Genomic DNA, 72089 nt, shown 5'->3' on the forward strand with positions numbered 1-72089 from the left:
ACAAGAGATCTCATTTCTCGCGTTTGGAGTTGCGATCCTGCCTACAATCAAACCGTCATACTTTGGCATAATTCCAACTAACGCCACGCTACGGTTGCGAGGGGTGCGCCCATAACAACACCGTCAATGCGAGACGAGTTGTAGTTTTGGTACCAAATTTCACTCACCCTCCCGTTCCGAAACACATCTCTTCCTTCGATGAGAATCGCTACTCCTGGGTGCGGCCTGCTATGATTATGATGATGACTTTTAAAAGAACATTCATCTCATCCCATTTGCCACATCAATGCTGGCCGCTGTTGTGATCATCGTTGGCGTGTGCGCGGCGGGGGTGATGTACCACTTCTGATAATTTGAACACAGGGTGTTTTGTTTGCGGAAATTGTGCCCCGGTGAGGGTGAAAACCGACCGAAAGGTCATGCAGCAGCAGCGGCAGCAATAACAAACAACAATGAAATAGGTGTGTACGGATGCTTGGTTTGCCATTATCACGCGATCCCTCCCGACTCGGAGTGAATCAACAAATCTACTGCTTGGGGGAGATGAGTCCATATGTTGATAAATGGGATGATTTTTATAAGCTCAATTAGGAGTGGTAAATGCCAGCGTTTTTAATTACATTAAATCGAGAGGGTTTTAAATAATAGTGTGTGTGTGTTGCTTTTTTGCAATTCCGAAAAAAAAAAACAGCATGCCGTCATCAATTGTCAGTGCGTTGAGTTCTACGCAAGGAGCATTCTCGCCAGCGCGTTAGCGCAAGAGCAACGGACCCTCGGAAAGATACATTGAACCGGAAATTAAGATAGGCAGGTGTAATTTATGTGTAACGACCCCGCGCCGCGCACACCGTGTCAGAGCCAGTCAGAGTACACCTCAACGTTTTTGTTTCGCTCTCGTTTGCCTCCTGCTTAATTTTTTTTTCTTCTTTACCTCGCTCTGTCTATTTTATTTCGGATCGATAAAACAAGCCTGATCTCCTCGTTCTCGTTTTGTAACCTTCCGAGTCTGCTACAGCATTTGTATGAGTACTTCTATCAACGCCGTCGTTTCTGAGGGTACCTGTCTTATTCGACGGTGTTTCATCAGAAAAGAAGGAAAAAAACGCAGGGGGCTAACTAAAAAAGCAGAACATGTGCTCATATTAGATAGTTTTGCGTTGCCGTCCCCGCGTCCCCCTCAGCCGGTGATACCAGGACCTAGCGTTGTGAAAGAGAGTAAAACACCGGACAACGACTCCCTCGTCCATCATGTGATTATTTAGTGAATACTTTTCTTCCGTTTTTGTTTTTTTTTCTCCCAACGCAACGCACCACAACTCCGTCTGTCGGAAAGGATAGGAAATTACACGCAAATTCCTCACGAACGCTACTGACAGAAGGAAGAAAAACAACGCCCCGCAGAATGAGGGGGGGTGGTGGTTGGTAAGCGCATATGTTCGTACGCCGAAATGACTCTCTCCCCTGTTCACCACCGCTCCGCGCACCGTAACCCCCTTTGTCATTTGAATAGTTAGTTCCGAAGCAACCGAACACCTACGCGCCCTCCCCAGGCGGAACCAACCACCAGCACGTGATCCAATCTCGTTCTCTTCTCGATGTTTGTGATAGGCAGTAATGCCAGGACCAGGTGAGACCGAAGTGAAGCCCTACCGGTTCGAACCGGTGCGACGCCCGCCCGCCCTATGGAAAGGGGAACTCTAGTGATTCATCAAGAAGCAAGGCAGAAGGATGCTCGGATTTTTACCACCGTATCCGGTTTTGGGGGCAGATAAGGGGAGGGGGCGAGGGTGTCGAAACTGATCGATAATAATCTCAGATTCTTCGGGGTTCGCCGGGTGGCGTTGATTTCATGTCTGCACGGTTGAAAACTTTTCCGGTTTGACTGACTAGTGGGGGAAAAACTTGCAGTGGAGTTATTTTCTCAGGTTCGAATCAGAACATCACACTGAAAAATTGAATCGACAAACCGTTGAGAAGTGTTCGAGATGCCATGGTAAACCAATCTCTTCACAGATCCATTTATTAATACTATTTACTACTCACAAATATAATGCTCTCCTAGTATTGGGCCTAATTCCCGAATACACTACACGTGAAAACAATGTGAAATGAGGGGCCTTATTCCCGTATCCACTCACACTTACATCCCCACTACGCTTACATCTCACTTCACTTTTTTGCACCTATTTCCGTTTCCACCGATCGTGAAGTGTAAAAATGAACTCCGTGTGGAAAGTGGAATGTTTATTGTCAATTTATCAACAGGCTGTAAGGGCCCCAATGATGTAACTTAAATTTAAACATGAATGGTACACTACATAAAGTCATCACAGAGAAAAATTATTACATACTAAAACTAATATTAAAACTAAAATTAGGTGGAAACTAAACTGAAACTATGTCGTTGGATTGACGCGGGGTAGATCAGTTGTCTGGTTGATGATTTGTTGATATTCATACACAAAATTCGGATTTTGAGTGTGAGAATGGGGCGTGTAAAATGTTGATGATATGAGTTTATGTTCATGGGTGTGAATAGTGTTACAAAATTCGTTTAACTTTTACTCCTCAAATAAAATTTAACTTTTAATCTTCAAATAAATTCAAATAAAAGTTCTTAAATGCACGCAGTTCATATGGCAAGCCATACACCCGTGACTGAAATTTCCAACGATAGATCAAATAAACTGTGAATTTTCGTGGCTGACCGGAATCACGCAAACGAAATCGTTGTCGCCGAGCACTACACGTTGTAGTATCGCGTTTACATTCTCTCGAAGGAAGTTGAAATTGAGGGTATGATTACCGAAACGGACCTGACGTGCAAATACCCTACGGGTAAAAGTGTTGGCATGATTGGAAAGTTGTCCTTGAAGATTGTCAAAGTCTCGAACTGTCGTCAACTCCGAACAGTTTCCCTCGAAGGGGGGAAAACGAAATTTACCCCACACAAACTCTTTGTATGTGAAGAAACGAAGCAGGGATAAATTGAAGTGCTCTTTGAAAAACACTCCAAATAAGCTTCCGCGCCAGTCCTTAAGAGCACTTCTCTACTGGCCCAACAACAACAACAACCATCAAACAACACACATCATGTTTTCGCCACGTTGCTAGTAAACGAAATAGAAGCGTACATAGCTACATACAAGTTTCATTCAGTTGCAACTCATTTTTTCGGCCTAAATTATAGAATAAATACTTATTCAATTTTTCTACAACGTTCAAGTAGTCATCCAACTAGCGACCAGTTGACCGCGGCCAAATTACCCTTTTTCAAGGCTAGATACGAATGAACTTAAGAAATTTTGGGCCTCTATAATGACTAATTACTCTCTTTCTCTCTTTCTCCCGTTCAGCGCAGGCGCAACCCGTTAATTAAATTGGCAATTATCACTCGCTAGAAAACGTAAATTCTTAACAACTAGTTCTAAGATGAACTGCTCGTGATAATTGCAATGAAACTTTGGGATTTTAATGTTGGAAGGAAGAACGAATGGTGTCTCGATGAACAAAATGGTAGTTTTTAATTCACGGTACGGTACTGGAACGAATTGAATTGATGCACATTTCCGATGGGTGTGTTCACGGTTATTGATTTATCGTTCGGCACTCGAATCGTCGAGCGCGAACAAATACCGTCACGCAACTGACAGCGAGCAATTGATAGCTTTTCTTCATGCTGAGAGAGGAGTATTCGTAGCGAAATGATTGCGCATTCGTTTACTTCACGAGCGATCGAGCACCCTCCATTGACAATATTCTAAATGACATATCTCCGAGGTATGGTTGGTTGGCCTTCAATTACGATACTCCGATTATTGAATAGTTCGATTTGTTGAAAATTGGAAGCAGAGAGAGAGGGAGAGAGAGAGAGAAAGAGAGAAGGAAACTAGAGAAAGCAAGAGAGAGAGAGAGAGAGAGAGAAAAAAATACAAATAGAGAGAGAGAGAGAGAGGAAGAGAGTAAGAGAATGGAGAGAGAAGAAGAGAGAGTAGGAGAATGGCAGAGAGAGAGGAAGATAAAACGAAGTGAGAAGGAATAGAGAAGAGAGAGGAAGAGAAAGGAAGAGAAAGGAAGAGAGAGGAAGAGAAGCAAAAAGGAACAGTGGAAGAGAAAGGGAGAAAGAGGAAAAGAAAAAAAGGGGAAAGAGAGGAAACGAAAGGGAGAGAGAGAGAGGAAAAGGGGGAGAGAGAAAGAAAAGGGTGAAAGAAGGAGGTAGAGAGAGGGGTTGAGATGACCTCACCTCACTTTCAAAGATAGCCATGGGATCATAAAAAGCGATCATAAACAATGAATGGATAGGAATACCTGAGACCCGGCTAAGTCACGGAATCAACCCTCTGTTCATGTCAAAGTCCATTGATACTTTAACCCAGGAAGGGCGACTAACTGGAGATACTATCCTGATTATGATCATGACGATGGTCCAAAATGACGAACATAAGATCCCTCATAAGATGTGCTATAAAGTTGCATGACCGACTCGTCAAGAGAACAAAAAACGTTGAAAAAGCACTCGCTGGAGCGTTGCAGAAAACTCTGTAATTATCGTGAAGCCGTATCTTGCGATTTCAGTGCTTGGACGCTAGAGCGGGGTGAGATGTAACCGTAGTGGTAACGTAAGTGTATGTGGATACGGGAATAAGCCCCATTATTCTCCGCGATTTTCTCCAAATATTCTGCAATACGATGAAGAATGTAGAACAAAAAGAAAGCCTGACAAGCATTTCCATCGTTCTGTTTTAGAGCAGCTTATCTGCGTTATTTCGAATTTCGGTTCAAAAACTTATCACGGTGATTTGATTCTAAAGAACTTCGTTGTACTCCGGGCTGTTCATTCTTGTTGATGACAAGCTATTTTGTTAATGATGCCGGTCATCTCTCATCGATAGCTTGTGGTAGTGGTAGTAGTCATGCCTTTAGCTACAAAGCCGCCTTTTCAATCAAGTTTTTTGACGTAGGACTACGTCTCTCATTTCTATACTGGGGTGTTCAAAGTTCAAAGTTTCAAAAACGAGAGCGTTACGCCGAAACAATAAGATTTGAGCGTTAATACCTACTTACCAACTGAACGAAATGGTATGAAACCACTTCATTTTGAAAATAAAATTATATGCTTGTTACATCTTGATTCAAAACCTTGTTTCAATCGCTCAAAAATTATTTTGTTTTCCATTCATAATATAATTTTCTCCTTGTTCTTAAATGGCACTAACGTTCCTAGAGGAACTTTGCCGTCTCTACAAAGTATTACAGGCATCATTTTAATTAATATTTAGATTTCTATGCCAAAAAACACGCCTTGAATGCATTCTGAGTGGCAAGCTCTAGAATACGCGTGACAACAGTGCAACACGGAAGGAGTTTTTTTTGCCGAAAAATTCCTCCGACCAGAACGGGAATCGAACCCGAACGCCCGGCATGTTAGGTTAGATGCTAACCACTCGGCCACGGGAGCACATTTATAATATAATACTGTGATCAAATACATTTTGTTTTGTAATTTTTTCAATCAAGTGCGATCAACGTAAGATGACATCTTTCGGCAATTAGTTAGGGGTACAATGAATTTTAAGAAAGAGAATTTATTCTCACTCGACGCTTGCCGGCAAACGATGTTTACTAAACATTTTCTCAAACTCCCGTAGGTGTATTAATAATGACTGAGATGAAATTTCAAGCAGGTACCCATATTTATAGATTGTTGTGATTTCAATAATTTAATGTTGTTGTTGTCTCGAATTATAGAGACTTAAAATTTCTACAGTTCATTCGATTCTATCAATAGTTTTCTTTCAAGGCATATAACTCGCAGACATTTTATCTTCCGAATGAAGTAATAATCATGTCACTTCGTTCAGTTGACAGTGAGGTATTGAGGCTCAAAAACTTGTGCCTCCAATGTTTACGAAATACAAGCCCCCCCTCCCCTTCCCTCCCTCACTTTAATCATTCAACAATTCATTGAAATTTTTCATTTTTCATTTGATTCAGATGCAACTTCAAACAAATGATTACTAAAATGACGGTAGTCCTACGTCAACCTTGCAATTATACCACATATATAACCCATTTATAGTTATTTTCACGACGTCAAAGTTTGAGTTTTTAGAAAACCGTAGAATCGACCAAAGGGGAATTACATGAAATCGGGGATTTAAAAAAATAACAAATGATGTCAAATTAAAGGGTGTGTCACATCAAATTGCATCACGGAAAAAACGCTGTAGAAATTTAATTTTTAGGAATTATATCTTCAGCTTTCGCTTATAATCAGATAAGAGTGTATAGATCACGTTGGCCATGCTTCACTGTCAATTTTTCGTAAATTTGGAAAAATGTCGTCGAACGAAAAAGAGCGTCGTGAATTAATCCTGTGCACTCATTTCGAGAATCCGGAGTTGTCACATCGGGACATCGGTAAGATGCTGGGAATCGTCCAATCCACGGTCAGCAGAGTACTAAAACGATACATCGAGAACCTAACTATCGACCGGAAGGTGAAGAACGGCAAAAATGGATGCTCCGTCAGTGAAAAAGATCACAAGCGCGTAGTTAAGCAGTTTAGACGTGATCCGAGAAGTTCGGTCCGGGATGTCGCCAATAAGCTGAATTTGTCAAGTTCATTCGTCCAGCGGACCAAGCAGCGGGAGGGCCTGCGTACATACAAAGTTCAGAAGGCTCCTAACCGCGACGAAAGGCAAAACATGGTGGGGAAGACGCGAGCCCGGAAGCTGTACACCGAAATTCTGACGAAGCCGCACTGCCTGGTAATGGACGACGAAACCTACGTCAAAGCGGACTTTCGTCAGCTGCCGGGCCAGTTGTTCTTCTCCGCAGAGGACAAATTCAGCGTTCCGGAGGAGATTCGCAAGCAGAAACTATCCAAGTTTGCCAAAAAGTACATGGTGTGGCAAGCGATCTGCTCTTGCGGAAAGCGGAGCGCCCCCTTCGTGATGACCGGCACGGTAAACGGGCAGGTTTACCTTAAGGAGTGCCTACAGAAGCGCTTACTACCACTATTGAAGCAGCACGAGGGCCCGACCATCTTCTGGCCGGATCTCGCTTCGTGCCACTATTGAGAGGACGTGTTGGAGTGGTACGAAGCCAACGGGGTCACCTTCGTGCCAAAGGAAATGAACCCGCCCAACGCGCCGGAGCTTCGCCCAATAGAGAAATATTGGGCGATTATGAAGCAGGCCCTCCGGAAGAACCCAAAAGTTGTCAAATCGGAGGCGGACTTCAAGAGAAAATGGATTTCTGTTAAAAAAAACTACAACCTGACGTTGTACAGAACCTTATGGACGGGGTAAAGAGGAAGGTGCGAGCATACGGGCTTGGGCTCGAAGTATGAATAAAAAGAAAATGCCAAAAGTTGTTTAATAGTTTTTATTTTACTGTCTAAAATTTTCAAAAGGATCGGTCTACTGGGCGAATTTCTACAGCGTTTTTTCCGTGAGGCAATTTGATGTGACACACCCTTTACATGAATTGCCAAAATTCAATGTTATCTCGGAAATCTTTTTTAGTAAAAAATTGACTATTTGTCACTTGGTTGTTTTTCATTGTGAAAAGTCCATGTTTGACAAAAAAAACGGTTTTTAGATAACAGTAAATGATGAACTTTTCGCTAATACATAAAGTACCGTCGATGAGGGTGAAAATGGGTCAAAAAAGGTAGTTTTCGAACTTTTTGTTGAATAACTATCGTAAATTAGAGTGAAACGCAATTCTGATTACGTAGAAATGTTCTCCAATGATGAACACTTGTAAGTGTTCAAGGAATTGTTGAATAATGTTAATTTTTCACTGAACTACGATTAAATGAAAGTGGACCTAATCACACCCCTTAAAGGGGGTGACAATGGGTCAAAATAGTGAATATTACTTTGTATTAAGAATTGTGTTTAGAAATCAATTTCTCAATAATTTCAATATAATTTAACAACATGTGAGTGTCTTGAATTATTATTTGAGTTACGAAAATAGTGTCAATCCACCTAGAAGTGCGATGGAAATATTTATATATAGCCAGCCATTCCATGTCAAACCGATATAGTGGTTCTCAGATTTTCGTGAAAAGTGGTAGTTTTGTTCTTCATCGCAAAACATTAGACCCGTATTTTTATCATTAGGGTGATCATTTCGATTTTAGGGTTGCCCAAAAAACCATGTTCTTCCCATTTTTTCTAAAAATTACTTTTTTTTAAAATTCATAACTTTTGAGCTACTGTACCGATTCGGATGATCTACATATCAAATTAAATAGGTGACCATTTCCATATTAGGGTTGTCCGAAAGATAATTTTTTCTCATTTTTTCCAACAATTACTTTTATTAAAAACTCATAACTTTTGAACTACTGCACCGATTCAGATGATCGATATACCAATTCGAAGCCACATGAAATACCACATATGCATAAAAATTGGATTCTAGTCGCATAGATGTTGTCCAGTCGCATAGGAAAATTGAACGAAAACTGAAAAAATGTTAACTTTGCAAAATCATTCGAAAATGAAAAAAACACTTCTCTGATATTCAGATATGTTATGTAAAAAAACCTCAGCTTTCAAGAAAAAATATAAAAAATATTGTGACCTTAGTTCCGAAACCATGCAAGCTATGAAAAACAATTACAATCAATAACTACGAAATCAAAATCTGTTTTTTTTTCCAAGTGCAATGTTTTTTAAACAAAACTAGCTCATTGGCATCAATTTGATATATCGATCATCTGAATCGGTCCAGTAGTTCAAAAGTTATGTATTATTGAAAAAGGATAATTTTTTGAAAAAAGAGGAAAAAGTTGATTTTTCGGACCACCATAAAATGAAAATGGCCACCCTGATGAAGAAAATAAAAAAAAATACGGGTCTAATATTTTACGATGATGAATAAAACTACCAATTTTCATGAAAATCTGACAATCACTACATCGGTTTGGCATGGAATTCAATTTTGTGCTTAACCCATTCTCACCCCCACCCAGTGTAAATAAGAGATTATTTCAAAAATATTGAAATTCGGATGGAAAAAATTGATGAAAGATGAAGTTCTGTAGTTCTGTATAATACTGGGCATGAGATTTTTACTGATGTGTTATTTGATGGCTATTTACACATCAAACTTTGATGAATTATGAAATAATAATTATTTGTACTACAATTAAGTATTATGCATTAGAAGTTATGGAAATATGTCTCCTATTAAACGGCTCACAAATATTCGCAATATTTGTCAAGATATTACTAATAGTACAATTCCACTCCCATAACCCATTTTCACCCCCATCGACTGTATATGTTAACCGCTTCAAAAATGGCGGAAGGCGGAGGGCGGAGGATCTTCAGATGTGGAGAGTCCAGACACTGAAACTAGTATCTACCTTCGTTTGCTCAATCAGACTCCTACATCGGAAGATAATTCTTCCGAGGATGACCCAGCTTATCCTATTAAGCTCCCTCCTAAAAAACCCGCAACCATCTCTTCTCATCCCCCAGGGCGAAGGGTTGCCCAAATCACGACCTCTCAGTCCCTTTCACCTCCCTCCCAGACCACGACCTCACCTACCTCGTCTGTTTTCACCGCACACTGTGTTGAGGTTTTTCCGGACAAAGCACCTGGCATTCGACTACGGGTTGTTGTCTTCCGGCCCAAACTGAACGGTATAGCCCTGAAAGACATTCATATCATGACTGATCTGACCAGATATACCCCGTGACAAAAATTTGTAAGGTTAGAGCGAACAAACCGTGAGTTCTAGCCGTGTCCAGTCATAAGCACGCAAACGAGATTGCTACTGATAGGCATTTCACGTTGGAATGTAGCGTGTATATCCCCTACCATGACGTAAAAATTAGGGTGTGATAACTGAAATGAGTCTGAAGTGCGAAACTATAAAAAGTAAAGGAGTTGACAACTTCTAGCAATGATAAAAAAAAAACTCCTGCGATATGCGTGTTGGGTAAAACGGCTTTAACTGAGGAAGTCGAGTATCGTAATCCGATGGGGACACCAGCATTTCCGAGGTGGAAATTCTTCTGGGAAAACTGGATGACCTCTGGGGGAAAGAGAAGATGTCAGCGACAGGTACTATGCAGCCAAAACTTTACTTGTGGATAAATTGAAGGAGAACGAGACTAGAACCACTCTCAATCAATCCACTCGTACCACCAATTTGTCGACGCAGAGTACCATGTTCGAACATGTGCGTCTGCCCCGAATCCGGTTGCAATCATTCAGTGGAGACATTGATGAGTGGTTGAGTTTTAAGGACTTGTTCACTTCTCTCATCCATTCCAAAACGGACCTACCAGATGTGGAGAAGCTGCATTATCTGAAGGTTTGTCTTCAAGGTGGAGCCGGCTGACTAAAGGGATCTTCTCCTGATCCATATGGCTACAACACGGCTTGATTTGGTGACCCATAGAGGGTGGGAAGAATTTTCGGCATCGAAGGAGCAGGATACTCTTCAGTCGACTTGGTCGACTTTCTTCAGCAAAGGGCACAAGTTCTGGATTCTTTGCCAGTAAAGCCAATCGAGAAAGGGAACCAAATGCAGCAGCGACCTCAAACAAGGACGAGGGCGCCGATTGTGAGAAGCAGCTTCAATATTGTTCAAATGGATGGCATTCGCTGTGTTGTATGTACAGCAAATCACTGGCTTTATCAATGCGAAAATTTTCGACGAATGTGTATAGGCGATAAAGAGAAAACATTACACACCCACTTCCTTTGCCGTGACTGTCTAAGAAAGGCTCACCAGGCAAAGGATTGCATTTCGAAGATTTCATGTCGTATTTGTCAAGGTCAACACCATACTTTGGTGTGTTTCAAGGCTGAGGGGAACGCTCAAACAAAGGTTGTAGTCTCACCAATAAACCAAAATACTGCGAGGTCAAAAGAAAATCGAGAAGCTTCGACGTCTACGTCTTCACAGGGGGTCAACCTAGCAGTTAACGAGGTGGTGAATCAAGTTGGTAGAGTTCGAAACTACTCGTCCCAGGTATTCTTTATTATGGTGGAGGACGATGAGGGTCAGCAGTTTCCAGCTAGCGCTCTCTTAGACTCGGGTTCGTAGAATGAGTCACAGGTTAAAGGTGACTCATGAACGGGTGGATATTCCAGTGGTTGGTATCGGACAAACAGCGTCAAATGTCAGACAACGCATTAGAGCTGACATACTCTCTCGAGTCTCTGGTTTTTCACAAGAAATGGGCTTTCTTGTACTACCAAAGGTTACGGTAGATCTACCAACTGCAATGTTTGATATATCTGGATGGACAATACCCGAAGGCAACAAACTGGCGGACCCTTCATTTGGTATTCCTTCAGCAGTAGACTTAGTCCTGGGAATCGATAACTTCTTCGATCCCTTATAGTCAGGCAGGAAGAAAACGGTGTTTGGCTGGGTTGTCTACATTCAAATTTCAACGTGTCAGCTATGAGAAATTCGAAGACGTTGGTTGAACATTGCTGTCCACGCCGAGTGGTGTATTCTACAGGCAATTATTCGGCAAAGGAGAGACGCTGTGAGGGGTTCGTTTGTACACTCGGTTGAACGAAGCATTAATGGAGGATATACGGTTTCTGTCCCAGCGGAGAAAGACGGATTATCAAGACAACATGAATCTAGAAATATCACTTTCCGAAGCCGGCAAACAACGAAAGGAAAATCAAAAAGGGGAGCTAGTCAAAGGGTAGAAAACGTCATACTAGAATACCGACGATTGCGAAATTTACAAAGGGTGGAAGCACCGACCCAGAGGTCACAGTGATTTTACTTATCCATTCTATGATCAAGGAGCGAATTAAAACCTCCCAAAATTCATGAAGGTGGCAAGAATTTTTTGGACGACTTTTACGTCGTAGATAAAATTGGTGGTATAACAGGATTGATAAATTTTCGGAGATAATATGAACCATTACGAAACTAATTGGCGCTACTTCACTACGGCAACAAAATTTATGTGTAAAATACTGTGGAATCACAGTTTGGATTAGATTACTGGTTACCTTCGGCGGTGGGTGAGATCCAACAAAAATACCACTGACCAACCAGTTTTTTTTTAATGAATTGGCTAAAGTAAACTGACCAGACGTCCAGGCGTTACGCGGGACAGTCCCGCATTTCTACAAAATTTCCCGCGTAAGATTCCGTCCAGCGAAACGTCCCGCGATATCAATATATTTCAATATCACAATTTGATCATGTTGATTTTCTTAAATGGATGAAACTCAAAAAAAACTTTTATTTGGCAGACTGTTCAAGAACACTTCCAAAGTATCCAAAGATCAATACGTTGAGCTGGTTTCATCACACCGACATTGAGCTTCTTGCTTAGAGAGTGTCAACTGGGAGCGTCAGCAACAAAATTGGAAAATTATTTTTATAAAAGTTCCCTATTGATCCGCAGGGACCAACGTGAGTCAGACGAAAAGTTCATCTTTGGTCCCCTAGCTCGGTCAGGGCTTAACGTTTTAAACAAACCGGAAGAACTAGTGTATACTCGACAAGAAGAGGCATAGTTGTTTGATGAAGTATCGTAAATGAAGCACTGGGCTGTCTTACGGAAGTTGGCCGGAACCTGAACCATGGCCGATGAAAAGATGTGTACCGGCGTGTTATTTTACTTTTTCGTGGCTTTGGTGGTGGTGGTGGAGCGGCTTGGACATTCTCTTCACGTCTGTCAGAGAAGGACCTTCTTCGAGAGCTTGATGTGCATGATATATACGACATCATCGCCTACCTGGGGAACGTAAAGTACCCGGTCCCCTGCCATTCGTTGAATTCTAGCATCGAGTACGTCTCGTCTTTCATTATGAGCACGAAAAGAACTTTTTCACTTCTTTCGCCGGAAAGAAGTTTTCCCCAGCACCTCAAGCTACTCCTTGCCTGCTGCTCAGATACGGTCGGTCTCGTCTGACGCTTCCGCATAAAAATGTCCATTTTGGCCAGATTCTTCTCCACCGTTTGGCCGGTTGCTTCGATCTCCCGGCTAAAGGAGCGGCAAAGAGATGATATTGTAAATACCAGATCGGCTATATCTGGCGGACACAAAGTGCCTCAGGATGTCCAACTCCTTCGCTGTGGGGTGGAGCTTGCAATATGGAAAAATCATCAAGTTACAAGACAGTGCTGCTGTTGCGAATCAACAGCCTTGAATCATTTTTGTTGTAGACTTAATAAACGTAAGATTTAAAGAAAATTTGTTCCTATGAATAGCAGAAATAGACTCGCTAAACTATGGTTCATGTTCACATAACGTATATACATAAAGTTTGGTTTTTTGTGTCCCGCGTTAGACCTCTGACCATCTGGTCACTTTAGGCTAAAGCGAAGTTGGTCGATTAGTAGTCATACGTAGCGGTAGTCCCAATCGGTCCACCAGAGGATAATATTGTAACTCGGTTGAAAGGCAGTTGATCGGTCTGTCACGGATTACTTCGAATAAACATGAAACGTGGATTAAAATACTGTGCCTGTAAACTGTTGTGAACTGTAAATATATAGAAAAAATTAAATGTTATTGTGAACTGAACTGCACTGTTTTATGTTCCGTGTACATGGATGGAAAGGGTAGATAGTGCATTGTGGTTGCACTATTGTTTTATGCGTTTTGTGGATATACCGTCGGTCTTGTTATGAGGATATTTGAGGATTTTGTCGACGGTATCATAATTACTATTATGTGTGGGGGAGAAGGAGTTTTCCCTTCAATGTTGGGGGCCTGGAAACTGAGCTATCACGGATCTGGAATTTGACGGCCAGGCTCCCCAACACCCAATACGTACAAACCATGGAGCGCAGATGCTTCACTGTTTTCGCCATAATTTCCGCTGTTCAACCGATAGCACTGTCAAATTATGTTTGCAAAAACTCATGGGTTACTATGATTGACGATGCACTAGTGGTCACATTACCATTTGTTAAGATGAACGCATGAAAAAAAGGTGAAATTTGTCCATTTTTTTCCAATGCAAGCGTTATGTATTTATATTTAAACTTATTCTGTTAGTAAGAAGGAAACCGAACAACGGAATAGTCACCATTTCTGAATGAAAACATTCGAATTCACAAGTAGATGTTGCATTTATCATTGCTTGAGTTTACTGTCATCATATTGATTCATTCATAGTTTAGGCTTTCTTCAGAATATTGCCTTTTCTTGTACATTTCAAAAGTGTTACCCTCAACACATTCAACACAGAGAAACTTTATTTCTGCTATGCGCGAAGGACACAATAAACAAGCTGCAGCGCGCCAAGCGGTTGCCATAGAAACAAAATAACATTATTGATTTGGAAAACCCATGATCAGAATTGAATTGCGTGAATTATGCAAACATGATGTTTACAATATTTGTAAGTGTTCTAATCCAGAAAAGGTCTGAATACGTGTCATCTGTGTTCGATTAAAAGTTAGCTCGAATGAGAGGTGCATTGACACAAATAGAAGGTATATTTTAGAATCCTTTAAAACAAATGATTCCGTAAAAATATACTATAAAACTACTGTAAATCATGAATAAGACAATTTTGTTTATATGTTTTGAAACATTCGAATACCTTATTTTACATAGGAGCGCTGAATTAGAGCATTCAAAAAAGTGGGCAAACCATGATCATATTTTCGACTGGACAAACCAAAATCATTCACCCTACCATGAATTTCTTCTCTCGTAGAAAAATCAAAATCAACAGAGGATCTGCAGAAGTTCGGGAAGCTGCATTATTGGAGATGACTAATGAAGGTTTTTTGACGTAGGACTACGTCTTTCATTTCTATACCGGGGTGTAAAATCAAAGTTTCGAAAACGAAAGCGTTACGCTGGAGACCGAGATTTTGAGCGTTAATACCTCCTAAACAACTGAACGAAATGGTATGATAAGCACTTCATTCGAAAGATAAAATGTCTACGCGTTATATACTTGTTACTTTTTGATCAAAAAACTTGTTTCAATAGCCTTAAAATTGCTTTCAAAACAGGCTATTGAAATCACCAATCGGTATATAAGCGAGCGCCGCTCGGAAATCCACTCAGTTATAATTGAACAGCGATTGAGGTACCATCGCAGGAATTAATGGATGTTTCCCTAACACAGACTTTAAAAGCATGGAGTCTGGGGAAACTGGCATTGCAAAATACATGCAAGCAGCGAGTACTTTTTAATCCTTGGCGCTTTTGCAAATCGGAATGTTTCCCTAACACAGACTTCAAAACCATGGAGCCTGGGGAAATCGGCATTGCAAAATAGATGCAAGCAACGGATACCTTCGTACTCGTTTGCGTTTTGAGAAATCGGAATGTTTCCCTAACACAGACTTCAAAACCATGGATCCAAGGAAAATCGGCATTTCAAAACAGATTCAAGCAGCAAAACATGTTTTATAACCCCATGCATTTTTACACTCCAGAATGCGTTTAGCTAACACGGTCTACAAAATCGGGTAGAAATACAACGCTTTGGCTCGTTTATTCAGGACTGCATGCCTCTTCATGTCGCCAGCTCACTGAACTTCTTCGCATACCGTTAGATGATTAGGCAAATTGATAACTATTTGCGGTGATACCCACTACTATAGGCGTCGTGCACAAATTACGTAACGTCAAAAATCCAGATTTTGGACCCCCTCCCTTCCCTACGTAACGCAATTTCCTATCTCTAATACACAGAAAGTAACGCAACCTCGACCCACCTTCCCCCCCCCCCCCCCTTATCGCGATACGTAATTTGTGCACGACGCCATAATACATGAATTGACCTAAATAGGGATTTATTTGCAATTGAATTCGTAAATTGTTTCATTCATTCACTAGTTCAATCAATAATTTACCCAATTAAGAACATTCGAAGTGCCATTACTGCTAATTGAAAAAACACAACTGATTACCAACGGCAGTCCTACGTCAATCTTGCCACTACAGTACAGATTCATGAATCTCCTCGACCGTAGGTTCAGTTCGCGGAACATCTAACAACGTTCGATTACCAAAGTGTTCATTTATTTCGAATTAGATGGCAGAGTAAAACTCCTAAGACTTGCCAGAACTTTAAACACAGAGAATTCCAGAAGCATTAATATAAATTTCTTCATCATATGGACAGCATTGAAGAAGACGTAGAGTTTCGAATCAGTCGTAGTCGCTTTCTGAAACAAATATCAAAAAACGTACCTCCTTCCAGTTAAATGGCAAACACGAAATTATTGCGGCACATTCAACAGGGCATAACTTTTTTACCATTGGGTAAAAATCAACCAAATTTTGCACACTTTCTCATTGATGTGGATTGTCTACATGCTGTCAAACTCGAAGTCGTGTTTTTCGATTCAACGAAAATGGAGGTGAACCAACGCGAGTCGAGAGAACAATTTTTTTCCAAACACCTGGAAGTTCCTGACCTGTCGCTCCGGCAGTTGGGAAAAATGTTGAACATTCACCATTCAACCGTCTCCAGAGTGTTGAAGCGGTTCCAGGAGCTGTTGACGTTGGACCACGGCGAAGAAGCTGGAAGAAATCCGGGACCGGAGAACAAAAAGACGGAGGGAAAGGTGAAGCGGATGATTAAAGCAAATCCCAACATCTCAAGCCGTGATTTGGCTAAAAAGAACGGCATGTCGCAGAGCTACGTCCAGAATGCAAAGAAGAGAGCTAGACTACATACATACAAGGTATAGTAACTTCCCAAACCGCGATGAGCGGCAACAATCGACGGCTAAAACTCGGGCACGGAAGCTCTACGAGAAGATGCTGACTAAATATGGCTGCTGTGTGATGGACGACGAAACGTATATAAAAGCCGATTTTAAGCAAATTCCGGGGTTGGAGTTTTTCACCGGCAAGAGCAAGTTCGATGTGGACGACAAATTTAAGAAGAAGAAAATGTCGAAGTTCGCCTCCAAATATCTCGTTTGGCGGGCCATCTGCTCTTGCGGACTGAGGAGTGAGCCTTTCGTGACAAAGGGCACAGTAAATGTCGAGATCTACAAATCTGAGTGCCTCGAGAACCGCCTTTTGCCGTTTTTGCAGCAGCACGACGAAGCTCCGCTATTTTGGCCAGATTTGGCATCATGCCACTATTCTAAAAGTGTCCTGGAGTGGTATGAGGCCAATTCTGTCCATTTTGTTCCAAAGGACATGAACCCACCAAACTGTCCGGAGCTGCGCCCGGTGGAGCAGTACTGGGCAATAATGAAGCGGGAGCTTCGGAAGAGCAAGAAGGCAGAAGGACATGTTAAGAAAATGGAGAAAAAAGTGAGAAACTGGTACCGGATGACACTGTAAAGACTTTGATGGAGGGCATCAAGCGAAAATGCGTTCAATTTTACACTCAAGGCTCCATCGATTAACTTTTCTTCTGATTTTCGAAGTAAATATATGTATAAAACCACCCCAAAATTTTGGTTTGATTCTAAACATTATAAGAAAATTGGCATGACATTTTCGGTGTCGCAATTATTTCGTGTTCGCCCTTTAGAACCATGACTCATTCGATCATTCACCGTGGTCTGCTGGATTCGCCAGAGCCACACCTGTTCCGCGGACCTTTATCGCTCTCGCCTTATCACCATGGCGGGTTCTCACGGGAAACTTGCGGAAGCGTCCGAAGAGAAGAAGTCTCCCATTGAGGTCGAAATAACGAAAGAAAACACAGCGTGAGTGGGCCTTCATCAGAAAATCAACCCGCCAGAACTATCACCTGATGTGTGTGACACATTGTACTCCAACCCACCCATATGGAAAGAGTGCGGAGTCACCACAATACGAGCAGGAGCAATTCTTCTGTTATCGACCAGAACTCGCTCAACTTGGTTTGTTTCTTGATAGATAGTTACAAAACGGGGCCATCGAACCAATATGCACACGGATACACGGATGGATCCCACGCTGGTTTGCCGGGCTGTCTGTTCCAGTGAAGGTTCCGATAACGCACCGGTTTTTATTGTACCTCCGGAGGTGACTTACGACTTAATTAGCCTCGTTACACTCCGAGGAGAACGCGTTTTGTCGTTACTGCTAGATAGCGAATGTGTGCTTTTTTTTTCGTGTCATTTATATGCACTGAATAAAGTGTGATAATAAAAGACGTTGGTTTAGAACAAATGTTTGCGGAACAAATATTGGGCCACACTGTGGGAACCTTCCCCGAGCTGAATCAGACAGTTTGGCTCCATCTGTATGGGTCTCTATGCTGGCTGGCTGCTGCGTAATGCCCGAATCGTGTTGCGTTGCGCAGTGGCCATCCTTTGAATCACTTCCTGAAGACACAACAGGGCACAACATCGGATGAGTAATGTGGGCATTGATTGCCATCGATCAGATCGGGGGCTGATGTTTCGTTGGGTATTAGATAAGAGTGAACGCACTTTGCAACAAGTTTTGTTCGGCGGATTTGTTTACTCTCCAGCAAGTATGCGTGTATGAGCATTGGCACGCGGCGAACGTTCCGTGGTTCAATGTCCGTTCATCGTGGGCGCAAATGCAACCACCTTCCCCTCCACCATTCCCCGTCCTGTGTGCATCGGAGAGCCTTGCGCAATTATCAGGCCCTCTTCTCGGTACGGCGAGCCTGAAAAGGAGAGTTTCGAATGGGTGTTTTGATGTTTCGCTGGCTGCAATGTGTAGCATTTGTTTGGCGTTTTTTTTCCTGCAGTGCTGCATCCATCACTGGCATCATCGCGCAGTTATGCTGTAAGCCATTTTGCATTATTGGGTGGAAGCCGGTGGGTGGTGAAGACGCTCTGATGCATGCGATATATGCGCTTGAAATCGAATTGCAAGTGCTCTGCAATGTGTGCCCAATGGAGAAAAAGTCACTTTCACCGCGAAACAAAGACTGATGACGGGCTGATGGGTTTAATGTGGTGGAGTTATGAGCGACCAGCGGGCGGACACGAGTCCGATCAGCTCCGATTGCAACATAGGGCGAGCTGGGGGCATTCATTGATCAAGCAATCTTGTAGAATTTTTTTCCTTGTGATTATAATTTTATAACATAGTATGGTTTTACCATGTTATGGTTAGTAATATTCTCATAAAAAAATACTTTGAACGGCTTTACTCAGCTGATGTTTCCGAAGCCCAATATTCCTCTGTTCTCTATGACGATCTGGACCAAGCACAAACATTACTCGTTTTCGTTTTCGCCATCGTATTCGGATGCTGTAATCAGAAACCAGACAGCTTTTTGATGGGCATATTAAAAAAAACGCACTAATCAGGCAGAAATAAAGTTGAGACCGAGTGCTTACCGAAAAGGAACAGAACGCGCTTTTCAACTATTAATATTCGTTTCTTCTCTGAATCACGTTCCTTATTACTTTGTGAGGTCTTCAAGCACCAATAAATAGTTTAATAGTTTAATCATATGCAACGAGCGTAAACTTGACAGTTTACAGAATGAGTCGCATAGAGTCGATTTCGAGTTAAGAGAGTATTCTAGTCTAGAAATTTGAAAAAAAAAAATCATTTTTTTCCTTCATATTTCTGTAGTTTAGGCATTCAAGAATATACCCTAGAAAGGACTATTCGAAAACCCTATTATTTACCGAGTGAGAGCCATTTTAGTGATGCGGTATCTAACCTGTTACGGCCATAACAACGAACTTCAAACGCGTTTTTCTCGAAACTAGTTTTTTCAAACTGGCGTACACGATACCTCAAGTTCTACTGAACCGAATAATGTCTAAATTATATGGACACAATCTGCAAACATCTCTCTATCGCATGAACCTCTAAAAATAATATTTTTTTTAAATTTTACTATTTTTAAAAAATCGGGAAATGTAAGAAAAATCGTTTTAAATCGCAATTTGGTTTTTCAAACGTCCGCCATTTTGTCAAAAAAACATGTTTTTGACTTGTCCGAGGTTCAAGCGATAGCGGCATTTTTAGAGGAACTGGTACAAATTCGGTACCCCATTTTGTTTTTTCGGACTTAGCTCTTGGTCAATGCTCGGAATTTCTTCATATTACGTCAGCTTACGAAGGGATCTATTGCGGACATTTCCCCGCAAATCGATTTCAAAAATCTTGATTTGGCTCGGAGCTTTGAGCATAGAAGTGAAACAACTCAAATTCGAGTACCCAGATGCCTGGGTATAAATTTGGCACCCCATTTTTTTATTTTCTCAAATGAAAAGAATATTCCTGAAATCACTGAAAAATGTATTTTTTGAAATTTTCATACAAAATTGAAGTGAAGTACACTATCTTACGTAGATTAACTCAACTTTCTGAATGTATTTTGCGAATTAATATGTCAACGCAATCGACAATGTTGCCAGACCGGATGGGTTTTTATTCCCAAATCGGGTGAAGTTTAATTTTGCTGCATGAGCATGCAATACTTAGCATTGCGTATCATCAACACTATGTTTAGATTGGGGTGCCAAATTACCCGCATACCGAATTTTCACTTTGGAATGAAATCTATGAAATTTGTGATTCAAATCTCAAGAAGAACATCAATTTCTTGATCCAAATCAGCTTTAATATTTAAAATCGGCTCACTATTCGATTTTTAATGATTTTTCAAAAGACACACATGAAACATTTTCGAGATTTCAAAAACAAAAAAACTTGATTTTTTTTTAAACCCAGATATTTTGGGTTTTTGGCATCTGACGTTTGTTACTACATTACTAGAAAACTTTTTTTTATTCACCACCAGAGTTCGCTCATTACCGCCGGAGATCCGGGTGGGTACCAAATTACCCACGGGGTACCAAATTTGTACCAGTTCCTCTACTGATTCAGAATCTGTTCGATTTTTTTGTTTCAGATAACCAGAAGGGCTGGAATCGTGTCCGCCATGACACAACTTTTCTTTTAACCCTCGCATTTCATCAGCTCTTTACTATTCTAGTTATGAACATTTTTTCTCCATTCAATTTTTGTTTTATTGTTAAAAGATAGATGAGCAAATAATGATATAATGGATAGTAAAAATATTCTTCGTTTTATTTTTGCGGAGCTCGAAAAAACCTCCGAAATTCGTGTCTTTACACTAGAATACCCTCTTAATATAAAATTGTTTTTATTTATTACAGTTTCTCGGTTTTTTTTGCTTCCGCGCGTCAACTAAGTTTTTGTTCTCTAAAAGCTCCGTCACTACGCAATGACTATGATCATAGGCTACTGCGGTAATTTAGTTACGCTCAGTGACGCTTGTGTTCATGGTTGTCAAACGATCCTAAAAAATGCTTGGTAGGCCCACCCGCAGTGTTTCGCATGGCTCAGATCAGGAACCGAGATACAACGAATGGTCCATCAGGTCTCCAAAAAGCAATAAGTTCAGTTACCTACAGAAGGACGACTAAATTTGAATGATCTACCAATTTGTAGAGTAGAATCATCCAAAGTGAACTTCGAAACTAGCATAGATTTAGCAGAACTTATTAGCCGTGCTGGAAATGTCCGAATCAAGAGTATATCCGCTAGAAAATAGAAATTATTGAAATTGGTTTATGTTCCAAAACGATTGAAGAACAGGCCACTTGCTCTTACAGATCACCATATACAAACCGATTCGTCAAAATCAGTCTTTTCCTGAAGATCACCCAATCATATTGACCATAAAAAACAAATACAATGAGTTATTACGGAAATCAAATCCAGTGTTTTCGCAGCATTTCAATTTTTTTAAAAGAAGGCTAGCTCATTGGCTTCAATTTGATATGTCGATCATCTGAATCGGCCCAGTAGTTCAAAAGTAGTTCATCAGTAACATTACCTAGAGTTTTAGGGCCCTATTCCAGAGGACGAGACGAGCAGACGAGTGCTAGACTCGTTTGTTTTCATATTCCAGAAGCCGAGCTCGACCAAAAACAGACGATGTTTGATGTGTTTCTTCACCTTGTTGATTTAAAGCATCGGTATTCTTCTGTTCCGCCTTTATCTTCAAAAATTGTTTCACGGCGAAACTAATATTGCATAGGCAATGTATGTTTTTAACTGCAATCATCAGATTCAAGATTTTACAGATTTTCAAATGGGCGTTTTCCAAACAACACAACCAAATGTAAACATTGAACTTAAATCCAGGGATGCCAGATGACTGTTTTGATATATTAACACGGCACGAAAAGTGTTTTCACATCATATTGAATGGGAATGAGTAACTCAAAACAACTACTTTATTGGAAATATATGCACATAGATTTAAAACTTTTCTTGATAAATTGTTGATAAGGTGAACAAACATTACCCCCAATAAATCCATAATAACAAAACGTCTGAATGATGAAGCCGTATGTTTGAGTAAAGCCTGTCCACGTTAAATTTCGGACATCAAGATGATGCCAGTAAAACAAAAATTCACGTAATACAACAAAACCGATTGTTTATTTCAGTAAAATAGACTTATATCTAAAACAAGGAAAGCTTACTTCGATGTTAATTACGTTGTTTGTTAAATTCACGAACTTTCTTGGGAACGTCTGCCATTAGGTTCCGTACAGTATCCTCGGATATGCTGGCGGCGGCGCTTTTCCATCTCCTCTTGAAATCATTAATGCCATTCGCTTTCTTCTTAGTTTCGAATAGTTTTCGCTTAATCAGAGCCCAGTACTTTTCCACTGGGAGAAGTTCTGGGCAGTTCGGTGGATTTGCTGTTTTTGGCACATATTTGACCTCATGTACATTATACCATCCCAGGATGAATTTGGCATAGTGACAAGAGGCCAAATTAACGCTGGAGAGTCGTGGCTTCTTATGAATGGTAGCAACCGCTTCTGGAGACATTCCTTTTCGTAGACATCTTTGTTGATAGTGCCGGTAGAGACGAAAGATTTGGATTTTAGGCCACAACTGCAACCAAGTACTTTTTGGGGAATTTAGACTGCTTCTTGGTTCGGAAACACTCGGCTACGGCACTCATTCGCATTGCAGTATTAAAAGCGAGACCCGGAAGCTGTTTGAAGTCTTTGAGAAGATAAGTTTCATCGTCCATTATGGCACATGAACATTTTTGCAAAAACTGGGTGTAGAGCACCTTAGCACGGCCTTTTGCAGAGAAATTTTGCTTATCAACACGATTTGGCACCTTTTTCACTTTGTACGCCTTCAGTCCATGCCTCTGCTTCACTTTTTGTACATATGATTTTGATTTTCCAACCTTTCGAGCCACATTTCTAACTGAAAGGTTGGGATGTTTCTCAATAATGGCAACCACTTTTCGGTCCATCTGTCGGGAGCATACATTTCGATTTGTTCCGCTTTCAACCTTCCGATCCACAGTTAAGCGCTGGTCAAACGATTTGCACACACTAAACACGGTACACTTCGGCAGTTTTAGTTTTTTTGGAGAGATCGCATACCGACAGTGTTGGATTTTGCTGCCGTTCGCGCAAAATGCGTTTGCGTACTTCCACTTGACTCGACGCATTTCACCAAACTGAAGAAGAATGTAAACATGTTGGACATCGAAATAAAGAGGAGGGTTTCAGCTGTCATGTAAGTGGAATATTTCATTGATTAGTGAAATATTTCATAAACTACACTGAAATAAAAGTGTCCGAAATTTAACGTGGACAGGCTTTAAAAATATCAATGAGACCAAAAGATATATGGGGCTTATTCCTTTTTGTTATGTTTTTAATATTTTGGCACGGAGAAAAGAGTATCGATTGATCAATTTTAAAAATGTTTGTTGTTTTTCTAAAAAAATATGTCTTCTCATCTGACATCACTGGTCATACCGAGAAAAAGTCACTGAAGTCTCCCCAGTCTACCAAATAAAACATTTCAATGAAACTCGTGTACTGGAATAGGATATTTTGCTCGTCTCGTCAGTGACTGAAGCCGAGACAAGACGAGACGAATTGCTCCTCTCGTGTTCCGGAATAGGGCCCTTAATTTATTGTTGCTTTATTATCAGTTCAATCAGTTCTGCCTAACCAAATAAACAAACACTTCAACATGGCGATTGTCAATGAAGCCGGTATTTACCGGTGAAAATACTGCAGATAATGAGCATTTAAAAAAAAGGTGGGTTATATCTATTAAATAACCGCAATGTTGACGTAGGACTACCATTGGCTTAGTAATAATTTGTTTGCATTGATTAAATTATTGATTTTCTATTAAATTATATTATATCTATTAAATTATATCTATTAAATAACCGCAATGTTGACGTAGGACTACCATTTGCTTAGTAATAATTTGTTTGCATTGATTAAATTATTGATTGAATGAGCGTTGTGTTCGTACCCGCTTTTGTAGTCCGTGTTAGGAAAACACATTCCGGAGTGCAAATATGCATGGAGTACTAAAGTATCCCGGTTTGCATGAATCAACTTCAAGTTTTAATACTATATAAGCTTTAAACATGTAACTTCATTCGCCTCTAGTATAAGAAATGAATACTTTTCTAGGCTCCTTGATTTTGAAGTTCGAATTAGGGAAACACATTGGCGTTTGGAGCATTTGGACTTTTGAAAACATGTACACAATTTTGCTTCTCATCACTCTTGGATAACCCTTACGATTACATGGAACGGCAGCACAATTGTTTAGCGGATATCATTGTTGCAAAGCGATTTGTAATTTAACGCCTCTTCGTGTAAAGGGCTGCAGCGTAGCTTGCCTCCTAGTAATGCTGCCCAAATAGAGCTAGATGGATTACTAAACCTCATCATTTTCAAGACTACAAGTTCTTGAAGTTTAAAACAAATCAATTCAAGGTCTACTTTAAATTCTTGATCACTTTCGTATTTATCTGAACACTATGGATTCCCAACAGATGATCTGTTCTAACCTTCTACCTATAAGATGCCAATGTACCTTCAGAAGTTTTGTTTTTATCGAGAATCTTACGTGACAAATAAAACATTGTTGACTCACCTTCAACGAAACATGTTTCAAGCAGAGATCATAGCTAACGTAACGATTTGAATTTCAGGTACACATGTTATCATTATCCTCTTTGAAACCGTCACATAGCAAGACTAAACAAATGCTAGCGATAGTTGCGTAGTGAATCAACCCCAAACAATGTTAGACGCTTTATTTTCACAACATGGTTGCACCAAACAATTGGTACACGCTTTAACTATTGCTATCATCACGCGCCTTCGGCATCGTGAGTTGCCAAAACAAAACAAATGACACACATTTCCAAGAATCGATCGTAGAAGTGTCTCGTTTACCGAAACGGTGATGCCTCTGCTGGCCAATGTACCGTTTTTTCTCCTCCGCATTGAGGTTATTGAGGTTTTCGGTTTTCTTTCTGTTGATTGAAGCGCGACGGCGGAGATTATCGGATCAACGCCGACGGCGACGGCGACAGTCTCATCGCTGACTGGTCGGTCAAGTGCTGAAGATCGGGAACGCTTGACCGTAAGTTGGAGGAGACTCCCGCACGTACGAGCATAAATAGGCATGTTAAGCGAAACAAATGAGACACATCGAATGTCTCGCAATCGCAACCGCAGCGGGAACAGACATGGCCGCTCATCACCGCGCGCGATTATGCAAGAAACCATCTCTTCTCGAATTTCTTTTCCTCCCACCATCGGTCGCCTCGCATTTCATGTATGGTCAACCAACTTGACCAGGGCTATTCGTGCATTTTGTACGAAACTGCACATAGCAATATGCTTTGGCATCTCCCTGGCAGCCCTGGGCCGTAACCGGTCGTTAAAAGCAGGAAAATGTTGGTCTGAATGCTCACGATGATCATCAACCATCATCAGGGAGAGGGAGTCGTTAGTAGTAAAAAAGCAACAGCAGCAGCCCGCCACAGGGCACCAAGATTCTTTCTCCATTATGGTAATGTAAGACCACCAAATCCCCCACCTGCTTCTCTATCCAGAGTTCTCCGGTAGCGACGGATCGCGCCTCATCAGCCAATCCGATCACGTCTCGCGGCAGACCCAACTTTTACGATGGAACATGCGGACAGCTTTTCTCTTCCTCTTTCTCTCACATTTCGGATCGATCACATCGAGCGCGCAGCATAAGAAAGCTTAGGCCGCCTTGAATCTCCTAGCTAATCCCAACATCACTTCTCCCCCGAGGAGGGAGATACTGAGGGAACCGCGAGCACCCAAATCCCCCTCCCCGAGGGTGACACAGAGTGGGTGGGTGTGTGTGTATGCGCGTGCGCTGATGTGGCCATTGACACCAACGGGGCGACTGAGAATGGAGCCGACCCGGGTGGAAACAAGACGGTAGCACATTTCCGGTGCTTTGGGTATGGTTTTATGAATCAAACGGTTCCAGGCAGAGCGTTTCGATCAGAAGATTCACACAATGACACACACACACACACACACACACACACACACACACACACAGGTTTATGTGGAGAAATTGTCGGTCGTTTGAGAGTGCGATCGTTGACACCACCGATGCGTAAGAGGAAGTTGTGGACGAATGCTGCATGGTAATTGAATTTCTGGTTCTTTTTTCGACCTAGAAACTGAAAAAGTCTAGATTTTTCGACGGGATACAGGTTGAAACACTCATCTACGGTTCGATGTCCGTTGGTTAAAGTTTTCTTTAGACGGATCGCCATGGTAGGACACGACGTTATCCAGTTGTGAAGTTATCCATTTCTTGGTTCGGAATATAATACTGGCATATAGAATACTGGCCAAAATGATGGTATAGAGCAATCGCAATTAGAGCTATATCTTTGTTAGATTATTACATTTCACTTTTTTTTTTCGGATGAAATCACCGTTTCTAATTAACCGTTCTAAATTAATCCAATTCAAATTGAAACAGGAGTAAGGTAAATGATTTTGGTTTGTCCAGTCGAAAATATGATCTTGGTTTGTTCACTTTTTTGAATGTTCTAGTTCAGCGCACCTGTGTCAAATAAGGTATTCGAATGTTTCAAAACATATAAATGAAATTGTCTTTTTCTGATTTACAGTAGTTTTGTAGTATATTTAACGGATTCACACGTTTTAAAGCATTATAAAATCCACCTTCTATTGATGTAAATGTGGGGCGCACATTTGATCTAACTTTTAATCAATCACCTGATGGTTATTTGGCACGTATTCAGACCTTTTGTGGATTATAACACTAACAAATACTGTAAACATCATGCTTGCATACCATTAGCATCAGATTTACATAGTTAAACGATGTAATTATTGCATTTCGATGACCTCAATTCTGATCATGAGTTGTCCGATTCACTAATGTTGTTTTGTCCACAAGATTTCTATGGCAACCGCTTGGCGCGCTGCAGTTTGTTTATTGTGTCCTTCGCGCATAGCAGAAATAAAGTTTCTCTATGTTGAATGTGTTGAGGTGCACACTTGAAAAATGCCCAAGAAAAGTAGGTAAACTCAAACAATGATAAATTCAACATCTATTCGAAAATTCGATTTTTTTCATTCAAAAACAGGAAATGGGTTATATCTGTGGTATAACCGCAAGGTTGACGTAAGACTATCGTTGATTTAGTCATCATTTGTTTGAAGTTGAATCTGAATCCATTCTGAATGAATGAATAAATGAATATTTGGGGGACTTCGAAAACGAGAGCGTTACGTTGGAGGCACAAGGTTTTATGCATCCAATATTGGATACGAAAATATTCTACTGATGGGGAAGAATAGTTTTCAGAAGCGTTCCTGTTAATTGCACTTGATTGAAAAATCACAAAACAAAATGTATTTGGTCACAGTATTATACGAGGGTCACTATTTATATTTCGGGAATTGGCAACACTGATGTCATGTGAGTCCATCTGACGGTTTCATCGTAAAGTTTGACATTTTTGACGATATACGTACTCAGAACATTTTGTCATACGGACGCTATTTGTTTATGTTATATTTAGTTGAAAGTTTGGTCTCGGCAAAAAAATGGAACTGAATCGTGAACATTTTCATGCGATGATCTTTTACGACTTTCGACGTGGATTATCACAACAAGAGTGCGTCAATCAACTTAATTTGACTTTTGGCGATGAAGCTCCATCAAAAACCACTGTGTATCGCTGGTATAGTGAATTCAATCGTGGTCGTAGTTCGCTGTCCGACGAGTTTCGTGAAGGTCGTCCAAAATCGACTATAGTGCCAGAAAACATCGATGCTGTGCACGAAATGATTAAGCAAGATCGTCATGTAACCTATTGTGAGATTGAGGCATCCCTAAGCATTAGTTCCACCAGCATATATGCGATTTTACATGAACACTTGGTTGTGCGAAAATTATGTTCACGGTGGATCCCACATAATTTGACAATCGCTCAAAAAAAAGGCTCGTGTCGATTGAAATAAATGCTTTGAAATAAATGCAGCTCTTCTGCGCTCCCTCACAGCTTTCATGATGAACGAAGTTAGCTTCACCACAACAGCGACAACATGCTCCAATCGCTGTTCAATTATAACTGAGTGGATTTCCGAGCGGTGTTCGCTTATATACCGATTGGTGATTTCAATAGCCTGTTTTGAAAGCAATTTTATGGCTATTGAAACAAGTTTTTGAATCAAAAAGTAACAAGTATATAACGCGTAGACATTTTATCTATCGAATTAAGTGTTCATCATACCATTTCGTTCAGTTGTTTAGGAGCTATTAACACTCAAAATCTCGGTCTCCGACGTAACGCTTTTGTTTTCGAAGCTTTGATGTTACACCCCGGTATAGAAATGAAAGACGTAGTCCTACGTCAAAATTGTGATTTCTAAAACCGGACAAACCATGATCATTTCTTGGACAAACCATGATCAGAATTGGTCAAACCATGATCATAACTTCTCTTTGAAGAAAATCGTTAAAAAACATACAAATTTGAATAATTTCAACACCTTATGGTAGTATGAGGGGGGTCTCCGTAGCCACATTGGTTGCGCGTTCGCTTAGTAAGCGATCGATCGTGAGTTCATAACTCAGGGCCCTCATTGACCATCTTTGTGTTGTTACAGAATAGCTACGTCCACGCAACAATCATCAGCGATGGAGATCGATCCACGGTCGAAATAAGATTGATTCATCCATACAACTGCTCTGCTCTGTCAGACACATCGGGCTACTGTTCTATAAATAACTCGACAATGATCAATCAACTGTCTCCGCTGTCCGGTGGTCCAACTGGATAATGGAAGAGCAGAAAGAATAACTCTTACGCCTAAATGGCTACTGTGTGAATGTACCATATGTAATGGTATAGAAGAAATACTGGCGAATGGCAACTGTGTAATGTGCTAATTATAGATATGATAACCATGTGACATATACACGATTAAAATTCGGCTCTGTTACAGCTAAAATGCTAATTAGCATTAGCATTAGCATTAGCATTAGCATTGAGCAAGTTGCACAATATCGTAGGTGGTACGAATTCAGAACTGTTATGTTAAAAACTAGCCTCCATCCGTTGCTGATGATTAGTAATATCTCTTAGATGAAGACATGTTTTCTCCAACAGTTAAGAATTGTCCTGGCCACGTCCTTGCAACTGCTAAGGAAAAGGGAAGGGATGTTAGTTCAACATTTACTTAAGAGAGATGCAGAGAACTCTACGACCTCTCATAAATGTCACGGGAATTCAGGGATGTGTTAGTAGGGAAGGTAAGCCATAGGATACACTCAGCCGGTGTTACTGGCAAAGCTTGTTATTACTGATAATCTAGCGGTATTTAATAATTATTTTACTTTAATATTACTATTACTATTACTATTACTATTACTATTACTATTACTATTACTATTACTATTACTATTACTATTACTATTACTATTACTATTACTATTACTATTACTATTACTATTACTATTACTATTACTATTACTATTACTATTACTATTACTATTACTATTACTATTACTATTACTATTACTATTATTATTACTATTACTATTACTATAACTATTACTATTACTATTACTATTACTATTACTATTACTATTACTATTACTATTACTATTACTATTACTATTACTATTTCTATTACTATTACTATTACTATTACTATTACTATTACTATTACTATTACTATTACTATTACTATTACTATTACTATTACTATTACTATTACTATTACTATCACTATTACTTGATGCAAGTGGTATCTGTTGGAAGAATTGGTTTATAAAATTATATAAAACTAAATTGTAGAATGATTTAAATGGATTCCGGCCTTCCGATCGTCATTTGTAGCTGTATGGAAAGAATTATTTTGAGAGATTGTGATTGATGTGAATTATTGATTAAGGAGAGCATCAGTTTCAACTTCAACTATTAGTTTCCTCCACAACTCTTCGCCATAACAACTATATGTTCGGTCTGATGTGCTAGAGACAGGTTCACAAAATGTACATAAATTGTATTTGAGCCCTACTGACAGTTCATATGTTGACACTATCCTACCTCAACCAGTATGATAGGCATGAACGACGACGACGACAAGACATGATATAAATGAAGCAAGCCAATCGTTGTCACATTAGTAGCTGAAAAAGAATTTGTCTGTCATATTTTTATTAAATCTCTATCGTTAAAGAAAATATAAAATATAAAATTACTGCAGGGTTTAACAAAATTACTAATATATAAGAGATGTAAGAGGATTATTAAACATATTTGATTGAAAATAAAATTTAATTAATAGGTTTATAAAACAATGCGACACTAAATAGTAAAATGACATAAATTCACTACGAACTTCTGATGAATGTCACGGGCTGTGTGAAAAGAAGTGTTTAGTTAAATATTCATATTTAGGTTTTTTCGATAGATGATGACCGTTTTGTCTCACACTCCGAACATCCAAGCCCTGATAGCCACCAAACAGTGTCCCATTACTCAAAATGGCACTAGTTCGCGAAATTAACCTGGTTTTTTGATACAACAGAGCCTTCTCCTTCATTTGACCACAATAGAACTGATTCACAAATGCATATTCATGGAGACAAACCCAAAAACATGTTTAATCACTTTTGTCTCAAATTCCGAACATCATTTTGTCACTGACTCATATTCCGAAAAGTTTTGTCTCAAATTCCGAACAGCAAAAATGGGATCCTTGAAAAACTCACAACCTTTAAACTGCCGGACCGATACATATGATCGATATATTAAATTAAAGTCAATCACCCAGTCTTTTAGGAAAAATGTCATGCGCGCAAAAAAAAATGGATTTTGCTTTTGTAATTATTGATTGTATTTGTTTCTTATAGTTTACATAGTTTCGGGACCAAGGGCGCTATATCGATATCGAAACCTGTAAATGATGTCAAAAAGAAGTCTATAACCCAAAGAATGTCAGGATCTTGAATATTAAACCATTTATAACACTAAATTTCAGCAAATTCACATCCAAAAATGAAGTGTTCGCAGTTTGAATCATGCGTAGAACCTTGATTAAATTCCGAAACTAATTATCCTTTATCCTTTATCCTAAATATCCTTTTATTTGACCCGTTTATTGTAGTTTCTTACAATTTCCAGCATCTGACTTGTAAATAACACACAAAATAGTTGAAAAAACTACAAAAACTGGTAAATAACTATGCTTGTTTTTAAAAAAAAAAATTTGCTAACGCTGGTCCTGACTGTCACCCTCTGCAAATGCTTAAAGTTACAAATTATAGGATGTATCGATACCTGTAAATGATATTAAAATGAAGGCCATAACCCAAAGAATTTTAGGGTTTTGATTATTCAATTATTTATAACATTAAAGTTAGGTTAATTTACATTTGAAAATTAAGTGTTCGGAATTTGAATCATGCGTAGAAACTTGATTCAGATTCCGAACGCTACTTCAATATTAAATTTAATGAAGATTTCTGCATGAATTTTTTTTCACTCATTTATTGTAGGTTCATACATTATCTAGCACTTAACATAAAACAACAAACAAAATAGTTGAAACAGCTACAAAAACTGAAAAATGAACGATGCTTGTTTTTTATTTCATCATTGGTTCCGATTGGTTCCAAATGTCTAACATTACAAATTATAGGCTGCATCGATACCTGCAAATGATGTCAAAATGAAGCCCATACCCAATATAATGTGCTTTCATTATTCAACCATTCATAACACAAAAGTTCAGCAAATTTACATTTAAAAATGAAGTGTTCGGAATTTGACTTTGACTGTTCGGAATATGAGACAAAACGGTGAACCCGCGAGAGTGAGGATGAATCAACTATATCATCTCCTGTAAGCACAAACATCAATACCATTACGAAGATATTATAAAATACAATAGACGTGGAAACTACTTCATAATAATTATTGCCAAGCGCATCATCTGTCCTGAAGCTTTGATTATTCTACTGACATACTCTGAGATATCAAAGCAAGCTTAGACCATCCGTTGTAGCGGAGAGAAGTATGAGAGAATACAATACAGCCAAATAAAAACAAAGGCGTTAAGGAGAGCGAATCGGGAATATCGAGAAATGATCCCTCGTTGATAGCGTTACGTCGTTACGTTGTAGAATAATGGTGGTTCGAAGCGGTGAGGAAAAAAAAGTCACTTTCTCTCCCTCTCCCTCTCTACACCATTATGCTGTGGCACCGATGGCAGTGAAGAGAAGAGATGAAGAGAGCCTACACGCAACATATAGAATAGCCATTGGAATTATGAAATCCAAAATCACATCATGGAATAGTTAATATTAATTAAAAATTAAACTTTGCTTTGTTGTTCCACGATCCGAATCGTCGTTGGAATTATTGAAAGGTCCTCCCTGCTCGGCTCCTACATATTGGTGTGAATCATATGCATACAAAATTGCATTTTATTACAAACACGCGCACATCACGGAATACGAGATACTGATAAAAAAAAAAGGCAGTCACGAGTCTTCTCCACAAAAATACAAATATTTACACAACATTAAGCGTATGTCTTTCTGAGACGCTTGCACTTTTCTTTGCTATATTCACACGTCCTAAAACTAATGAAAATAGTTATAACAACATTCAGAAATTTCATCGAAGGAAATCGTTTCGGAATGTTCTGGAAACAGCGGTTTTTCTATCACAGCACAAGAGAGAACAAAAACACGTGTATACTCGACAACTGCTCCCGCGAGACTCGTCCTGTTACAGCTAAAATGCTAATGAGCCTTAAATGAATAAATGGGATAAAATAAAAAATAAATGGTAGTATGAGCAACTAGAGACTTGGGGCTTTTCAACAAACCCAAACTCGTATCGATTATACGAGATGTTCATGAACAAAAATCGATTTGCATTTACTAGTTGCGTAAAAACACCCTAAATCGCACAAACCAAGATCATTTACCCTACCCAAATTCCGACCAAATGAATTTTAATTCATTTTTTTATGGCTCGGAAGTGTTGGGAAACTCAAAATCGCCAAGAAATGATTTAAAGGTCTATATATCTAATGTATATTTCATACGCACACACTCAAGCAAAATGTCATGTTGTTTATATATTTTTATCGGATTTTGTTAGTGATATCCAGGGTTGCCAACCTTCCAGTTTTTCCTGTATATTGCCAGTTTTTTTTCAAGCATGCCAGCGAAACAGCGAGAGTCAAAAAATCTCAAAATTTTTTTCACTCTCCAAAGTTATATTCTTTTCTTCCAGTTGTGAGAATCCTACTCCGCTTCACTTTATATTATATATCAGGGGTGGCCAAACTTTTGAGCATTACGGGTGACTAATTGTTCAAATGTTGGACTGCGGTCTACCAGTATTGACTGTATCAAAAAGTCAATAGAAAATGTAGTACTAGTTTAAGTTTTAATTAAAGGAAAAACATACTAATAAATATTCAATGATAAATTATTGCATAAAATAAAAATCATTATCGGTTACTAAATAATGGTTAAGTAATGCTTTATTATACTGTACAGAGTATCATCAATCAATATCGTTTATTTTCTGAAGGAAATTGTCATTTTATATGTTCATAATGCATTCATTTTTCATAAAAATATACCGTTCTGAATCATATTTCGGACGCTTAGGGCTTTGAACGAAAATTACATTACACTAGATTATATTTTATAGTCAACTGCGAAACATTTACCAAGCAATCACAGTAAACTGTTAACGATGATGAGAACTGATGAAACACGGGAGCAATTTAAATATTGATGAACGGGTAAATTTTACGTGCTCACGCTAAGCAAACGTCAAACACAAACAATAGTGAGTAGTGTTGATAGGTTTTGCCGATTATGTTGTAATTCAAATGTAGTTCTCATATGAAATGATAGTGAAACCAAGGGATTACTCTAAAGAAGCAATTGTGATATTAATTTTATAGTTATAACTTCGTCCCACCAAAAACTTGTTTTTTGTCATCAATACCTTAAAACATTCACGTTTTCTTACTATGAGCAAGCTCCTGGGTCCAATCGCAGAACTGTTCATTGATTGATCTTCTATTCGTATCAGTTGAATTTACTTTTTACTATAAAATTCCTACTATTTCTAACAAAACTCATCATTATAATATCAGATTATTTTCAAACACAATTCTCGTTCAAGATTTTTCAATTACTTGTAAATAACATGTTTCTCCGTTACATGGAATAAATGTTTTATACAGAAAATATGATAGAATAGAGACAGCCCTAAATCGGAACATTCCTTCCTCGAGTTCTGCTCTTATCAACATCTCTAGCGATCCTTTTTTTTTTTTGTATAGATAGAAGAAGATATAGGAGTGCGTTCCATTACATTAAAATCCATTTCCAGTTTCGAAGATCAATTTCGCTAGCGCGAACATCAAATGGACCAACAGCACTTGTCACTATGTAATTGTAGAACATATGGGAATTTAATCTTCCGAATTTTCCCTTTTACCTTCGGAGTTTTCCGAAAATTTTCAATTGTCATGTTATATATTTTTGGTTGAAATATGTGTAATATTTTTATGGGACCCCCTCTCCATTCCAGAGGACGGAGGGGTGTCATACCACCATAGAAACATTTCTTATACCCAAAAACCCTCACATCCCAAATTGTGATTGGTTAGCTTTCGAGTTATGCATAAATTTTTTCTTCACCCTCCGCTATCCCCCACACCAAAGAGCTCGAATGAGCCCCCTGGTAGTGGACGCAACTATCTCAGCTCGAACTGTGCAGCAAAAAAAAAATAATATGTAACAAAAAAAGCTAATAAACTAATAAAAATGAGCTGAGAAGAAAACTAAAAATTAAAAAAAAAATGTGTGTGACAGCTAAAGTCATTTATTTGAAATGGGTGTGAAGTCCCAGTGGAAACAGATTCCTTTTAAAAGGACTCACTGGTATAAGACATATAGAACCGTTACAAATTTACATTTACATTTATGTTGTTAACTTGTTAAGGTTTCTGGTAGATCATACTAATGTTACTCAACCAAGGATGTCATGTAGATTTTCCTTAAGAAACTTTTTAAGTTTGATTTTGAATATGCTGCGATTGCTAATTCGTTTCAGTTCAGTAGGCAATGCGTTATAATTTTTTTGGACCAACAATTGAAATCCTCTTTTGACCAAACTGTGTGTGTGCTCTTAATAATCTTAAATTGTTAGAATTTCTGGTCGGATAACTATGGCTAGTGGAAGGTATCTGGATAAAATGATGGAAGTTGTTGTTATGAAGGGTGTCGTGAACAAACATAATTGATTGCATGTCGCAAAGGCTAACTACTGGAAGAATGTTATGGGAACTGTCTGTATATAGTTGCAGAGTAGGGAACAATACTGGTTTTTTAAATATAGTTTTCAAGCATCTGTTTTGGAGAGTTTGAAGTTTCCTCGAGTGAGATTTGCATGCTCGACCCCAGGCTATAACAAGATAGTTAAGCAAAACAAAATTTTAAGAGAATGCTGCGTGATACGAAATGGCTAACCCTGCGAATTATTCCACAAAGAGATGAAACTTTCTTCTCAACATATTCTACGTGACCAAACCAAGAGAGTGTTGAGTCCAAAATCAGACCCAAATACTTGAATGATTTGACTTCTTCGATTACACATGAATTTAGCATAACACTGCTGTGCTGTGGGATAGATTTTCTAGAAGAATGGAAAAACATACATTCAGTCTTGGAGGCGTTTAGTGAAAGAAGGTTGGCTGCGAAGTATTCAGAAAGAATCTTCAAATCATGATTCATGCTATAGACTATTTGCTCAACATTAGTTTGGGGATAGAAAAGTGCGGTATCATCTGCAAAAAGACGCGGAGTTCCCTTCAACTGGAGTCTGTATAAGTCGTTAACGTACAGAAGAAATAATAACGGACCTATGTTACTCCCTTGGGGTACGCCCACTCCAATAGACTTCGTTGATCTGCTAGAAACACCTACTGCTACAAACTGTTTTCTTCCTGACAAATAGCTGCGAATCACGTCGTTTGCAACACCCCTGATTCCATAGCTATCGTGTTTTTTCAGCAGAATGTCAGCAGAGTGTCGAATGCGCACCAACTACTTGCTTAGAATCAATTCCTTTTATAACTTCATCCTTCATGCAAACATCAGAGGAAAAGACCTCTGTATTGTCAGCTTGTATTGGCCTCCGAGAGCTGCGGTTAGCCGCAAGCAACTTGTTGACATGTGCTCACTCCTTCCTGAGCCACGATTGATCTTGGGAGACTTCAACTCTCACGGAACTGCCTGGGGGGAACAGTACGACGACAATCGTTCACTGTTGATATATGATCTTTGTAACAGCTTCAATATGACACTTTTGAACACTGGGGAAACAACACGTGTACATAAACCTCCTGCTAACCCAAGTGCTCTTGACCTCTCGCTTTGCTCGAATTCACTATCGTTAGATTGCAAGTGGAATGTAATCCAGGACCCCAACGGTAGTGATCACTTGTCAATCAAAATTTCCATCACCATTGGGTCGAATTCTTCTGAATCTATAAACATGGCATATGACCTCACAAGACACATTGACTGGAAAAAATATGCGGACGCGATTGCTCTAGCCTTCAATTCCAGAGATGGTTTACCTCCATTGGAGGAGTATAACTTCCTTTCTCGTTTGATCGATGACAGCGCGGTTCGCGCTCAAACGAAACCCATCCCAGGCTCCACTATTCGTCGAAGGCCTCCCAATCCATGGTGGGATAGCCAATGTTCCAAGCTTTATCAGGATAAATCGAACGCATTCAAAGCTTTTCGGAAACGTGGAACCATTGAAAATTTTCAATCGTATTTGGACCTTGAAAATCAATTTAAAAACTTGATCAAAGGGAAAAAACGTGCTTATTGGCGAAATTTCGTGGGAGGTTTGTCACGAGAAACGTATATGAAAAAAATATGGAAAGTGGCTCGAAACATGAGAAATCGCTCTTCAACGAATGAAAGCGAAGAATATTCACATCGATGGATTTCGAATTTTGCACGGAAGGTTTATCCTGATTCCGCTCCTATGCAAAAAATTGTTCGAGATATACCACAAGATAGGTGCGATCTTGATTCCGAGTTTTCGGTGGTAGAATTCTCTCTTGCTCTCCTTTCATGTAACAATTCTGCTCCGGGATCGGATAGAATTAAGTTCAACTTGCTGAAAAACCTCCCTGATGTGGCGAAACGTCGCTTGTTGAATTTATTCAATCGGTTTCTGGAGCATAATATTGTTCCAGATGATTGGAGACAAGTACGAGTTATAGCTATTCAAAAACCCGGAAAACCCGCGTCCGACTTCAATTCGTACCGCCCAATAGCAATGCTGTCTTGTATACGGAAATTGTTGGAGAAAATGATCTTGTTTCGCCTTGATCGATGGGTTGAAACGAATGGCCTACTCTCAGATACACAATATGGGTTCCGCAGGGGCAAGGGGACGAATGATTGTTTTGCGTTGCTTTCTTCAGAAATTCAAATGGCTTACGCCGGAAAAAAACAAATGGCTTCAGTATTCTTGGACATAAAGGGGGCCTTTGATTCTGTTTCAATAGAGGTTTTGACAGACAAATTACACTCTCGGGGTCTGCCGCCTCTATTGAATAATATGTTATATAACTTGCTTTGTGAGAAGCATTTGAACTTTTCTCACGGAGATTCGGCAGTAAGTCGGGTCTCTTACATGGGCCTCCCCCAGGGTTCATGTTTAAGCCCCCTTTTGTACAACTTCTATGTAAGCGACATCGACAATTGTCTTACACAAAATTGCAGCCTAAGACAACTTGCAGATGATGGAGTGGTGTCTGTCGTAGGATCAAACGAATCCGACCTGCAAGGACCCTTACAAGATACTTTGAACAATTTTTCAACCTGGGCCATTGGGCTAGGGATCGAATTCTCCACGGAGAAAACAGAGATGGTGGTTTTTTCTAGGAAGCATAGACCAGCAAAACCAAAGCTTCAACTTTTGGGTAAACCGATCACTCATGCTATGTCATTCAAGTATCTTGGGGTCTGGTTCGACTCCAAATGCACTTGGGGGGCCCATATTAGGTATCTGAGTAAAAAATGCCAACAAAGAATAAACTTTCTCCGTACAATTACCGGCACATGGTGGGGAGCCCACCCCGAAGATCTTATAATGTTGTATCGAACAACTATTCTCTCAGTGATGGAGTATGGCAGTTTCTGTTTTCAATCAGCTGCCAAAACACACCTCATTAAACTCGAGCGAATTCAGTATCTTTGTCTCCGTATTGCGTTGGGATGTATGCCCTCAACGCATACCATGAGTCTCGAGGTTTTGGCAGGCCTACTCCCACTAAAAGATCGCTTCAATTTATTATCTCTTCGGTTCCTCATCCGGTGTAAGGTTATGAACCCATTGGTGATCGGAAATTTTGAGCAGCTGTTCGAGCTAAATTCTCACTCTGGATTCATGAGCCCATATCATGAATTCATCTCCACGCAGGTTGATCCTTCTTCGTATATTCCCAACCGTGTTTGTTTTCCTGACTACATCAATTCCTCTGTACATTTTGATCTGTCCATGAAGCAAGATATCCATGAATATTCAGATTATCAACGATCGAGGATCGCTCCAACGATCTTCGATGAAAAGTATGGGGGTATCAATTGTGATAATATGTACTTTACTGATGGGTCCACTATAAACGAGTTCACAGGATTTGGAGTGTTCAACAAAATTTTCAGCACCTCCCATAGTCTTCAGTTTCCTTGCTCAGTGTATATTGCTGAATTGGCAGCGATACACTGGGCGCTGGACAGCGTCGCCTCACGACCTGTTGAACACTATTACATTGTAACGGATAGTCTTAGCTCCGTCGAAGCTATCCGTTCAGTGAGGCCGGAAAAGCACTCGTCCTTCCTTCAGAGAATACGAGAAATTTTGAGTGCTTTAACCAGACGCTGTTATGTCATTACCTTTGTCTGGGTCCCCTCACATTGCTCAATTCTGGGTAATGAGAGGGCTGACTCATTGGCAAAGGTAGGTGCAATTGAAGGCGATATTTATCAGTGTCAAATCGCCTTCAATGAATTTTATTCTTTAGTCCGTAAAAATACCATCGCTAACTGGCAACGCAAATGGAACGAAGATGAATTGGGCCGGTGGCTTCACTCGATTATCCCTAAGGTTAGCCTCAAACCATGGTTCAAAAGTCTGGACTTGAGTCGGGACTTTATTCGCACCTTCTCCCGACTCATGTCCAATCACTGTTCGTTAGACGCGCTACTCTTTCGTTTCAATCTGGCCGGCAGCAATATCTGCGTTTGTGGCCGAGGTTACCACGACATCGAACACGTTGTTTGGTCGTGTGAGGTGTATCTTGTTGCCAGATCGAATTTAGAGAACTCCCTTCGGGCTAGAGGAAGGCAGCCCAATGTGCCGGTGAGAGATGTGTTGGCTCGGTTAGACCTTGATTACATGTCCCAATTATATGTTTTCCTTAAATCTATCGATGTTCGTGTGTGATTATCCTTATATCCTTTTACCCTCCATTTCTTCCTTTGTGAGTAATTGGTCCGCTTGCTATAAACAGGAGAATGAAATGTAAATTCACAACAGATGTACGAATAGATTTAAGAATTGAGTGTGTGTGATTATCAACATTGTAATAATTTCCTTATACCCCTTCCTTTTCCTGAGAAAAATATGTCACCCTTCTAATCTCGAGTCCACCGCGAGTAATCGGTTTCCCACATTACTAACCATAGATTTAAGAAAATTGTTCATATATATAGTTTTAAAAATATATTTAAGATTTCGGCTCCTTTAAACTTATGTAACTGAGCCTGTAAAAATAAACGAATTTATATAAAAAAAAATATAAGAAAAGATGTGATTCTTTTAATTAGTAATTTTCCAGTATTTTATTGAAAATTGACAACGTTGAAATTGGACGATAATTGCTAGGATCACATGTGTCTCCCGATTTGTAAATAGGAACAACCCTAGCAGTTTTTAGAAAATCCGGTTAGTAACCTGTTTCCAAAATTTTATTGAAGGCTTTGTGTTTCATTTGTATAACAGCCCACCCTTAGAGAGCAGGAGGAGTGTCTAACCACCATAGAAATATTGATTGCATCCTAAAACTTCCACATGCCAAATTTGGTTTCGTTTGCTTGACTAATTCTAGAGTTTTACCTCGCAGGTAGTAAAAACGTAAAATATGGCGAATTGCTTGCATGGTGGACTCCATCTTTGACGCGCTATAACTTGAGACTGAAAAGGACAATCACAACACTGTCAAAACGACACTTGTAGCACAGATTGTCGTCAAATATAGTATGACCCGATGCGATAAGTACAACACAAGATATGTTTAAGTGTTGCCATATATTGACAATATACGACATTTCTTTTTCCCCAACCTATTATATAGATTTTCCAGTTCACTTCAACTGGAAATTGTTTTTTTTTTTAATCAACAGTTTGATTTTTTGCAATCAACAATTCCTACAACGTTTACAGTTGTCAGAAACGTTGCTTCCAATATAAATACTGGAGCGAAAAAATCTACAGCATAAACCAAGGTGCAGAGCAGCCAGCGAAAAATGAAGGTTTTTGAAAGTAACACAAGGGACACAAGGCACAAAATATAGAGCGCCGGAAGTTTTGCAGTGGAAATTAGAAATTTCACCTTGAAATATAAAAAAAAACGCTGAGATTGCGGAATTGATAAATAATAGCGCTGTAATTACTGTTGTATACAGTTAAAACAATCATAAATCAAAAACTGAACTATATTACAGAACAAGTGCATTCTTACTATTTTCCAAATAAAGGGTGTGTCACATCAAATTGCATCACGGAAAAAACGCTGTAGAAATTTAATTTTTAGGAATTATATCTTCAGCTTTCGCTTATAATCAGATAAGAGTGTATAGATCACGTTGGCCATGCTTCACTGTCAATTTTTCGTAAATTTGGAAAAATGTCGTCGAACGAAAAAGAGCGTCGTGAATTAATCCTGCGCACTCATTTCGAGAATCCGGAGTTGTCACATCGGGACATCGGTAAGATGCTGGGAATCGTCCAATCCACGGTCAGCAGAGTACTAAAACGATACTTCGAGAACCTAACCATCGACCGGAAGGTGAAAAATGGCAAAAATGGATGCTCCGTCAGTGAAAAAGATCACAAGCGCGTAGTTAAGCAGTTTAGACGTGATCCGAGAAGTTCGGTCCGGGATGTCGCCAATAAGCTGAATTTGTTCATTCGTCCAGCGGACAAAGCAGCGGGAGGGCCTGCGTACATACAAAGTTCAGAAGGCTCCTAACCGCAACGAAAGGCAAAACATGGTGGGGAAGACGCGAGCCCGGAAGCTGTACACCGAAATACTGACGAAGCCGCATTGCCTGGTAATGGACGACGTAACCTACGTCAAAGCGGACTTTCGTCAGCTGCCGGGCCTGTTGTTCTTCTCCGCAGAGGACAAATTCAGCGTTCCGGAGGAGATTCGCAAGCAGAAACTATCCAAGTTTGCCAAAAAGTACATGGTGTGGCAAGCGATCTGCTCTTGCGGAAAGCGGAGCGCCCCCTTCGTGATGACCGGCACGGTAAACGGGCAGGTTTACCTTAAGGAGTGCCTACAGAAGCGCTTACTACCACTATTGAAGCAGCATGAGGGCCCGACCATCTTCTGGCCGGATCTCGCTTCGTGCCACTATTCAAAGGACGTGTTGGAGTGGTACGAAGCCAACGGGGTCACCTTCGTGCCAAAGGAAATGAACCCGCCCAACGCGCCGGAGCTTTGTCCAATAGAGAAATATTGGGCGATTATGAAGCAGGCCCTCCGGAAGAACCCAAAAGTTGTCAAATCGGAGGCGGACTTCAAGAGAAAATGGATTTCTGTTCAAAAAAACTACAACCTGACGTTGTACAGAACCTTATGGACGGGGTAAAGAGGAAGGTGCGAGCATACGGGCTTGGGCTCGAAGTATGAATAAAAAGAAAATGCCAAAAGTTGTTTAATAGTTTTTATTTTACTGTCTAAAATTTTCAAAAGGATCGGTCTACTGGGCGAATTTCTACAGCGTTTTTTCCGTGATGCAATTTGATGTGACACACCCTTTATGTCCCACTCATTTATCCACGGAAAAGGTTTGTTATCGTCGGAACCCATATAATCACTAGCAAAATCTCGGAATCTCTCCGAGTTTGTCGTATAGATAGTTGTGTATGAATAAATGAAAAATACAATGAAGAAATACTTTAGCAAAATGAACCAAATCTGACGCGCTTGAAGCGTTTTTTGAACAACCAATTTAGAAAGGTACACAATTATTTGTTTGCCCGTAGTTTTCGGCAATAAGGAAAAGTAGCCAATTGTCACTCATCGACCATGAAAATACAAACAATTAATTTAATAGGTCATTCATCGTACAGTCATGATTTAGAAACAAATGTTTTCATTTTGTCCCCGAAACAAACGGAAACCGCTTGGAAGCCGTGCTTTGGGGTGCCATTATGGGAAATCATTCCATTGAGGGGACAGTGTGACCTCGCTAGGACTTTCATTACTGCCAGCAATAAGTTTATTTTTTTCCTACTGCTCCTACTAGCAATTGCATCCCAAAAGGTGAAAATATTCCATCACACAATTTCAGCTCGGGTGCAACACGAGCTATTAATTCTCCAACAACGAATGATGAGTGGAAGAGCTGAATCTTTAAACACAAGCTTCTGTCCGTACCATGGCTCGGAGTCGGAGTTGCCTTTGTGTGACCTCCCATTTGCCTACTAGGCCATCTATCTCCTAGAAAATAAAACCAGAAGCATCACGTACGCGCGTACGTGATCCAGATAGTGATCGAAATTAATTCTAAAAGAGTACCCTATCTCGAAGGTCTCATCCGAATCGTCCCCCGTTAGCGCGGGGCAGCGATCCAAAAATTCGGCCGAGATCAAACGTGTTTTTCTCGTGGAGAACAAGTGCCCCAAGTCTCCTGCAGCTCGGGTCGTAAAAACACGCTCTCCCTTGTAATTGTACTTTATGTGTCATTTCCCGCAAGGTGATCGTTTCTTGGACATTATTTTCTGAAAACACGATTAAAAGCAGAGTTCGTTTGACGGTTGGCTAGTCAGGTTTGTTAGGTTTGAAAGTCACCTCACCCGCGCTCACATCACATCGCGCATCTCTCGACCGCGTGGTTGCTCGCTCCCGAGAAGAATATCTGCCCGTTCCCTCGTCTCATCCTCTTTTGGATCTTTCAATTGTTTCTGCTTTTTCTGAATTACAAATCGCGGGGCTACAGAGAGACAGAGAGGAAAGCGACCGATTCAAATTAATTAACGATTCTGCTCAGGACCGAAAAATTCAACGCGTGATGTATTGGGAGGAGGCAATAGCGAGAAAAAGTGTTCTCACAGATCTTCCGCTGCTGCTGCTGCTGCTGCTGATGTTTCATCCATCCATCCATCCACGAAGGCTTGACGTATGGCCCTCTTCGGGAGAGCACAATTTCCTCCATTAAAAAGCAACAAGCGGTGGTAGGGCCGGGTTGCGATTTATGCTTGCCCGTTCCAAACCATGGGATGACGGGCAGGAGAAATGTCATCGAACGCGAACGAGGCATGAATAATTCTGCGCGATCGGAGATGATCGCTCATCCATGTCCTCCGTGGCTCCGCGGTGCCGGTTGGAATTCGTGGGATTGTGTGTTTCGTCGCTGCCTCTTGCGTGGTTTCGTGGTTTCTCAGATCCGTTCGTTCGTTCTTGGATTTATAACTCCAATTTTTCGATACTGCACACATTTCAAATGCAGGAAATCTGCGATGGCAGCTATCGATAGTTCGACAGCATGGCCAAACACTGCATTGCATCGCATTGCGTTGCCCACCGCCTCCCCCATCGGAATGCGCCCCATCTGCGCTGCAGTATTTGTTTGTTTACAGCACAGATTGAAGCAAATGCAGAGCTTCTATTTTTTTTTTTGAGAGCGGAGTACGGCACATGTTGTAATCAGTTAATCAGTGCAAAATATTTCTGCCACCCACTCACCACATCACCCCCATTGGTGCAATTCGGGCCCTATATGCATGCACTTTGAAAGTGAAGCGCGCGCGTGTACTATTGCTGCTGCTGCTGCTGCTGCTGCGGGATTAGCGCGAGACAGAGACCTGAAATCAGGCTTCGAGGCTGTGCGGCGATTATGACGCGTGCTGGATGGCCACGGATGAGAGCGCTGCAAGCAGACAGGCGATGCAGTTTTTCCTCATCGATAGTACACAGCACACAAATCGTAGGTACATGCCCGCAAAGGAAGCAAATGTAAGACGCCGCGTGCGCGCCTCCGAAGGGCTTTGAACTGCTTCATGGTTGCATGGTGTAGAGATGAAAAATGAAAAGTGAAAACTCGACTCGACTCGGCAAACGGTGGGTTGCTGCAGTAGGCGAGTTTTTCCTCTCGATGGCAACTGCAACACAGGCAAAACCAACTGTAACGGCTACTGGATTGCTTTGATGGATAATCGATCAAGGCAGTGGTAGTGAGGTGCGCTCGAAACATTTCCAAGTTTGAAGGGAAGTGTGATGGCGTGTGAAGGCCCATTTATACGTTGCTAGTAGCTGACTTGACAATGAGCAGCTACTGACCCGGTGGACTCGCTTGACAATTGGTTGACTCGCCTTGTCCGTTCACATAGTGTGAGCTGCTGGCGAGAAACTAGATACTACGGCACGGGTTTACCTGGGATGCCAGGCGATTTTTCAAATGTCCATCAAATAGTCAGAAACAGCAATCAGGTCCGAATTTGTCAAATGATTGGTCCGAAATCGACTTCTTTATTGGTAGTTTTCATCTTAGGTTTTCAGTTGAATGTATCATTACACAATTTTATAGAGATTACAGAGCAGTGTTGAGAATAACACCTGAACAAGTGGAAAAACTGTTGAATTTAATTGCTCCACAAATACAACGCCAAGATACACTCATGAAGGATGCTGTACCTGCAAGAGTGATAATATAAATGACATTGATATGCCTTTCTTCTGGAATATTGTTCAGATTGTTGTCGATATTTTTTAGAATCTCGAAAGCATCCATAGCTAAGATAATTCCGGAAGTATGTGATGCTTTAAATGATAGTCTAGAAGACTTTTTAAAATTTTATTCACACGCGTCAAAAATTAAAATAATGAATGAAAATGTACTTTTTTAAATCGAATATGTATTCTGTTTCTTAGAACCTTACTTTTTTTCGCAAGTTGTGAGTGAATTTTGAATGAAAATTGTGCCTGATAATGATTCTATATTAGACATTCTCCAGAAAACTATCTCAAAAAGAAAGCGTGCCCCGCCAGCGTGCAAAACAGAATAACAATGATTTCGTTAAGAAACTATGAGGGTTTTATTTGTTTTTCCAATAATTTTCAAGTCTATAAATATCTTCGCATATTTTCAAATATCTTAAAAATAGAGACATTTCTTTACATTTGGCATCCCTGATTCGAACGCTAAATTCTGTTTTTGACGTTTTGAAGCATGCGAGTGCGAGTAAATTCAAAAAACTTTGAAGTAGCTCGCACGCCGGATCACACATGACAATAACTGGCATGATGTGTTCACACGGTGTGAGTAGCTGCACTGCAGTAACTGACTAGACCGACTCGTATGCTTGCTCGCACCGTCTGAACCCGGCTTGAATCTTCCTCGTGCAGAAATGGGTCGATGCACTTGTGTTTTCGAAGAGCGGTTTCCTGAATGTTTTCATCAAATGTCAGAGGATTAGTTATCGTGGTCGGTATTTCGGACTATCCAACATATGCCAATGCGTGCATTAAGGTTGGCCATGTTCGAAATGATAGTAGATTATTTTCCGTAATTTTACTTTACTTATAGAGCTATTTCATACCAAACCGATATAGGGAAAGTGGGGGGAAAGTGGTCACCCTAAGCAACAAGCCCTTCTCCTGTGTCCACATACCACTACAATTTCCGTTTTTCGAAGAATATTGTAGCTCAACTTATTGTTGTACAATCGCAAAACTTATTCAAGCGGTTTTTATTATGAAAATTGAAAATAGTACATTTTTCATTATTAGGGAAAAAAAAGTTGAAATATCGAACATTTTTGTAATGAGGAGGTAAAGTGGTCACTCGCACATATCATGCTAGAAGGGATATTGTTGCGCGAGCAACAGGAACTTTTCAAATTTTTTGAACCTTTATTGTTTATTTGTTGGCAGGTTAAAAAATCCCTAAAAGTTTGATATAATTCAATTACATGGAATACAATATAAAATTAAATTTTCCTACGTTTAGTGTTCCTATTATTCACTATAATTCACACTCTGAATATTTATTCTTAAACTCAACTATCTTTCTTCTCTTTATTTCAATATAGAGATGAAAGGATCTTCAGTGTAATGAGCGACTTTAAATCAATTTGAACAATAAATTCAAAGTTTTTGTTCTGTTTATATATATATATATATATATATATATATATATATATATATATATATATATATATATATATATATATATATATATAGGTGACCGGAATAAATCGCCACAGTAAACAACTGCAACAGAAACAACCGCTTAGAAAAAGTGTAGTAGGCTAGAAATATTTGGCGCGGGAAAAACATCATGTGCCTCACATTTCTATTATAAATTTATTCTCTTGTTCTCGTTTTTCGAAATTTATTCTGAGGACAATGTAATGGGGACGAAGTCCCCATTTGGCGAGGATAAGGAATCGAGGCGGCCCATGCCGCCAAGATGACGCAATCCGAGTCCACCGCCGACCCGCCGTCGGAAGCGGCGGTGTCTCGCACGCAAACCTGGGATCCACTGATTGCCCGGTTAGTTTGAAACATAGGATACGATCCTTTAGCAATGTCCGACCGAGCTCTAGCGAGCGTCGGACGGTATACGTCTGCCCGGGGCGTTACGTTTGCCTGGGGCGATACGTTTGCCCGGTTAATTCTTGTTTTGAAATACAATACCGCGCCACAATATTTATAGCCTACTACACATTTTATAAGCGGTGGTTTCTGTTGCAGTCGTTTTCTGTGGCGATTTATTCCGGGAACCATATATATATATATATATATATATAAATGGATTTCTGTCTGTCTGTCTGTCTGATTCTTATGGACTCGGAAACTACTGAACCGATCAACATGAAAATTGGTATGTAGGGGTTTTTGGGGCCGAGGAAGATTTTCGTGATAGTTTAAGACTCCTCCTCCCTCTCTAAGGGGAGGCTGCCATACAAATTAAACACAAATTTCTACATTACTCGGGAATTAATCAAACAAATGCAACCAAATTTGGCATGTGGAGGTTTTAGGGTGCAATAAATGATTCTATGGTGGTTAGGCACTCCACCCCCCTCTCCAAGGGGGAGCTGCTATACAAATGGAAGACAAATTTCTGCATAATTCGAAAACTAATTAAGCACATGGAGCCAAATTTGTCATGCGAATGTTTTAGGGGACACGAAACGTTTCCATGCTGAATAGACACCCCTTCCCTCTCTCTGTGGGGGAGGGGGAGACTGCCATACAAATGAATACAAATACAATACAAATGAATGCATACATTTCTGCATAATTCAAGAACTAATCAAGCAAACTGAACCAAATTTAGCATGTGGAGGTTTTAGGGGGCAAGAAACATTTCTAAAATGGTTCAACACTCCTCCCACCTTTCTGAGGGGCCATAAAAATGAAACATAAATTTCTGCATTACACGAGAATTAATCAAGCAAATGAAACCAAATTAGGCATATTGAGGTTTTAGGGTGCGATAGATGTTTCTATGATGGTTAGACTCTCCACCCCCCTCTCTAAGGGGGGGGGGGGTGTTTTGCTGCCAAACAAATGAAACACAAATTTCTGTATTACTCGAGAGCTAATCAAGCAAATGCAACCAAATTTGGCATGTGGAGGTTTTAGGGTGCACTAAATGATTCTATGGTGGTTAGGCACTCCATCCCCTCTCCAAGGGGGAGCTGCTATACAAATGGAAGACAAATTTCTGCATAATTCGAAAACTAATCAAGCAAATGGAGCCAAATTTGTTACGCGAATGTTTTAGGGGACACGAAACGTTGCTGCCATACAAATGAAACACAAATTACAGGGGGCACACAAACGCAAACTTCTGCATAACTCGAGAACTAATCAAGCACAATTTGGGATGTGAGGGTTGTTTGGTATGAGAAATGTTTCTATGATGATATGACACCCCTCCCTCCTCTGGAATGGAGAGGGTGTCCCATAAAAGTATTACACGTATTTCAACCAAAAATATTCCAACCAAACCTGACAATTGAAAACTTTCGGAAAACTCCGAAGGAAAAAGGGAAAATTCGGAACATTTAACTCCCATATGTTCTACAATTACATAGTGACAAGTGCTGTTAGTCCATTTGATATTTGCGCTAGCGAAATTGATCTTTGTTCGAAACTGGAAATGGATTTCAATGTGATGAAACGCACTCCTATATCTTCTTCTTTCTATAACAAAAAAAAAGGATCGCCAGATGTGTTGATAAGAGCAGAACTCGAGGAAGGAATGTTCCGATTTAGGACTGTCTTTATTCTATCATATTGTCTGTATAAAACATTAATTCCATGTAACGGAGAAACATGTTATTTACAAGTAATTGAAAAATCTCGAACGAGAATTGGGTCTGAAAATAATCTGATATTATAGTGATGAGTTTTGTTAGAAATACTAGGAATTTTATAGTAGAAGGTAAATTCAACGGGGTTGATTAGAAGATCAATCAATGAACAGTTCTGCGATTGGACCCATAAACTTGCTCATAGTAAGAAAACGTGAAATGTTTGAATGTTTAATACAAATTATGGGCGGGAAGAAGTTTGCCGGGTCAGCTAGTGAGTCTATAAATATACTTCTTTTGAACTAGTAGCTATAGGGACCAAGCAGAATGTTTCAAACAAATCAGCTATTTCAACAACAATCGAAGAACAAGTAATTTTGAACAGAAAAAAAAAATATGTTGGGGCAATAAAAATGCATCATGGTGTGCTCTTTTTTCAATCGTCCTCAAAAAATCATGGAATAGTAAATTTATCAATATACTGAAATAGCATTTCATTCAAAAACCATTATTCTGCACCATGTTTATTTCAAAATTATATTTTATGTAACTTTCAAAGTTATGACACCATATATTTTTATATTATAATTGTCTATTCTTTTTGATTACAAGAAATAAATATTCGCTCGATTAATCGAATACTGAAAGACAATTATTGGAATGAATCGAATATTTGAAAATGACCCCACGTTTGATCAACAATCGAATACACGAAAAATTTAGACGTCTTTACCCCCTACTTTAATGTATTTGCAATGCCGATTTCCTGCAGGCAGCTTGGTTTTGATGTCTCTGTTAGGGAACCGCCGCATGTGTCGTCAACTTCGACCAATCAAAAATGGGTATTCCCGTTAGGATAGGGGTTGAGGGGTTTCAATTGTTCGATAGTTAGTTTCATGACATATATTACTTTCTTCAATATTAAAAACTGTTATGAACTGCCGAAATCGATTGACGCAAAAATTTCATCAATCCATCGTGAAATGACTGAGCAATAAGCGTTTGAAATTGGACAATTTTCACGATGTGCTTGTTTTTCGATTTTCAATTTGTACCCCAATATGTTCTCGAAAGACGTAATACTACGTCAAAACCTGTTTTAGTGAGTCAAAACGTTGTCACTTCACTCTGGAACGGGTCGCAGGCACTCGATCAGAGGCTCGTTCGAGTGCCAGTCTCACCGACTAACCAAAAAATTAAATTTCGAAACTAATCATTACTCAATCTGTCCGACCAGCTGCTGTCCGAACGCATCGATCGACAAATCCCACTCCGGATCGATTGAAAACATGTCAGGCACGAAGTGCTTCCAAATCCAACCTCATCCAACGTGGCGATCATCGAACAAAAAAAAAGCCTCGACCTGAACGGACCAAAAACAGAAAAGCTGAAAAAAAACTGAATTAAGCAAACAATAACGCGTACACCACTGAATGAAAACATTTGCGCTAATCACATTCATAAAACGCGCAGACGTGATCCTCATTTCGGTAGCCGGACGACAAATTTCTCGGCCCATTCCTAGCGGGGCTCCTCAGCCCTCCCCGTCCAGCAGTGGTCACAATATTTATGAAAATCTGTCACTTCTCCGAATGTTTTGCGGCGAGAGCTTGATTTCACATCACGTCACATGCCATACCATACCATGCGCGATAAAGAGTTCGCGCCACAAACCGCACACGCAAAAAACAAAAACAACCAATAAAACGTGTGCACTTTCAGTGTGTGTTTTTTTTTTGTTGTTTCTCGGACAGATAATGAAGATGTGATGCATATTGCGCAATAACTGTCAAAATAAGACCACTGATGGCGGCGACAAAATCGCGTAACTCTCGGCGGCCTTCTTCTTCGGCACGCCAAGAGGCAAAGATTACACAGCTGGCAGTGATTTTATTTATCTGTTGTTTTACGTTTTTTTTATTCTCCGCCCGGTTTCAACGATACACTCTCTGTACAGCTATGTTAGCAACACTCGACGTCTACTTGCACGACATTTTACGCTTTTGACGTAAGTTCGGCGTAGACGCACACGCCAAACGCATGCTAATCAGAGGTAGCGGAGGTTATGTTGCAACTGCATGACGGCCGAAGCAGATTAATAGCCGCCCGGACCTGGTGATGCAATTCCGGACCAAAATCGATCGCCACTCTGTGACCGCACACATCTCGCCGCCACCGGCAGAGAGTCCTCGCCGTCTTGTGACGAGCGCATGGGAGAGAGACGCTGTCCGGCTGTCCGTTGCGTGGTGACCAGCGTTGCCAATGTTCCAGTTTAAACTGGATTCTTCCAGTTTTTTTCTTCCGATCCAGTCAAACAGTTAAATCCTAAAATCTTCCAGTTTTTTCAAATATCATCCAGTTTTATCCAGTTTTTTTTATAAGTGTGCTTCAGTTTTACCCATTTTATGTAAAATGAATTCACGATGTATAAATAATATCCCTCAAAGAGATTACAGGTGATTTTTTCAAATGTCTTCACATGGTATGAAAAAATGTCTTCAAATGTATTCACAATCATATCGGAGGAAAATAAAACTCATAACATAATTTTGAACAAAGTTTGATAGCTTATTCAATGTTTTTTTCTATTAGGTATTGTTATATAGCGCATTTCATTAAACATACCTTGAGTTTTCGATGTTTATTTCAATAAATGTGAACAAATAATATATTGCGCAACTGTATACTAAATGTTATGAGTTTAGAAGTGATAATTGGCTTGATAAACCGTTCATTGATTGAATATAGCCCCAGTTCTTCCACTAAAACGGAACTGTGATAACTCAATTTGGTAATTTCAGCCTTCGAGTTTTGGTTGTGACTTAAACCATATCCATAAAACTAATTATCCGTCAATTACTAGGAACAAAAGTAAACAAGTGACACTGATAAAAAGGCGAGCGAATGACACTGTGATTAAAGTCTTTTGACTATATTTTCGCCCAAAAGTTAGAATTTCATGGAAATAACATCTCTCAAACCACGTACGCTATCGTACTGAAATGTTTTCACATATTTCATAATGTCTTCAAAATGTATTCACAAAATGGAATGTCTTCAAAGTAAGTCAAATGTCTTCAAAATGAAGACATGCCTGGCATCTCAGATCCCTCACTCACCCTTCCTATCTCTTGATCAATTTTATTTTTTGAAAGTTATCGTTCGCTCGATCCAATCCTATACATCCTATACATAATCGAATCTCAAGAAAACAATTTTTTCATTAATGTGAAACATTAATAGAAAAATAGCTTTTTTGTGATTCGATTATGTATTGGATTCGAAAATTAACGTTGAAAGTGAAATTGCGACTATATATAATCGAGTCCGAACTGTATCGAGTTATTGATTGCATTAGGTTAAGTATTCGTAAGCTACATTCCACATTTATCAAATTTGTAAATCACTCGTGCAGCAGGAAATCTCATTTAGATCTTGATAAAATACCAAAGAATAATACCTAAATTGGAAAGAAATAGCTTTTAATACCAGTATTTCATAATTTCAGTACCAAAGTAACACTTCATCAGTGTTGCTTTGGTATTAGAAGTGCTCTTTTTAGTAATGGAATAATATTTTAGGACCTGATGAAAAATTATTCCTGCATTTCAATATATAGATCTGCTCGAATGATATGATTAATTAATTGTTTTTGCCATTTTATGAACTACATGTAAATAATACACGAAGCTTCGAAGGAAATCCTATTGCTCAATCATTAGAATAAGTAGAAAAAAATTGAGGGGTTGTATCTAGGATACGACCGGATTTCCGACGTAGAACTACGGAATTGTATATAAGTATCACATATATGACAGCATCTTCGGGGTCTTCTACAAAAAAATACTGATGAAGAGAATCGTCGAAAGTTATCAGCGCTTTTGGTTTTGGTTCCGTCATCACATTATGATTAAACTGAGCTGCCACTTCGCACCAGACTTTCTCCTTCCCCACTCAGATATCAATCACAAACATCAAACACATTTCATTCAATAGGTCGCTTGAGGTGAAGGAAAATCTTCCATTCATTCCATTCTTGTATCGAGTTGTGTGTGAAATCAACATTAGGAATAAATGGTCTCCGCTGGTTGTGTTGTGCTTGCTAGCTCGCTCGCAACTGTTTCATTCCATTCCATTCCATACTTGGTATTAAACTTCTTCAGTTCATTTGTCTCTAGCCCCGGGATGGGCCTTTGTGGAAAGAAGCACTTCTCCATACCCCTTCTTCAATTATCTTAAACAGAAAATCCATTCCCGCTCGACGCTCGCCGGAAACGATGTTGCTCCGATGACCACCAAACGAGCAGTTGCTTGGTTTCAAATCACGGATGGCCTATTTATACCAAAAAAGTTGAAAACGAGCAGAAACGAATGTATTAGTTGCTCAATATTGATGGTACGGGAAGGAGAGCACACAAATCGGCAAAACAAATATATATGAAAATGGGAATGTTTCAAGCTTCCATTAATTTAAACTATTTACAGACTATTAGATTGTAATTTATAGCATATCAAACCAATCTTAGAGAATTTCCGATTCGATTGGTATGCAAATCGCCAAAATCTGTTCGCAGCAAAAATAGTTATTAACGTTGACGTTATTTCATAAAAACGTGACCTGTTTTCTGATTTGGCACCCTTAATGAAAGACGTAGTTCTACGTCAAAAAAAACATTTTTTAAAATAAAACAGTTTTACAGGATCCTGTTTTCTTCCAGTTTTTTTAAGAGCAATCTTCCAGTTTCTTGAAAAATATTATTGGCAACCCTGGTGGTGACAGTTCGGTCGGAGCAGAGATGCTTCATAACAGCCCGATGTGGGGATGCTTTAAATCGCAACGCAACTCGTGCCAGGAATCGCTAATCACAGTTGGCCATGCAAATATGTTCCAATGCCCGAGAGAGAGAGAGAGAGAGAGAGAGAGAGAGAGAGAGAGGGGATGGCTGGAACGGGGAGGTCTCCTCTGCCAATCTGGTGCGTCTGCTGAGCGCGTAATCGCTGCCAGGAGCACGGATTTCGATGAAATAATCTGATTTAGAAACTAACGATGCCCCCAATAAACGACCGGTGACCGTCACGCGGAGAAAAGGAGAGCAGAGTGTGTCGTGACCACGGTTTACACCGAGCCCACACGTGCCGTGTGAGGTTCCGAAACCAAATTACACGCATCCTCCCGTGTTAATCTGGAGCGAATGATGTGCGGAAATGATGATCTCAATTAAGCGTTTCCACTCTCGCACCCACTTTCCCTCATCAACCACATTGCACCCTAATCCGAACGGATAGTTCACATCGGTGATGAAGAAACCAGCGTGAAACAGAGGAGGAAGGCGATGATGATGTTCTAAACTGGGATCATTCCCGCCACAATGCAGTCAATGGTTTTCACTCTGTTTAAATTCGATACGGTACTTTACACCCTCTCGGGGGATGAGCGGCGGCAGCAGCAGTAGGCTGTGGGTTTTTATTTCCCGTCAGCTGACTTTTCGCTGTTGTTTTACTCGGGGAAAAAGCAGAATGTCAGCAGGAGTGAAAAGTCAAAGGTAACATTTTTGCTGAGTACCGGCAAGCGAGGAAGAAGATTGTTTTGTCTACCGTACTAAAGGGAAGCTTTGTGAATGTTCTGGCGGAACAACGGTACCTTTTTTGTTCAGAAGTTGGAATACATCGGTACGATATATTGCTACTCCGTAAGTTTTGCGATTTGGCAACCTTGGGATTGCTAGGTAAAATTTAACCGTTTGAGTGCGGATCAAATTTTATTAGCATTTGCCAGAAATGCGGATGAGTTTGGGTATATTTAAAAAAAATACTAAAGAGCTTAGATAACTGATTAGGTCACAAAAGTTGTATTAATAGGAAAAAACACATAAAAAGTGAGGTTTATAAAATTTACTAACATAAACTCCCTTATCTATACATAAATTATTTTTGACGTGGGACTACGTCTAACCGGAGTATATGGGGGGTAAAATGAAAACCTAAACACAGAACATGCAAGAAAAAATGAAAGATTCCGAATGCTTATAACTCGAACATTTCTTACTGGATCGGAAAGATGTTTGCATCAATTGATAGGGAATCTTTCTACGCTTCTATCGCAATCAATAAAATGTAATTTTTCATTAGATAAACAATTGAAATACTGTAAAATGTTAAGCGTTATCTAAACGCCTTAACTGCCTCGTTTTGATTGACCCGATTTACGGTTTCCCTAACACAGCATTGCAAATACATGAAAGTCGGGGGTATTTTTGTTCCGACTGAAATGTGTTTCCCTAACAGACTTCAAATCCATGGAGCGTAGGGAAATGGCCTCGCTTGTCTTCGTGCAAAATAGAATGTTTCCTTAACACGGTCTCCTAAACTTAGGAACCTTGAAAATCCTACAGACACTAGAGGCGAATGAACTTTCAGGTTTAAATCCTCTATAGTATAAAAAGTAGAAGTTGAATTTGTTGATTCATGCAAGCCGGAGGTACCTCTGCACCCGCATGTTTTTTTGCACTCCGAAAAGTGTTTTCCTGACACGAATTACAAGAACGGGTACGAACATAACGCTTTGGCTCGGTTATTCAAGATGCATTGGAGGATATGCCTTTATATCTTCTGCTCACTGAAATGATTGCTGCGCTTAGGTAGTCCCACGTCAACCTTGCGGTTATATTATAGATATAACCCATCCATTTTTTTAAATAATGAAAAATAACATTTAAACAATTTCATTCAAAATTATGGTTTGCTGCACAAAGCGCGTGAAGTCCTCCATAACATGATCCCATCGCCATCATCGACAATACAAGGAAATGAAGAGTCAAAGTTACTTTGATAAGTTCCAACCGATCAGTATGTGGAAGCTTAAACAAACGGTTACAAATCTTAAGAAATGTAGTGGCGTAGATAATATTACGAAGCGAGTAATGATTGACTCATTCAATGTAATTTCGAACCAACTACTTCTAATTGTAAACGGCTCTCTTCAGCATGGCATGTTCCTAGAAGCTTGGAAGAAAACAGTGGTGATCCCGATACCAAAAATACCTAAATCGACTAGGCCAGAAAACCATAGACCGATAAATATTTGACCACTTTATGAAAAGGTTTTGGAGACGATTGTGTAGGAACAGTTGATGGCATATGTGGAACGTGCCGGAACTCTGTTGGAAGAGCAATCCGATTTTAGGAAACAGCACTCTTGTGAATCAGCCTTGAACTTATTACTCTTAAAGTGGAAGCAGTACATAGAGCAAGGAAAAATAATTCTTGCTGTTTTTGTAGATCTTAAACTAGTTTCCGAAACAATTGATCGGGAGAAGCTGAAAAGAGTGCTGAGGCGTATCGGTATCCGTGGGACCGTGCTGGATTGGTTTCACAGCTATCTAGAAAATCGTGTACAAGTGACGAAATACAACGGTTGCAAATCACCAGCAGCAGAAGTAAACTTAAGTGTTCCACAAGGTAGTGTGCTTGGACCATTGTTGTTTATATTGTATATAAACGATGTGAAATTGATCCTGCAAGAAGCTGAAATCAATCTCTTTGCCGACGATACAGTACTGTTTGTCGTTGCAGACAGTTTCGACGAGTGCTTCAATAAAATGAATCATGAGCTGAACATGTTTTCCGAGTGGTTAACATGATGGAGGCTTAAGCTGAACGTTACCAAGTCAAAATTCATGGTTGTTACTACACGGTTGAGTACTAATATAGATAGAACAATTCAAATTGACGGTGAGGAAATTCAGAGAGATCAGAACTCACCAATGTAATATAAGATAATTACCAATACCGAACACAATTATCAATTTTCTTCATCAGTAAAAACATGTTACTTTAACATATTTGAAATGGAAAAGGTTATTTTTATAACTTTTACTTTCTGAGTATTCGAATGCGAATTTTAATTGGACTAACAGCACTTAATATAATATATGTAGGAAATCACTTTTTCTAATATTTCTTCACTTTTCCAATTTTTCTCGCCGTATAAACTTTTCTTGGGTGAAAATGAACACAACAAAACAGACAGCTTAAACCAAACGACCCGTTACGAGCAGGAACACACCTTGGTTTTGACGTAGGACCACGCCTTTCATTTCTATACTGGGGTGTAAGTTCAAAGTTTCGAAAACGAAAGCGTTACGCCGGAGACCGAGATTTTGAGCGTTAATAGCTCCTAAACAACTGAACGAAATGGTATGATAAACACTTAATTCGAAAGATAAAATGTCTACGCGTTATATGCTTGTTACTTTCTGATCCAAAAACTTGTTTCAATAGCCCTAAAATTGCAAAACAGGCCATTGAAATCACACTAATCGGTATATAAGCGAGTGCCGATCGGAAATCCACTCAGTTCTGATTGCGCAACAATTGAGGTACGATCGCTGGAATGGATGGATGTTTCCCTAACACAGACTTCAAAACCACGGAGCCAGGAGAAATCGGTTAAGCATATCGGCATTGCTAAATAGATGCAAGCAGCGGGTACTTTTGTACTCGTTTGCGTTTTTGCAAATTGGAATGTTTCCCTAACACAGACTTCGAAACCACGAAGCCTGGGAAAATCGACATTGTAAAATAGATGCAAGCTGCGGGTACTTTTGTACTCGCTTGCGTTTCGGGAAATTTGAATGTTTCCCTAACACAGACCTCGAAACCATGGAGCCTGTGGAAATCGGCATGGCAAATTAGATGCAAGCATTCGGTACTTTTGTACTCGCTTTGCCTATCTGGAAATTGGGATGTTTCCCTAACACAGACTTCAAAATCATGAAGCCTGGGGAAATCAGCATTACAAAATAGATGCGAGCTGCAGGTACTTTTGTACTCGCTTGCGTTTCTGCAAATCGGAATGTTTCCCTAACACAAATTTCAAATCCATGGAGCCTGGGGAAATTGGCATTGCAAAATAGATGCAAACTACGGATACTTTTGTACTCGCTTGCATTCTTGCAAGTTGGAATGGGTTTCATGTTGGCAATACAGTTTCACATTCATGTTGGCAATACTTTTATACCCCCATGCATTTTTACACTCCGGAATCCGCTTTGCGGTCTACAAAAGCGGGTGCAAGTGCAATGATTTGGCTCGATTATTCAAAACTGCATTAGAAGATATCTCTTCATGTCGTCAACTCACTGAACTTCTACGCATACCATTTGATGATCAGGCAAAATGTTGATAACTATTTGCTGCGATAACTACTTCCATAATGCATGAATTGACTTAAATTGGGATTTGTTTACAATTGAATTCGTTATAGTTTCATTCATTCACTAGTTTAATCAATACACATAAAAGATAGCTCTACGCAGCGGCGATATCGTACCCAATGAGGAACATCTGAGGTGGGATTATTGCTAATTGAAGAAAAACAAGTGATTACTAAGCCAACGGCAGTCCTACGTCAACCTTGCGGTTATTTCATAGGTATAACCCATTCATAGTTTTAAACGTTCAACTCATTCGACTTAGTGTTCCCGTGATGCAATCCAATAGCATCAGTTTCTGTTCTGCTTTCGCATGGAACAGTCATGAAAAATTGCCACATCACGATAAAAACGAAATGAATTTTATGAAAGGTTATATGAACTTTATTGCGTTTTTACCATGAAATGGCGCCCTCAGTTTCTATTCTGCGCATGGAGTGATCATGAAAAATCTCGTGTTATTCTCACGAAAACAAAAATCAATCACGTATCAAACATCTTCAGTTGCTTTTACAAGGCCACTCATTTTTTTGACGCAGTATTACGTCTTTCGGGAACATATTGGGGTACAAATTGAAAGTCGACAATCGAGCACATCGTGAAAATTGTCCAATTTCAAACGCTTATTGCTCAGTCATTTCATGATGGATTGATGAAATTTTCGCGTCAATCGATTTCGGCACTCCATAACAATTTTTTATATTGAAGAAAAAAATATATGTCATGAAACTAACTATCGAACAATTGAAAAATCTCAACCCCTATCCTAACGGGAATACCCACTTCTGATTGGTTGAAATTGACGACACATGCGACGGGTCCCTAACAGAGACATCTAAACCAAGCTGCCTGGGGGAAATCGACATTGCAAGTATATGCAAGTCGGGGGCATATTTATACTGCAAGTAAGGAGAGTGATACGATTAATTCTAGCAAATAAAATTTAAATTTGGAACTTTAATGTTGGTCGCTTCGTGAAATTCCATATCAATGACCGATCGTGTACTGTGAAAAATTTAGCACAAGCGTAAAATTGTATATGGTAGCAGTTGTGTTAAAAATGACTTGATATATGAAACGATTTATTCCAATTTTCATAAGTAAAAATCAAGGTGTGTTTCGGCTCGAGAACGAGTCGTTTGGTTTGAGCCGTCTGTTTTGTTGTGTTCATTTTCACCCAAGGAAAGTTTATACGGCGAGAAATAATGGAAGAGTGAAGAAAATTAGAGGAGGGTAGTGATTTCTCATATACTCTACATATAGTATTAAGTGTTGTTAGTCCCATTAAAATTCGCATTGAGTTGAATAAACACTCAGAAAGTTAAAATTATAAAATAAAACTACCTTTTCTATTTCAAATATTTTTTTCTCTATATTAAAGTATTATGTTTTTAATGATGAGAAAAAATGATTATTGTGTTCGGTATTGGTGATTATTTCATATTACATTGGTGAGTTTTTTTTTATTTCATCCATACATAACACAGGAGGCATCTCGTCTAGGATCACAGAAGGCGATTTTCATCATATCTCGTTCCACTTCGGTATCTTTTATCTGATAAGTGACATCCAACGACTATTTACCATTCTTCTGTCATCATCACTCGGTAAACATTGGTGGAGTGAACAAACAATACCCAACAACCAAACAAAAAGGCTCTTTTCAGGACCACCAAATCATTATCAAAGGGTTTAACGATGTAATTCTTCAAACATATCCAAAACCAACAGATAGCCTAACGGAATCCTACGTCAACTATGCGGTCGTGTCTCGGACACAACCCTCCTGTGACTTTTTTCTGTTCATTCCGGGACCACCAACAAGTTCAAAAGAGTTGAATTTTATGTTTATAACAATTCCATACTTATACTCATCCACCCACACACTAAAAAAAAAACTTTCAGCAATCTTTCAAAATATTCATTTATTCATTAATTGAGGGGCTTAGAATGAAAGGAGTGTAAGTGATTTGATCGATTTCTCTACATCGACTCTCTCTTTGGGTCATAACTTAGCTGCAAATACATTCCCAGCTGTATTTACCAACGTGGAAAATAGGTTAGAACCTCATCTATCGGATTCTATAGCAAACTTAAATTGGAACGTTTTTACAGTTGAGTTATTGACTAAATAAAAAGTTGATGAAGAGAAATCGATCAAATCACTTAGGGCGATTACACATTATCCGGTTTCTGCCGGACCGGTTTCAAAAAGCGCCGCTGGGTTTGGACGGAAAACCGGACAACAATGTGAAAGAGACCTCGTGCTACACAAAACCGTACATCTCTCATAAACACATACACGCATTTATTTATATGTGGATTTGACAGATAAACATTGCTGTAAATATTCCTGTTACACACAACGAATTTACGGAAAACCTTGAGAAAATACGAGAGCCGAATTATATTCCGGACAATAATGTCGATTTTGTGAGCAGTAAACTTCCAGTCATGCACGAAACGGTCGAGCTAGTGAAAAAACTTGCCTTTCGTAGCATCCGTAGCGAAGTGAGTTCCCCTCCTGGCGGCAGTGGTAACAGTGATGGTGGAGTGGTACCATGGTTCAAATCGATTGGAAAAGCTAGATAACGGAAGACGAAACGTATCATATCGATGAGCGAATGAACAAAATACAAGGCCTCGAATGAATGTAGGATAATTAATCTGAATCAAGGAGCGGTGTCACCGTATATGTACGTCGAAATCATGTGAATTGATTTGGTAGACGATCGGGATAAGGATATCGTGGGTTTCTGTGTTTGGAAAGGTGGTTTGCCTTCGAGATGTAGAAAGATTTTGGATAGAATTGAAAAACCGAGAGAAATACCTTTGTTTTTTACAGCGCCAAAGATGCTTCAAAAAATAACAAGAATTGGCGATGAGGAACTCTACACTGGTTTTGTTCTGGACAAACACTTGCGAGGCTTGATTGAGGAGTGGTAAAAGTATAAAAAGTCTTTAAAAATGGTCCGTTGCAAACATTTATATGGGCTTCTTTCTATGTTCCAGCAAAGTGATCTGTATTCGAAAGATGAGCTCCAGACAGAAAGTAACCAAGATAAAGCGAATAATGGGCATCCAGCCACCGGACCAAACCCTAATCATATTCAAACCAATACAAGCGTTCTATTGGTTCTTGAAACCACAGCTGCTGCGGCAACCACGAGCCTTCTCAAGTTTGCGTCCCTTGGAGAATACATACGGCCAAGTGATGGAGTGTGGAACCTTCTAGATGGTCTTGCTGTACTTTTTTCGGGTTCTGCGATACAAAAAGCGATAAAGCTTAAAATCGAGAAACGAAATCCCGCATCTACCATCGACGTAATAATTTTGTAGCAGTTTCACTTGTGATTGATATCAATATCCTGGATAGAACCGAAAACGGAAGAAAACTCTTTTTTTAGAAACATTGAAAAACACTAACACAAACTATCACTAGCCAATAACAACTCAAATATCGACCATTACATGCACGCCGGACTCTTTAAAACGCCAGAAAATTTAATTGTAATAAGGTTTAGAACATCTCAATAATACTGAAATTTCAGTTCTGTTAAAATGTCAGTCGAGTCCTTATCATTTTTAACGCTAGCATTATTTGAATAAAAAAAAATTAGTTCGTTTATTCTGATTCATTCGATTTTTTTTGCCTTTAATAATAATGCGTTCTCTTATGTAACTTGTAACTCATGTAACTTATTATAAAAAATATAAAAAAAAATAACGAAAACAAACTTATTATAAATTGTATTATAGATTTATTAAATTAAAATACATGGTTAGTTGCGTTTGTGTCAGAATGAACGCTGTCTGCAACTGAAGATGCTACTAAAATTCCAGAAAAACTGTTTTCATCATTTTCCTTGTTGAATTGATTACGACGTTGAAAATGAATTGGAATTTGTTCCTAAGACTGTGTGTATTTCACTGTTGCAGTAATAATTTTTACGATTAAAATAACATCGTAGTTTTCCTTCAAACACTATCTCATTTATGCTTCCGCAGATCCTTGTTCAGAAACGCGATTAGCATAATCCGCAGCAGAGTAGCTTGTCAAGCGCCTTTCGTATCAACGCACAGCTGTTAATACGCGGATCCTGAGCGAAGAATACCGAATCTGATATGCCAACCGCTGGGTGTCGAAGAGCCGGTGCCGGTGCTTCGGCGTCGGACAGGGGAATTCTTGATCACTGGGCACAGATCGGACAGTTTGTACTTGAGTTCCTCGAGCTGAGCCTCCACCACCCCGTAGTCGATAGCGTCCCGGGTCAGGTCGAATTGTGTGGAATACTGAATAAGAATATTAGGAGAGAGCTATTTTTGTTCAAAATAACATAATCTGACCTTCACATTCAGCTCGATATAGTTGCTCAAAATCTGCCCCGTTGGGCAGCGGAACATCTTGACCACCGAGTACCGAACCGAACAGTTTGGTCTTGAATTCCTCGAGCCGAGCCTTGACTACCTCTTCGTTGATCGCGTTCCGGGTGAACTGTGTGGAATATAGAATAAGAATATTATGAGGGAGAGCTATTTTTAATGTGTTCAAATTAACAAAAACTGACCTTCACATTCAGCTCGATAAAGTCTCTCAAAATTTATCCCTTGATGAACCAGTTGGAGATTTGATTGACATCATCGAACTCATTTAGTAGCAATTTCAAATAAGGGAGCTTATCTATGAACAAAACAAAAACAGAAGTTAGTTAAAAACCCGGTCAATTTGTCGAAACACCACCCACCGTTCACCCACAGTCCACGACAATATGCTCCATAATGCCCTCGTGCGCCTTTGCAGAAACTTTTATCACTGAACTTGTTCCACAGCAGCTGAATAAAGAAGCGAAATAAAAATTTCGGTATCCATATCACCTGCAAATTCTGATTGATTTCAAAATCAACAAACAAACGTCAATAGTACTCACATATTAATACATGGGGCGAAAAATTGCCTGAATTGTACTAATACTAACAGACATGATAAAAAACTGTCAATTCGCTTTCATGGCATGGAGCTTCGTGCTCCGCTTTTGGGAAATGATAGTGATAATGGATTTTCAGGTGTATTAAACACATATCTTAAAATAAAAATTATGAATGAAAATTAACTTCTTCTTCTAAAATGTGTTCTTTGTGTAATAGAGTAATACGTTCTTTTGCAAGTTGGGAAACCTTCCGAACAATAATTGTGTTTGATATTGATTGTATATTACAATGATGAGTTTTAGTGAAAAAATGGTTAAGGAAGAATCAGTACCTCGAGTTTTAATCAAACAAATAACATGAAGTAAAAATTTTCATTCAAAATTTTAACAACTTAAAACTGACCAACCCAAACCGATGTCTCCACCAGACGTCGATACAATACTACTGTGATCGCTTATAATGCTTGTCCGGTCACCGGACATTGTAGTCGCAGTAGACGGCTACATCACGGCGCCGTAAAGAGGTTGGTACGGTCGAAATTTGCCATTTGGGTTTCAGACCGGTCCGGCAGAAACCGGATAATGTGTAATCGGCCTTACACCCCTTGCATTCTGAGCCCCTCAATTAAGAATTGATTCAGATGCAATTTCAAATAAATGATTACCGAGCCAACGGTAGTGCTACGTCTACCTTGCGGTTATACCACAGTTAACCCACTTCTTGTTTTTATTTATTAAAATTGAAATAAATTGTTTCCGATTTCCCCTGAGCATCTCGGTTTTGATGTCTCTGTTAGGGAACGCATCTCGGTAGGAACAAAAGTTCCCCCTACATTCATGTATTTACAATGCCGATTTCCCCCAGGCAGCTTGATTTTGATGTCTCTGTTAGGGACCCGCCGCATGTGTCGTCAATTTCTACCAATCATAAGTGGGTATTTCCGTTAGGATAGGGGTTGAGATTTTTTAATTGTTTGATAGCTAGTTTCATGACATATATTATTTTCTTCAATATAAAAAATTGTTATGGAGTGCCGAAATCGATTGACGAAAAATTTCATCAATCTATCATGAAATGACTGAGCAATAAGCGTTTGAAATTGGATAATTTTCACGATGTGCTCAATTTTCGATTGTCAATTTGTACCCCAATATATTCCCGAAAGACGTAATCCTACGTCAAAAAACGATATTAGATTAAAGACGTTTCATATGAAAACTTTTGGCAGAAAAACATCAAGGCAACATAAATAGAATCCGAAATTTATGATTTATTTATTAGATTGACTGTTTTCAAAAATTGGAGGAATGTCCACGTAGACAACAGGAGGAGGGATATAGGAAATGTCCACGCTTGTTCACGGAGGGGGAAGGGGGTGACTGAAATGGTGCTTGTTCTGTCCACGTGGTGATTTAATCCTCGCACCACTCATCACTCGTAGGAGCTTCTGATCGAATGTCCATGTCAGCCAATGGCCACCGCGCGTAATCGACACCCAAGCCGCTGAACTCTATTTGAATAAAGTCTGTTTGTCTTCTCTTTTTATCCTTCACCACGGGTGACTGATTTATGCAGATTGGCACCCGGTAACGGGCGCTGAGCACGCAATCTTGACCGATCATCATACAGCGATTCCCTCCCCATAGCGGTGCGCACAGTGCCTTGATCGAACTCCATTTTGAATCGGATCGGTGTGAAATTGAATATGCATTGAGGATGTTGCAAATGACGCCGAGTGATCGCGGACCGGCGGACTCTCGGTTGACATTTGACCAGTTCTACTTTTGTTGTTTTGGTTTAAGCTAAAACTCGAATTCCCAAGTGATAGCCGCTGGATGCTTCCCCTGGCTAAACAGAAGGAAAGCAGGGAGGCTTCGCTTTACTCAAACGATGAAAACGTGGTAGAAGAGCGGACGCGCGCGCTTTTAAATGAATTTAATTATTTTTAACTTTTTCTCTGTTTGTATTCCGAAGAAAGACCCAAAGAAAGCAACAGCAGAAGTTCACGAGTGCGGAACATTCGATGAGGAAGCAAAAGTCGTTGAGACACAATCAACTTCATCGATTGTGGATGTGTCCTGACGCATCCTCAAGAATATGTCTCTAAAAAAATTATTTTCCCCCAGAAATGTGATATTTTAATATTCACATCTTTTCTGCAAGACTTGAACAGTCTGCCACACCTCCAGAACACAACGCAGAACACATCCGGCCGACCAGTATGCCATATGGGGAACTGCTTCCTCAAGCGTGTCAAGATCTTGAACTTGGCACACACAGTAAGAACGGTGCGCTCTCTCGCTTCCCGAGATGTTTCCTCCAAATGGGCCGAGAGGGGTCTCATCAACCGTCGGACGGTAAATTAAATGGCACTAGGCAAACCGGAGCGCGGGCGCTGATGGTCTTTTCTCGTTTCGTCCGCGGATGACTGCGTCCAAGGGTGTTTATCTCGAAAGTAGAACTCCAACGGACGCAAAACGACGACCCGACTTGGTCTTTTCCTCTCTTTCTTTTTTTTTGTGTGTGGACGTACGAGATGTGGTTGACTGCCCGCAGCCGCTGGGTTTCTGGACTGTTACCCGGCTTCGGCGGTGATGACGACATGATGGTAGCTGTGACGGCTGGATGGCAACCTTCATCAAGATCTCAGCATTTCTCATTCGGACTTACTGATAGTGTCACGCCTTTGTAGTTATGGTCGGTTACGAACTCTCTCGGTCAGTGACTCATCTCCGTTGAGACGTGTTTGACGAGGACAAATTTCATTGAGATACGAGAAGTAAGGATGTCGTATTGGGATGATGATTTCAAAACTAGTATTTCTTTGCGGAGAAAATATATAAATAGCATGATTTCCTTGTCTCAAGTAAGGGCTGGAACCCATAAAAATGATTGGTAATCAGAAGGGACGAAACCTTACTTAAAAGCAAATGAGGGGATGGCATTTTCCAAATAACACATTAAGCCAATCGTGCTCCTGATTGAATATCACGGTTTAGTGTTGCGATTACCCTGCCACCTGGTGGTGAATCCACCTATGCATCGCCAATCGTAGCAACCCTGTTGTGTACAGAAACAAAAATTGCAGCATCCATGGCAAAAACAGTCGAGCAACAACACCCAAACTAACATCGGTAGAAAAGATATCATTCTTGGCTTTTTCTTGTAATAAAACGTCAGGTGTACAAATAAAAGGGCCTGATCACGAACGTCACTTCACGGTGAATGCGAAATGAAGTGAGTACAGTTATTACAAACACTACGTGAGTGAGAAAATGTGGAAGAGTTCACCCGAAGTTTAAACTTGGCATCACGGATGAACTAGGTGTTATTATGATTGCCATGGCACCATGGCACCGAAAAAGTGTACACATGCTGTAGATTTTTGATACTTGTGTTTTGGAAGGTGAATGGAAGGAGAATAACGGGAAATGAAGTAAGTTCGATTTTAATTATATTTATAATTTTTTGTCAACATTTTCGGTGTTACTTTCAGGGTTAAAAAGACCAACAAGGAGCAATTTGCTAGCCTTGCGGCTTTTATGGAGTAATATCCCGAAGTGGCTAAAGGGTGTAAATTTGTTCCTCGGGTATCGTTAACTGCGCTATGGTTGACACTGAAGGATTCGCTGAACTGCTTGGATCCTCCAACACGTTCCGTTGCAGCATGGCAAAAGGTAAGCTGGTTAGCCTCTGTTCTATTCGCTTTTCAAATTTAATTTACTGCTTTCTGGGTGAAGGTCAGACAAAAAACTACAATTAAAGCGGAAATTGCAGCATATCAAAACAGAAAGGTCGGCCACTGGAGGTGGTCCAAACACAATGTATTCTTTCAATGATCTGGAGGAAACCACTATCTGTATCCTTTCCTTAGAAAGAGCTGTCAACCACGATGATTAATTATTAATTTGTTGCAAAAGTAATATTCTCTTTTTACGAATGTGGGCGTTGTTTTAGGAATTCAATCATCCGGGATTTCTACAATAAAAACATCCGCGGATGATGATGTGCAAGGTATGATTCCTTGCGATGAGGAGCGAAACGTCGAGTAGATTGCAGTAAATGGCGAACCTATGCTCGATAATACGCCCCGGGAGAGGCCAGTGAGCTGTCCGTCGAATATTCGTAGCCGTGAACGAGCCAATAAACGGAATATACGGAAGGTTATGCTCGGAAACCAAACAGCCGATCTTTGTGAGATAAAGTGCCATGTATCGGATTGCGCTCGATATGTTCGCAAATCGTACGTTTTGCACGAAAAGCACTTGCAGTAGGAGGACAATTCAGTTTCAAAAAGAAAAAATACAGAGCTGAACAGTTGCAGTATCAGATGCAGCTGCTGCAATATAAAAAGCAAAAACTAAACTTCAAAATGGGACGGATAACTGATACTAAAGATGGAAACGATGATGCGGAATCGACTCAGGACGAAAGTGACGAGTAATCCATCACTGTCACATTTTTTCGTTTACTAAATAAAAACTAAATATTTAAATGAATAATATTTCTAATTCTACATTGTTTTGGAGAAAATTTTTGTTTGAATACTATACCTACATATTGCTTGAAAACCCCTATTTGATCCTTGATCATTTATCAAGGACTTTTTTTTTTATTAAATTCGTTTATTTTTACAGGCTCAGTTACATAAGTTTAAAGGAGCCGAATTCTTAATTATATTTTTATTACTATACATAAACATTTTCTAAATCTATGGTAAGTAAGGTAGAAAACCGATTACTCGCGGTCTACTCGAGTTTAGTAGGGTGACATATTTGTTCAGGAAAAGGATGGGATATAAGGAAATTGTTACAATAATGATAATCTCACACACTCAATTCTTAAATCTATTCGTATATCTATTGTGTATTTACATTTCAACTTATTCTACTGTTTGTAGCAAGGGGACCAATTGCACGCAAAGGATATAAGGATATAAGGATAATCACACACGAACATCGATAGCTTTAAGGAAACTATAGATTTGGGACATGTAATCAAGGTCTAACCGAGCCAACACATCTCTCACCGGCACATTGGGCTGCCTTCCTCTAACCCGAAGGGAGTTTTCTAAATTCGATCTGGCGACAAGATACAACTCGCACGACCAAACAACGTGCTCGATGTCGTGGTAACCGTGGCCACAAACACAAAGATTGCTGTCGGCAAGATTAATACGGAAGAGTAGCGCGTCTAACGAACAGTGGTTGGACATGAGTCGGGAGAAGGTGCGAATAAAGTCTCGACTCAAGTCCAGACTTTTGAACCATGGTTTGAAGCTAACCTTAGGGATTATTGAGTGGAGCCACCGGCCCAATTCATCTTCGTTCCATTTGCGTTGCCAATTAGCGATGGTATTTTTACGGACTAAAGAATAAAATTCATTGAAGGCGATTTGACGCTGATAAATATCGCCTTCAATCGCACCTACCTTTGCTAATGAGTCAGCCCTCTCATTACCCGGAATTGAGCAATGAGAAGGGACCCAGACAAAGGTAATGACATAACAGCGTCTGGTTAAAGCACTCAAAACTTCTCGTATTCTCTCAAGGAAGTACGGCGAGTGCTTTTCCGGCCTCACTGAACGGATAGCTTCGACAGAGCTTAGACTATCCGTTACAATGTAATAGTGTTCAACAGGTCGTGAGGCGACGCTGTCCAGCGCCCAGTATATCGCTGCCAATTCAGCAATATATACCGAGCAAGGATTCTGAAGACTGTGTGAGGTGCTAAAAAATACGTTGAACACTCCAAATCCTGTGGACTCATTCATAGAGGACCCATCAGTAAAGTACATATTATCGCAATTGATACGCCCATACTTTGCATTAAAGATCGTAGGAACGATCCCCGATAGAAGATAATCTGGAATTCCATGGATTTTCTCCTTCATGAACAGATCAAAATGTACAGAGGAATTGATGTAGTCAGGAAAACAAACACGGTTGGGAATATACGAAGAAGGAACAACCTGCATGGAGATGAATTCATGATATGAACTCATGAATCCAGAGTTTTTTTTTTTTTTTTAGCTTAGCTCGATCAGTTGCTCAAAATTTCCGATCACCAATGGGTTCATGACCTTACACCGGATGAGGAACCGAAGAGATAATAAATTGAAGCGATCTTTTAGTGGGAGTAGGCCTGCCAAAACCTCGAGACTCATGGTATGCGTTGAGGGCATACATCCCAACGCAATACGGAGACAAAGATACTGAATTCGCTCGAGTTTAATGAGGTGTGTTTTGGCAGCTGATTGAAAACAGAAACTGCCATACTCCATCACTGAGAGAATAGTTGTTCGATACAACATTATAAGATCTTCGGGGTGGGCTCCCCACCATGTGCCGGTAATTGTACGGAGAAAGTTTATTCTTTGTTGGCATTTTTTACTCAGATACCTAATATGGGCCCCCCAAGTGCATTTGGAGTCGAACCAGACCCCAAGATACTTGAATGACATAGCATGAGTGATCGGTTTACCCAAAAGTTGAAGCTTTGGTTTTGCTGGTCTATGCTTCCTAGAAAAAACCACCATCTCTGTTTTCTCCGTGGAGAATTCGATCCCTAGCCCAATGGCCCAGGTTGAATAATTGTTCAAAGTATCTTGTAAGGGTTCTTGCAGGTCGGATTCGTTTGATCCTACGACAGAAACCACTCCATCATCTGCAAGTTGTCTTAAGCTGCAATTTTGTGTAAGGCAATTGTCGATGTCGCTTACATAGAAGTTGTACAAAAGGGGGCTTAAACATGAGCCCTGGGGGAGTCCCATGTAGGAGTATCAAGGACTTTGGTTGCAAATAAAAAATGTATGTTATCAGGCTGCTTATTTACATGAAGTAAAGACAACATTGTGGAGAGAATGGAAAAAATGTATTTGTTGTATCAATGCATACACATATGTTTGCTTTTTATGAGCACTACTCATAATTTCATCTCTTATTCTCTGTCCTTATTACGGTTTACACAACACGGTGTAAACAAAATGTAGTGAGTACAACCTTATTACGAACACTGCGTGAGAGAGAAAATGTGGAAGAGTTCATCCGAAGTGTAAACTTGGCATTTCATTACTTCGTTCTCAGCATGAAGTGATGCACATTTTTATGGGTGTTAAAATGTATGTATGGAGCAGACGTCTCAGACTGGATGTCAGCTTGGAATTGTACCAAAAAATAACCCCAAACGATGGCAAGCATGGATCGAACGAAGGTCGAATGTAGAAATGTGCCATCCGCCCATGAGCTGCTCATCCGAATGAAACAAATTCCACTATATCTGTTTTTTCATCTAAAAACGTGGAGTCAGTCTACTGTTGTATGGGCTGAGCGGCTCTGATCCATGTTGAGATGATTTGCCAATCTCTAGTCGTCTGAGTTGAAAGACTGTTCCACACAACCCCGCTATCCACCACTGGCGCTGGTATACCAATGTACGAAAAAATTACACCACATTATTAAATGAAATTGGATATTTTAAGTATACGCGGAAGAGAGCTTTTTTGCTGAGAGTAAAACGGCGAGCGTAAATAAAAATAATAATGAAGGTCCCTCATTCCCCTACATAGGATTGAGTAGGTCGATTATCTAATTGATAATCAATTAACCCTTTGCGGTCGTATTAAATTTGAACATGGGTATCGTACTGGTCGTAATTATTTTTACTTGAAAAAGCAGTGATGTAAAACTTTGTGAGATTATATGCAGTATATTCATAACTTGTGAGATTATGAAAGATAAACTTAATTAATTTTTTTGTATACTTCAGATAAGTATTTACTAAACAAGTGGTTCAATGTGTTACTTGCATATAAAGAATACGTGTAATTTTTTTTCTTCGTGTGATATTTTTCGAAACAGTCCATAAAATGCAGCCCTGGTTTTCGCATATATCACAAAAAATAATTAGTTTGGTGTCTTCCACCTTTAATCTTTCTGTTTGAACATACAGAACAATGCTTTTCACATCTACACTTCGCCGCAATGTATGAAATGTTTCATTAAGCCTTTCCTCAAGCATGGGTAACAACTTTTGTTTATACTGAGTACCGTTATTTATTATTCATAGAAGCACCGTTTTGATCCGTGAACAAGTTCACTGGATATTCAAATTGATTTATAAAAATACTGATAAACTGATAAATTGTTGCGTAAAGTATAAGATTAGTATAGTTCCTCGCTGTGGTGGCCGAGAGCAGACAAATGACCCCAAAGAGTTAATACATAACTAGTTTCACAAAAAAAACGAACTGATTTAATGTATAGATATGAAGTCATCTCTTTGAGATACCGGTATCTCATTAAGCTTCATCTATTCAAAAGTTTCTTTGGACATGCTTGTAAAAAGTTTAGCCAAGTCAAAAGAAGAAAAGCATGCTGCTCAGTCAAGCTATCCCACAGCATCTTCTGGATTCACTGTAACCTGACTGCAAAATTTGTCAGACTAACTGTTCTTTTCTCCAGTTTGATCAAACATTTGACCCGTTGAATGAACAAGACAACATTCGCTCTCTCGATCTTCGGTCAAACCTCAAACATAGCTGTGTTCCTTTTCACTCGCCTCTCGCTTGAATAAATGCTGCATCAGTATAGGTAATTAGCACATTTAATCAAACTTCTAAACTGTATAATGTATGAGGATGTCAAAGATCAGCGAGAAGGGTATTTCCGATGAGGAATAGATTCCCATTTTAAGCGTTAATAATTATTTTCCTGCTCATCGAAATGGTATTGAGAATCATTTTATTCGAAAGATAAAAAGTTTCGAGTTATATGCTTGCCACTTATGAACCCGAAAAATTATTTCAATAGCTCAAAAATAGCTTTGAAAACAGGCTACTGGTATCACACAAATCTGTAGACAAGCCGATGCCCGCTCGGAAATTCATTTAGTTGTGATTATGAAGCGGATGTTGAACGCCCTCGCTCACTCTCACTAGAGCACCATCCTTTCTCTCTCTCCCAATCTCTGTTCTATTCTGCTACAAGTCTGAACGGAGCGCCAAGCGAAAACCCAAGTATC

This window comes from Toxorhynchites rutilus, chromosome 1, assembly GCF_029784135.1.
Source record: "Toxorhynchites rutilus septentrionalis strain SRP chromosome 1, ASM2978413v1, whole genome shotgun sequence".
NCBI lineage: Eukaryota > Metazoa > Arthropoda > Insecta > Diptera > Culicidae > Toxorhynchites > Toxorhynchites rutilus.